At 41.8% G+C, this 72089-nt stretch overlaps 2 non-coding genes across 2 annotated transcripts; one reads left to right on the top strand and one right to left on the bottom strand.

Annotated features, from left to right (window-relative positions):
- Positions 1–6472: 6472 nt before the first annotated feature.
- Positions 6473–6610, top strand: LOC119925977. Its single transcript, XR_005449897.1, has one exon. It is a non-coding gene; the product is annotated as a small nucleolar RNA SNORA7 (small nucleolar RNA).
- Positions 6611–47077: 40467 nt separating this feature from the next.
- Positions 47078–47215, bottom strand: LOC119925980. Its single transcript, XR_005449900.1, has one exon. It is a non-coding gene; the product is annotated as a small nucleolar RNA SNORA7 (small nucleolar RNA).
- Positions 47216–72089: the final 24874 nt, after the last annotated feature.

Genomic DNA, 72089 nt, shown 5'->3' with positions numbered 1-72089 from the left:
TTACCTGTTCCCTCACTCCATAAAGGTTTAGGCCAGCAGGGTAAGGGTGAATGGAGTTTCCTCTTTCCTCTCAGATCTGTGCTTACAGTGGTGGTGATTCTGAGGATTCTGTCCACAAACTCCTGGAGTTCTTACCTAGCAAGATCCTCAATGGGGAGAATGTAGCCCTTTGGGTGGACATCTGGCACTCACTGTTTGAGGAATATGCTGGGAACATGAGTATGTTCTCAGTCCCAAGAGGGGATAAATATGGATTTCTAGGGAGGCTGGAGAGAAGGAGGGTTCTTTTGCCATGCAGGACCACTCTATAGGGTGTGGGGTAGTTAGATAAAAGTGATGGGATGGCCAAGTGCATTGTGGTTTAGAGGAAAGAGCATGGGGCTGGGTTGTAGTCCCATTTCTGCCATTGGCTTTCTGTACTTCCATGGGTAAGTCATTTAATTTATTTTTGCTTTATATTGGCTATATAATTGGAATAATAATATCTACTTCTCTGTACCTTGTAGGGATGTTGTGAGGTTAGAATGGGATAATTATTGTGAAAGTACTTTGGAAAAAAAGAGTGCCATACAAATGCAAAATACTAGAGAAGCAGCGTCACTCAGTGGAAAGAGCATGGGATTGGGAGTCAGAGGTCATGGGTTCTAATCCCGGCTCCACCACATGTCTGCTGTGTGACTTTAGAACAGTGCTTTGCACATAGTAAGCGCTTAACAAATGCCATCATTATTACTAATCAAGGAAATAACATTCATTAATATGCTTTGTTTTTTTCTCTGTCTCCCCCTTCTAGACTGTGAGCCCACTGTTGGGTAGGGACTGTCTCTATATGTTGCCAAATTGTACTTCCCAAGTGCTTAGAACAGTGCTCTGCACACAGTAAGTGCTCAATAAATACGATTGAATGAATGAATGAATTAAGCTCTTACATTGTGCAATGCCCTGTATTAAGTACTGAGGACAGTCTGTGGATATTAATTCAGACACCATTCTTGTCCCACAGGGGTCAGAGAGTTTGAAGGTGGAGGACAGGCTCAGGTTGATAAAATAGCTGTGCACTCCAGACGTTGGTACTGATGCTAAAACTTTCACTTTTTCTTCCTTCTAGCAATATAAGCCAATCAATCAATTCATGGTATTTACTGAGTGCTTGCAGCATGCAGACTCCTCACCACTGACTTTAAAGCACTTAATCACCTTGCCCACTCCTACCTTATCTCACTACTCCCCTACTACAATCCAGCCAACACACTTCACTCCTTTAATGCTAGCTTTCTCAGAGTACCTATATTTCATCTATCTCATGACAGACTTCTCATCCACATCATGCCTATGACCTGGAATGCCCTCTGTCCTCATCTGTGACAAACAATTATTCTCTCCCTTTTCAAAGCCTTACTGAAGGCACACCTCCTTTAAGAGGCCTTCACTCCCTTAGCCCTCTATTTCTCTTCTCCCACTCATTTCTGCATTTCCCTTTATTAATCTTCCCTCCCATCCCCACAGCACTTATGTACATATCTGTAATTTATCCATTTATATTAATGTCTTTCCCCCCCTCTAAATGGTAAGCTCGTGGGCAGGGAATGTGTCTGCTCATTTTTGTATTCATCTATGATTCCCATGGAAGAGATATTCATCTTCATAGCACATGATTTACTATTATCTATTGGTGGCACCCCCAAGGAATCATCCATTCAATCGTATTTATTGAGCACTTACTGTGTGCAGGACACTACACCAAGCATTTGAATGCTGTTCTAGTCTTTTCAAGGGTATCTGGCGGTTCTCATGACTAGGATGTGTGATGCTTAGTACAGTGCTCTGCACATAGTAAGTGCTCAATAAATACAATTGAATGAAATATTGCCTTCTTGGTTTGTGATTAGGCTGCTATTTTTCTAGCTCAGCTGTGATAATTTAATTCTAAAACATTTCTTGGGAGATTCCCTTTAGTTTCCTTTCCATACAAGATTTTTGGTCAAGATTTGTGATGGAAATTCCCCTTGAATGTAACTTGGCATATCTTGATTGCTATCTGGGCAATTAGCTGCCATTCCCACGGTGGCAAGCAGACTCTTGCAAAGTCTGCCAAGGAGCCAACCAGCAGTTTTAGGAAAACTAAAACAAAAACTTCACTTGTTTGAATGTTAGCAAGGTAATATGGGACTCAATTATGCAAACTTGGACTCCAGTCAGGGCAAAACACCTAGGTTTGAGAAAGCTCCATGTGAATTTACAAAGCTTGAAATGTAGCTCGCCAGCCTGTTTTCCAGCCTTTTCTCATTCCCATATCAGAGAGTACAAAATATCTAGAAAAACAAGATTGGTGCATTCACATTTATAGCTAATAGCAGACCAAATGAGAAATAGGCAGTGATACTCCATCCATTACAAATGTTCCCAGAGATTAGTGCCGGCAAATACAGACCATTTTTTTGTATGACAGTTCTTCAAGAGTCAAAGAAATCTCCTTATTTTTGGGTGCAATTTTCTGCTACTTATTCTACAGTTTATGAAGTGTTATTAAATGGCAAGTCAAGAGTCAGGGCTCAGATTATCCTGCCCTGTTATCATTAATTGGGAATTTAGAGTAGTCTGCATCTGTCCTTTGTGCCTGAGGATCTTTGCTGTAAAACTGTCACCTCTTTTCAAGGACAGTGACAATTACTTCTTTACTCAGGACAAAAATTGAGATGCACTTTGGGTCCATCAGCATCTTAGATCATCCTCCGTTGCTGGGCTTCATTTCTCCTGCCAGATATTGCTCTATTTCTGCCTCTGCGTGTGAGTCCCCCCAACACACACACACACAGGCACACACACCTGCATCTGGAGGTTCACTAGCAAACTATTACTTAGCTAGTTATATTACTGCTTCAAGTTTCATTAGCAGACAGGATGGAAGGAAGGCCCTAGTCCTTGCCAGAGGTTCCCGGGTTCAAATGCCAGTTGTTCCTTAGATGTACTAAATTAGCAAATCCATCCTCCTTCATTCTCAATGTACTCAGCAATCTGGACTCTCGGCAGATTTGGGATTGCCCCAGACACCATATAGACATTACTTGGGGTACTGTAAGGAATGAAGATGATAATAATAATAGTAATGGCATTTGTTAAGCACTTACTATGTGCCAAGCAATGTACTAAACAATTAATCAATAAATCAATGGTATTTACCGAGTGTTTACTATGTGCAGAGCACATTGTACTAAGTGCCTTGGAGAGTACAACAAAACAGAATTAGCACTCACTCCCTCAATCGTATTTATTGAGCACTTACTGTATGCAGAGCACTGTTCTAAGCACTTAGGAGAATACAATATAACAATAAACAGACACATTCTCTGCCCACCACAAGCTTACTGTCTAGAGAGGAAGACACAGTCTAGAGGGGGAGAAACAGTCACTGGGAAAGATACAAGATAATCAGGTCAGACACAGTCATTCATTCATTCAATTATATTTATTGAGCGCTTACTGTGTGCAGAACACTGTACTAAGCACTGGAAAAGTACAATACAACAATAAAGAGAGACAATCCCTTGTTCCACATGGGGCTCACAGTGTAAGTAGGAGGGAGAACGGATTTTTAATCCTCATTTGTCTGATGGAGAAACTGAGGCACAGAGAAGTTGACTAACTCACCCAAGGTCACATATCAGGTGAGTGGAGGAGTCAGGATTGGAATCCAGGTTCTCTGACTTCCAGGCCAAGGTCTTGCTGGATTTCTGGCTGCAATTTCTGCACTATGTCAGAGTGGGGACAGAAACTGAATCCTAGCCCCTAGCTAAGTAACACAGAACACGATCAATCCCCGGAAGCCACAACCCTGGCTGGCATTCTGGGAATTCAACTGGCCTAGGGGGTAGAAGGTAGAGTTAAAATAATAAATAGTCCATTTATCATTTAGTAGCGATGGCTAATCATTTAGATTACCTGCCACTACGGAGGGAATCCAACAGATGCATCTGTGATATATGTTGAAATGTTTGTTTGTTAATGTGTTTATGGATACGGCATGAACAGTTTAATCGTACTCAGTTTGGGATTAAAGAGTCCACAAAATCTGATTAGGAACAATTTTTTGAGATCACCTATACTAATGTATTATGGAATTATGTTTGTAATATATGTTTGTACATATTTATTACTCTATTTATTTATTTATTTTACTTGTACATATCTATTCTATTTATTTTATTTTGTTAGTATGTTTGGTTTTGTTCTCTGTCTCCCCCTTTTAGACTGTGAGCCCATTGTTGGGTAGTGACTGTATAGGTTGCCAACTTGTACTTCCCAAGCGCTTAGTACAGTGCTCTGCACACAATAAGTGCTCAATAAATATGATTGATTGATTGATTGATTGATTAATTAACCATTTACCATCTAAATTTGGTTTAAAACTTTGATGAAGTGCTTTATCCCAAATCAAGTTAGAATTGCTCAGGCCTAGTTGCTTTCTTAAATTTGCTCTAAGAAATCAATCAGTAGTATTTACTGAGTACCTACTGTGTGCCAAGTACTGTACTAAGCACTAGGCAGAGCATAATAGAGTTGGTAGACATGATCCCCACCCACAAGGATCCTTTAATCAAGCAGCCCTAATTAGTTGGCACTTAGAGGCTAGATCACTAGAGATTTTGGTCAATCAGTCAATCAATCAATTATATTTACTGAGCACTTACTATGTGCAGAGAACTGTACATATTTACTATTCTATTTATTTTGTTAATGATTTGCATATAGCCATAATTCTATTTGTTCTACGATTTTGACACCTGTCTACATGTTTTTTGTTGTTGTTGTCTGTCTCCCCCTTCTAGACTGTGAGCCCATTGTTGGGTAGGGACCGTCTCTAGATGTTGCCAACTTGTACTTCCCAAGCGCTTAGTACAGTGCTCTGCACACAGTAAGTGCTCAATAAATACGATTGAATGAATGAATGAATGAAGAGCTTGGGAGAGTACAGTGTAACAGAATTAGTAGACAGATTCCCTGCCCACACGAGCTTACAGTCTAGAGTGGGAGACAGACATTAATATGAATAAGTACTCAATTTATAATATATAATCTAAATATATATGCATAAGTGTTGTGGGATTGGGGGTGGGATGAATATCACATGTCTAGAGGTCACAGATGAAAGTGCATGGAAGATATAGAAAGTAGAGCAAGCCCCGGCAGAGATGGCTTGATTGGGGAAAGGCTCTTGTAGGAGATATGACCTTGATAATGCTTTGAAGGTGGAGAGAGTAGTCGTCTGGCATAAATGGAGGGGGAGGGAGATCCAGGCTAGGGGAAGACACGGAAAAGGGGCAGCAGCGAGACAGATGAGATAGAGGCATAATAAGTTAGAGCTAGCAGAGCAGATTTTGCTGGCTGGCCTGTAGTAAGAGATTAGTGAGGTGAGGTAAAATGGGGCAAGGTGATTGAGTCAATGAGAAATGCATTCATTCATTTATTCAATCATATCTATTGAGCGCTTACTATGTGCAGAGCCCTGAGTACTAAACAGTCAGGAGCATATAATACAACAATAAACAGACATATTCCTTTCCCACAACCAGCTTACAGTCTAGATGGGGGGAGACAGACATTAATATAATAAGTAAATTACAGGTGTGTACATAAGTGCGAATAGGGTTGGGAGGCGGAAAGAACAAATGGAGCAAATCAGGGATATAAAGAAGGCAGTGGGAGAAGAGGAAAGGAGGGCTTAGTCAGGGAAGGCATTTTGGAGGAGATGTGCTCTCAGTAAGGTTTTGAAGGCAGGGAGAGTAATTGTCTATCAGTTTTGAGGAGGAAAGTGTTCCAGACTAAAGGCAGGACGTGGGCGAGGGGTTGGCAGTGAGATAGATGAAATCGAGGCACAGTGAAAAGATTGGCATTAGAGAAGTGAAGTGTGTGGGCTGGGTTGTAGGAGAGTAGCGAGGTGAGGTAAGAGGGGGAAAGGTGGTGGAGTGCTTTAAGGCCAATGGTGAGGAGTTTTTGTTAGATGCGGAGGTGTATGGGGAACCACTGGAATTTTTTGAGGAGTGGGGTGACATGTCCTGAACGTTTTTGTAGAAAAATGATCCTGGAAGCAGAGTGAATTGTGGACTGGAGTGGGGAGAGACTGGAGGCTGGGAGGTCAGCAAGGAGGCTGATGCAGTAAACCAAGGGAGATAAAATGAGCAATTGCATTAATGCAGTAGCAAGTAGGGTGAAGAGGAAGGGGCAGATTTTAGCAATGTTGTTAAAGTGGGACTGACAGTATTTAGTGATGGACTGAATATGTAGGTTGAATGACAGAAAGGAGTTGAGGATACTGTCAAGGTTACAGGCTTGTAACTCCTTCCATAACTCTGTCCATAACCTGTTGATTTATTTATCTTAACACTGGTACTTTGGCTTGTTGGCTCTTTAACTCATTGTTCGTAATTCATTATAATCATTTTTATATTTGCCTATAGATTGCCTACAGATTGCACCCCTCTCAGGATCGCACCTGGAGAGTTTCCAATACTCTACCAGCCTCAACCTCAGGAGGGACAGTCAAGCAGAGGAATACCCATTCCATTCCTAGCTTGGGCAGTGGCTAGCAAGTGGAAGGCAATCTGCTACAAGTCAAAACTCACCTGTGCAGCAGCGGCAAGGGAAAGAGTCGAGGATGGAGACTCAAGTTTACTGTGCGGAAGAAGGTAATAGTAAACCACTTCGGTATTTTTACCAAGAAAACTCTGTAGATTCACTATCAGAACAATTGCATTCTGGAAGAGATGAGTTTGTGGAGTCGCTATGGTCTGAGATGACTCAACAGCACAAGACAAGATTAAGATTGCAGAGTTCATGGGGACAGAAACCATTTTTGACCTAATTATCCTATTTCTATCCCAGTGCTCAGGACATAGGAAGTTCTTAATACATGCAATGTATTGGATGGTCTCTCCATCACGCAGAGTCCTGATGTTCCAAGGAGTTGTTTTTTTCACTGTGTTTGATAGGTTAACATTAGCTTTTGTGCTTACATGACATGATTAATATGAAATTCAACTCAACTAAAACACAAATGTTTAATCTTTTAGAAGAGTATTCTTCACGTCTTAATTTCCTGAAATACCTTGCCACTCTGGAGGGCTATTCATTGTATTCTGGCCTTTAAATCTGTTGTGCTTTGGAATTAGCATATCACAAGCTGTGATTACCAGCTGATTCATTTTAAGAACTTCTGAAAGACTGAAAGACATTTAAAATTTTGCTCCATAGATTACCTTGGGGCAAAGGAGCTTCACATTCACAGATAACACTAAAGCAAGCTCCAGGCTTCTGGGCAATCCCTCTGTCCATCTCACTTCAGAAATAAGCAATTGGCATTCGATTCATCCCCTTAGCTCACATTTCCATTTCAACTCTATTTTAGAATCTAGATTTTAATGGTTTCTTCACAAATTTAGAAAATAGAGAGGAACTCTCTAATAGATTGTGTTTGAGGCAACCATCTTTTTGGAAGACTTCTCTCAGAAGAAATTGATTTCTTTACTGGCTGAAATCTGCGAAAGGCATATCTGAATTTAAGTGCTAATTTATTGTTAGACAGGAAAGCATCACTCCTGATCTTTTTTTTGCGGCTATGTCACTGATCTTGAGTCAGTCTGTTCCGGGGTGCTTGTTCGATTATAACATAGCCTTTTGGATGTTTCCAGCCATGAGCTTGGCCCTGTCCACTTTCATCCTTGCAGAGGGTCTCCAGCCTAGACTTGTAGATCATCCCGGAGATGGTTGAGGGGGAGCCTTCCAGAGCTGGGAAGCAGCAGTGACCACAAACAACCCACCCTCTCTGGAGACATGCACCAGGATATGATCTCATTGGCCCTAGCATCCTGTGCAATAATGATGATGATGATCCAAAAATCAATACACAATTCATTAGAATAGTGCATCAGAGAAGCAGCCTAGCTCAGTGGAAAGAGCCCGGGCTTTGGAGTCAGAGGTCATGGGTTCAAATCCCAGCTCCGCCAATTGTCAGCTGTGTGACTTTGGGCAAGTCACTTAACTTCTCTGTGCCGTAGTTACCTCATCTGTAAAATGGGGAGTAAGACTGCGAGCCCCCCATGGGAACAACCTGATCACCTTGTAACCTTCCCAGTGCTTAGAACAGTGCTTTACACATAGTAAGTGCTTACTCAATGCCGTCATCATTATTATTATTTGATTGTGAACTCTTTAAGGGCAGAGAGTGGGTTGACAAACTCTATTGGATTGTACTCTCCCAAGCTTAGTATGGTGCTCCACAGATAGTAAGAAATAAATACCATTGATGGATTGATTACTGAGTACTTACTATGGGCAGAAACCCTAAACTGTAAATTCATTATGGGAAGGGGACATGTCTAGTCAGTCAATCAGTCAATAGTATTGATTGTGCACTTACTGTCTGAAGAGCACTGTACTAAGCCCTTGGGAGAATACATTAAAACAATAAACTGACAAATTTCCTGCCCACAGAGAGCTTACAGTCTAGAGAAGGAGACAGATATTAATATGAATAAGTAAATTACAGATATGTAGATAAGTGCTGTGGGGCTGAGAGGGGAGATAAATAAAGGAAGCAAGTCAGGGCAACGCAGAAGGGAATGGGAGAAGAGGAAAGGAGGGCTTGTCAGGGAAGGCATCTTGGAGGAGATATGTCTTCAATAAGGCTTTAAATTGGGGGAGAGTAATTGTCATATAACCAACTCTGTTGTATTGTACTCTTCTAAGTGCTTAGTACAGTGCTCTGCGCATATTAAGCCCTCAATAAATATAATTGATTGATTGATTGCTTCATTGATTAAACATCACCCTACATGCTTGGGAGAGTACAATGGAGTTGGTAGGCACAATTCCTATCCCCAAGGGCCTTGCAGTCTATACTTATTAATAATTATGATAATAATAATTATGGTATTTGTTAAGCACTTACTCTGTGCCAAGCATTGTTCTAACCACTGGGGTAGATGTAAGGTAATCAGGTAGGACACAGTCTCTGTCCCACATGGGGCTCACAGTCTTAATTCCCATTTTACAGATGAGGGAACTGAAGTCATCCAGCAGGGAAGCAGCAGTACCCAGGTCTCCTGACTCCCAATTCAACCTTCTTTCCACTAGACTATATTGCCTTATTCTATAATAATAATAATAATAATAAAATAATGGTGTTTGTTAAGTACTTACTATGCAACAGGTACTGTACAAAGAGCGGGTGTAGATAATAATAATAATAGTAATTATATCATTTATTAAATGCTTACTATGTGCAAAGCACTGTTCTAAGCACTGGGGAGGTTACAAGGTGACCAGGGTATCCCACTGGGGGCTCCAGTCTTAATCCCCATTTTACAGATGAGGGAACTAAGGCACAGAGAAGTTAAGTGACTTGCCCAAAGTCACACAGCTGACAAATGGCAGGTAGATACAAGTTTATCAGGTTGGACACAGTCCCTGACCCACAAGGCGCTCAGTCTCAATCTCCATTTTGCAGATAGGTAATTGAGGCACAGAGAAGTGAAGTGACTTACTCAAGGTCACAAAGCAGACAAGTGGCAGAGCTGGGATTAGAACCCATGACCTTCTGAATCCCAGGCCACTTTGCCATGCTGCTTTTATCTTCAGTGCTTTTTCAACACTGGGATTGTGACCAAACACACTACCTCCAAATCCCCCTGAGCTAGCTTTCTAATACATCCCAACAAATTAGCACCACTATAACACATATGGATTTGAGGGCCTTTTGGGGCTCAGGGGTGTCAGCAAACTTTTGTGGCCTCAAGTTTCAATTATTCCTACAATGCACTTGAACCTATTTCAGCTTTTCATTGCTAATAAACCTCCCTAAATTTCAGGTAGCCTCTGCAATGACTCAGACACAGGGGAAAAGAAAGGCCAATAAATAAATATCCATTGAAAATGATGAGAAGAACAACTATGATGATAGTATTGAGCTCTTCATTCTGCTACTTCAGTGAAATACTTATTTTTGCTCTGTCAACATTAAAAAGTGGGAAGAAAAGAGATGAGTAGAATAAATATACAACGTTCCCCCCTGTGAGATATTTCCCTTCAGTTAGGACAGAAAGGAAAACATGTAATCTTCAATTCACTCTATCAGATAGTGCACACTATAAAAATGTAGAATGATTCCTTCATCTCCTTCAAGAGGTTTAACACCAATGATGTAATTTGTCCTGGTAGTTTCCATTTTATCACTGAGGAAATTGAAGAACAGAGAGGTTTGGGGGCTTACCTAAGATCACACAGCAGGTCAATCCCATAGAGAAGGCTGAGCACCAGAGCTCCTCCTAAGCCAATGTTCTTTCCCCTAGACCAAGCTGCCTCCCAGTGGAGATCTAATTATTATACAATTAATTTGGTCAATGTAGGAAACCTCAATTATTCATCTTCTTAAATGTCTAACCTTCCACCAGAGAGGGAATAAACTGTGTCTCCACAACACCAAAAAAAAATGTTTATTTCCTAGTGGGCTTGGGTGAGGATTCAGTTATTGATGTAGGAAATGGTTATTACCATCATCATCATCATTATTATTAGAAGTAGTATTATTAGAAGTAATAGTAGTAGTATTGTATAAGTGCTTACTATGTGTCAAACACTTTTTTAAAGACAGAGGTAGGTACAAGGCAATCAGGATATACACAGTTTGTACCCCACATGGGGCTTGCAACCTAAGTAGGAGGGTGAACAGGTATTGAATTCTGATTTTAAAGTTGAGGAAGCTGAAGTATAGATAAGTTAAATGATTACCCAAGGTCACACAATGATCAATTGGCAGAGCCATGATTAGACCCCTGGTCCTTTGAGTCCCAGGCCCTTGTTTTTTTCTGGAAGATTATGCTGTTTCTCCAGGCCATCCTGCTCTGGTCCTGCTTCTGTGCCTTGAAAGCTTTTCAGCAAAATGTTTATTCACCCAGGTGTGTACTGCTGTATTTTCCTGACAAATACATGTCATGCTTATATTGCTGCTTATATTGCCCTGCATGCTTATATTGCCCTGCACCTGATCCTGGGAGTGTTATATCTTCTACACTCTTAGCAGAAATCCAGGCCTGGGAAAAACACTCCCCTTGTTCCAAACTCACCTCAGACACAGTCAGAACCTCACGGTCAGTGTTTTCTCCATGTATAATAATAATAATGATAATAATGATGGCATTTATTAAGCACTTACTATGTGCAAAGCACTGTTCTAAGCGCTGGGGCGGTTACAAGGTGATCAGGTTGTCCCACGGGGGGCTCACAGTCTTAAGCCCCATTTTACAGATGAGGTAACTGAGGCACAGAAAAGTTAAGTGACTTGCCCAAAGGCACACAGCTGACAATTGGCAGAGCCGGGATTTGAACCTATGACCTCTGACTCCGAAGCCTGTGCTGTTTCCACTGAGCCACGCTGCTTCTCCTGAATGCCACCATGGTGTCCAGTCTGAAGATGAGAATGGATTTCGAAAAGAAGCGTTCATCAGGAGATACTGTATTGCATTCAGGCCAGGAAACCATAGACTTTGGAAAGATTTGAGGTCAGCATCTTTGTCAACAGTTGGCAATAAGAATAAAACTCAGAGATTTCACAAGATAGAGAGCTAAGACACCCCAGATTCATGGTTGAATGGAAGCCCTGATGGCCATCTAGTCCATGCCCCTACTTCTGGGGAATATTGAAAGCAGCATGGCATAGTGGATAAAGCACAGGACTGAGAGTCAGAAGGTCAGGGTTTCTAATCCTAGCTCTGCCCCTTGTCTGCTGTGTGGCCTTGGGAAAGTGACTTCACTTCTTTGTGCCTCAGTTACCTTATCTGTACAATGGGAATTAAGAATGTGAGCCCCACATGGGACATGGACTGTGTCCAACCCCATTTGCATGTATCTACCCCAGAGCTTAGTACAGTGCCTGATACATAGTAAGCGCTCAACAAATGCTACAATAATTATTATTCAACTGTCTAAACCATATTGTTTTTTATGCTATTCATAGAGATATTTAGGGAAGAACTTCTTCGAATAACCATTTTTGTGTCTACTCTCTCTCATAAGGGGAAATTTTATTTACACTGAATTTCTACTTCTGGATTTTTGTTTTTGTTTTCCTTGATTGTTTTCATGAATTCTGTCCAATATCCCCAAGATCAGGGTGTAATGATGTGCAGGATTCTAAGGCCTTCAAGGGCAGGGTTCATTTCTATTTACGTACTCTATGTACTCTGACAAGCACTTAGGATGGTGCTCTGTACACAGTAAGTGTTCAAGGAATATAATTGATGAATTAAAGGGCCTCCTCTTTTCGTGTGTGCTGCAGGGTCAGGAGAGAATTTCTACAGAAAATGTTGCCTTGGCAATCAAAATTAACCAGGACGAATGGAACACTATTAAACTGGGTAATAGGGAAGGCATAGAGGAAGATGAATTAGTGGATTTTTTGGAAACTGCTGAGTTTGAGGTATATTCAATTTTAAAATCAATCTTTGCACATCTATTTTTTTATGGTATTTGTTAAGCTCTTACTATGTAACAGGGACTGGGGTAGATTCAAGCAAATCAGTTTGAACACATTCAATGTCCCACTTGGGGCTCACAGCCCAAATCCCTATTTTATAGACAAGGGAGCTGAAGCCCAGAGAAGTTAAATGACTTACCTAAGGTCACACAACAGATGAGTTAAGTGCTTAGTACAGCGCTCTGCACATAGTAAATGCTTAATAAATGCGACCGAATCAAAGTGGCAGAGCCGGGATTAAAACTCAGTTCCTTCTGACTCACAGGTCCACGAGGACACTAGTATCTTGGAGTAATTAACGTGATTAACAAACCCTTGTGACCTGACATAATGATAATAACAATAATACTTCTAGTATTTGTTAAGCACTTACTATGTACCAGGTACTGTACTAAGCACTGGGGCGGATACAAGCAAATTGAGTTAGGCACAGTCCCTATCCCACGTGGGGCTTACAGTCTCAATCCCCATTTTACTGATGAGGTTACTGAGGCACGAAGAAGTTAAATGACTTGTCCAAGGTCACACAGCCGACAAGTGGTAGAGCGGGAACTAGAACCCGTGACCTGCTGACTTTCAGGCCCGTGCTGTATTCAGTACACCATACTGCTTGTAATTCCCTGGCAGCGTTGTTCACATCCTATTTTGTGGCCAGACCATGTATAAGAAGAAAATAATTATTCAAACGATCATTTTTTTGTTTAAAGAAAACATTTATTGAAGGAAGTTTGAAGCATTCCAAAAACTGAAAACTCAGGCACTGCCCTGTATGACTGTGAAAGTAAAAAAATAATCCAGATGAGCAAAGCACACTAATTAATAACAAATGTGTCTACATTTGCAGGTGACTACACCTAAAAGCCTTGAAGGACTTTCAAAAAGGAAAAATAAACACATAATTCATCACTAAATGTCAGCTTCCAAGCAGAAGGCAAAAGAAAGAAGAAAATAAACAAAATGTGATGTTCCCTCAAGGTCTCCTCCACTCCCCTGCTGCCCCCAACATACCACGAATAAGGAAGAATCTTTGCCCAGTGAATATTTGTAACTGCCCCTGTGTCAGTCTTGTAGTATCGAGATCACAGGTCATTTCACTTGAGGGAAATGCTATTTTGCAATGAGATAACTGAATTATCTTTTCTGTATGAAGATTTTCCATGTTACCATGGGCCTTCCTGAACTCTCCATTAATATGAACTTAAGATATTGACCCTGTTTGTTGACTTACTGAACCAGGGAAACCTGGCTGTGGTTCTTTTGAGTCTTAGAGTTCTGTCATCTAGCATAAAACTTTAGGTAGCTCTCAGTGAATCAATCAATCAATCAATCAACTGAAGCTATGGGATGTCCACTGTGTGCAGACCATTGTACAGAGCATTTGAGATACTCCGATAGAGATAGAAAACACAATCCCTACCCTCAAGCAGTTTACCATCTCTCCAGAATCTAATTAAAATTATAATATTTCCCTAAGGCATTCTGATACGTTTCCAACTTATTTCTGCTTTGATATGCGTGGTTTACAGCAATGTTTCATACTATTGAACTTGTGTGCAGTATTTTTCAGAGACTTAATGATAAACAAAAATAATGAGGAAGGGAAGGCTCTTCTTAGAATAATCACCCCATCCTATCAAAGCAATAGACACATTAGGAATCTTAATCATTCCCTTTCAAGAAGCCAGGATACTCCCAGATATCATGCTAAAGTCAACCCAAATTTCCTTATCACAACTCTCCTCCATGAATGTGTATTTGTAGATCTATATACATATATGGATATGCATGTATGTGAAACTGTTTATATAAAGAGAGAGCGAGATAAGTGCCTGTATATAATAATAATAATATCGATGGCATTTATTCATTCATTCATTCATTCAATCGTATTTATTGAGCGCTTACTGTGTGCAGAGCACTGTACTAAGCACTTGGGAAGTACAAGTTGGCAACTATAGAGATCGTCCCTACCCAACAGTGGGCTCACAGTCTAGAAGGGGGAGACAGAGAACAAAGCAAAGCATATTAACAAAATAAAATAAATAGAATAAATATGTACAAATAAAATAAATAAATAGAGTAATAACTACATACAAACATATGTACATATATACAGGTGCTGTGGGGAGGGGAAGGAGGCAAGGCAGGGGGGATGGAGAGAGGGAGGAGGGGGAGAGGAAGGAGGGGGCTCAGTCTGGGAAGGCCTCCTGGAGGAGGTGAGCTCTCAATCAATCAATCAATCGTATTTATTGAGCACTTACTGTGTGCAGAGCACTGTACTAAGCGCTTGGGAAGTACAAGTTGGCAACATACAAGGCTCTCAGTAGGGCCTTGAAGGAAGGAAGAGAGCTAGCTTGGCGGATGTGCAGAGGGAGCACTTATTAAGCACTTACTATGTGCAAAGCACTGTTCTAAGTGCTGAGGAGGCTACAAGATTATTAGGTTGTCCCCCGGGGGCTCATAGTCTTAAACCCCATTTTACAGATGAGGTAACTGAGGCACAGAGAAGTTCAGCGACTTGCCCAAAGTCACACAGCTGACAATTGGCAGAGCTGGGATTTGAACTCATGACCTCTGATTCTTCAGCCTGTGCTCTTTCATCTGTACACACACACTCACACACACACAAATAAGGACACATATGCATCCGTAGATAACTGTAAATTTTGGAACTGTTACAGACTGTGAGATCCTATTTTCTAATTCCTATTTTCCGTGACTGCATTCGTTAAGCACTTACTATGTACCAAGCACTATTGTAAGCATGGGAGTAGATACAGTATGGCCATATTGAATGCAGTCCCTTTCCCACATGTGTCTTACAGTCTAAGGCAGAGTGGGGCTGAGAAGGCTAATCATGATCACTACTCTGTTCTGTATAATTTGAAGGTAACAGATCATCCCTTGATGTTCAAATGAGTCTGCATCATAAAGGACTGCTCTTTCTTTCCAAATCTGTTTCTTGGTGTCCTTATCTACACACATTTCCACTTCAGAAGATCAACCCTGTCTTAATTGCTACTCTCCTGCTGATCCAGTTACAGTGGTGGCTTTGAACAGAATACCACTGTATTCATTCATTCAATCATATTTATTGAGCGCTTACTGTGTGCAGAGCACTGTACTAACCTCTTGGGAAGTGCAAGTTGGCAACATATAGAGACGGTCTCTACCCAACAGCAGGCTTACAGTCTAGAAGGGGGAGACAGACAACAGAACAAAACATATTAACAAAACAAAATAAATAGAATAGTAAATATGTACAAGTAAAATAAATAGAGTAATAAGTCTGTACAAACACATGTACAGGTGCTGGGGGGAGGAGAAGGAGATATAACTTTATCACATGTTTGAATCAATAAATGAATCAAAGGTACTTATTGAATGCTTACTGTATGCATGGCACTGCACTAAGTACTTGGGAGAGTACAGTATTAACGAGTTGGCAGACATATTGCCTGCCCATACTGAGCTTACTGTCTAGAGAGGGAGATAGGCATTAATATAAATAAATGAATTACGGATAAGTAAATAAGTGCTGTGGAGCTGAGGGAAGGATGAATAAAGGATGCAAATCCAAGTGTAAGGGTCATGCAGAAGGGAGTGGGAGAAAAGGAAATAAGAGCTTAGTCAAGGAAGGCCTTCTGGAGATGTGCTTTTAGTACAGTTTTTAAGGTGGGGAGAGTTGTCCTCTGTCGGTTATGAAAAAGGAGGGCATTCCAGCCCAGAGGCAAGTCATGGTCGAGAGATTGACGACAAGATAGATTAGATAGAGTAGGCTGAGTAGGTTGACATTAGAGGAGTGAAATGTGAGGGCTAGATTGTGGTAGGAAAGCAGTAAGGTAAGGTGGGAGGGGCCGAAGTGATTGAGTGTTTTAAAGTGAGTGCTTTGAAATTCTGCTTCCCTTTCTTTTTAAAGCATTTGGCTGTCCTTGTTCATGAGGGCCTTCTTCCAGTTTCCTCAGAGCAGCTTCTTGAAAAGCCTGCTTCTTGAATATCCTTCTGTTTTCCATTCTCTTCACAAATTGCAACTACTAGCATCCCTTTTGCTGCAGGACCACTTTGTTGCTAATCTTGTCTTCCATCTGATAATAATATCATGGCTTTATATAGTGCTTTCATTTTTTCCAAACACTTTCAAATGACATCATTTGGTCCCCAAAACATCCCTGTGAGGTATGGAGAGGCAGACATTTTTATCTCATTTTTTCAGATGAAAATAATGAAACACAATGAGATTAAGTAAGTTGCCTGAAGTCACATAGCAGGTCAGTGTCAGGGGAGATGTCCAACTCTGCACCTGTGTTACCCAGTCCTGTGCTCTTCAGTGACCACATTGTATTCATTCAACTGTATTTATTGAGCGCTTACTGTGTGCAGAGCACTGTACGAAGCACTTGGGAGAGTATAATACCACAGTAAACAAGACACACTCCCGGCCCACAGTAAGCTTACAGTATAAAGGACAAGCTTATAGTCTAGAGAGATGAGCTTCCAGACTAGAGGATATGGTTGGTGGATGATGCTGGCCAAATGGCTCAAGAACATGATGTCTTGTCCATAGTAAGGGCAGGTCTCATTACCATAGAGAAAATTGGATGGTGTTGTAGGTGTCTATACTTCTAACTTGGAATGGGCCTGGATACCTCCAACTTAGTGGAAAGAGCTCAGACTTGGGAGTCAGAAGAAGATGGTTCTAATCCCATCTCTGCCACCTGTCTGTAGTGTGACCTTGGGCAAGCCACTTAACTTCTCTGAGCTTCAGTTGCTTCCTCTGTAAAATGGGGATTTAGACTGTGAGCCCCACCTGGGACAACTGGATTACCTTGTATCTAACCCAGTGCTTAGAACAGTGCCTGGCACATAGTAAGCACTTTAACAAAAACCATAATACTAATATTCTCCCAAAAGGCAGATCAGGCTTGTTCATTCTGTTGTCTCCTTCTTTGGGTCTACCCACTGAACACTGGGCAAAATACTGTCTTGGAAGCAAAATCCTAAGGAGGCCAGAGAGTGGCTGATAAACCAGGTAGAGAAGCACATAGAGCCTTTGGAAAGTCATTACTTTGGAAAATTCTTGGCAAGGAGAAATGCATATTGATTGTTTTCTATGCTTGCAAATGAATATTTGGGTTTCCATTGAATCTGGTGGAGCAATTCTATATTCCACTGAAGTTTTAGAGGTGTTTGGGTTATTGATAGAGGTTATTGAGCAATGAGGAACTACACTTAATCAAACTCGTTGACTGTCTACCAGAACAAAATCTATAGTAGCATATCATTGTAAGAATTTTAACACTAAATTTTAGCAAGCCACAGGGAAGACTGTTAGCTTGAAGTTAAAGACAGTGGAAAGGTTCCTTGAGAAATTCTACAGGAACCCCGGAGACCTTTCAATTGGATTGTGTCAATGCTGCTGTTAGCCTGATCATCAGCCTTAAGGGAAAGACTAACCTGGTACTCTCTTCCCTGCCCTCCCCACTGCACTTATGTACAGATCTTTAAACTCAGCTCTTGCTTCCCCATATCTGGAATTTATTTTCGCATCTGACTCCCTCACTAGATTGTATGCTCCTTGAGCGAAGGGACTGTGTCTTCTAACTATATTATACTCACCAGAGCACTTAGTACAGTGTTCTGCCCAGAGTAAATGCTCAGTGAATACTCCTGATTCATGGTTTATTGCTTTTTCTACAGATGTTCCCCAAGATGACCCCAGAGTACCCACCATCTCAAGGTCGAATGCTACTGAGCCAGCAAGATGGAGCTTGGAAGTGTGGTTGGGATACAGCCACCACAACCCAAACTGCTAGATTGTCAGCCTAATATCTCTCTTGCTGTGCCAATTCCTAAATGAACCCATCCCCGGGTGACAGGTGACAAACTGTCCTTTGGATTTGAAGGTGATCTTACTGATGATGTGATTTTCATCAATGGGTACAGTTGTGGCTGATGAGACCAACATTTCACTTGAAATTTCTTCCACACCATGTGCAGGTAAAGACTGTCTCTTGCAGAACTGTTGCATGTGTTACCACAAAGCCCGATCCACTTTTGTTCTCCCTTGGTGTTGCAATCTTTCCAAAGACACTTTCCTGAGAAAGGTAGCCCATTTCTGATTTCCGCACACCTCATAGCAACCTGCTGGCTGGGTTGTTCCAGCATCCCTCTGTAATGTTACAATGACTGGTTTTATCTATAAAATGTTTTTTCTGTCCAACTCATTTCTCATAGCAAACTGTTTGCTGGGTTGTTCCAGCTTCCTTCTGCAATGTTACAATGTCTATGGCTTTATCTATAAAATGTTACTCCTGTCCAAATCATTTGTCCATTGTAGCTCCTCCAGAGCAAAACTGTTTGGGTGCCCTGCAGGCATCTATCTGTTATGTCCGTTGATTAACCTTGGGCAAGTCACTTCACTTCTCTGTGCCTCAATTATCTCATCTGTAAAATGGGGATTAAGATTGTGAGCCCCATCTGAAACTGGGATTGTGTCCAACCTGAGTAACTTTTATCTACCCTAGTGCTTAGAACAGTGCTTGACCTGTATGAAGTGCTTAATAAAAACTATCATCATCATCGTCACCATCATTATCCATCTTCCTCAGATTGAAGGTATGATATACCAAGCAGGCTTTAGTGCTTCAATGGTGATGGTGACCTGATTTTGTTCTAGACCTCATCGTATATAATTCATCAATGGATTTCATTCATTCAGTCATATTTATTGAGCACTTACTGTGTGCAGAGCACTGTTCTAAGCACTTGGAAAGTACAAGTCTGCAACATATAGAGACGGTCCCTACCCAACAACAGGCTCACTGCCTAGAAGAGGGAGACACACAACACAACAAAACAAGTAGACAGGCATCAATAGCATCAATATAAATAAATAAATTATAGATATATACCCATTATTGATAAAATAAGTAGAATAATAAATATGTACATATGTACATAAGTTCTATGGGGCAGGGAAAGGGGTAGAGCAGACTGCAAGATAAGAGTGTGGTGTCTAACTTCCTATAGTGTTGAGGGAACCTAGATCTGCTACAGAAGGTACAGCCAGCCTTGGGAATAGTTTCTTAAGCTAACCTGGGAACCAGACTCAACAGCAAATGGAAGGACAAGATTTCCAGTGAGGCGCTGAAACAGTCAGCAACTTTGCAATGAAACAGTGATCACAGCAACACAGGTTATTGTACAGGGGAGGAGGATGGATGACAGCAGTCTACCCAAGAAACTGCTGAGGGACAAATGGAAAGGGAATACTGGCAAACTGATTAGGGAGAATAAACAACTTAATGACATGTTGAAGCTCTAGTCTTGAACAATGCAACAAAGCAGGGGACTGTCTGAAGACCACTGAAGTAGGAAATCCTTGGGAGGTGGGTGGAAATCTGGAGGTGGAGTTGTTCTCTTTAAGCAAAGTATTAAAGATGATCAGGATTATGATTATGAATAAGGATTATGGAATTGGTTAAGTGCTTACTCTGTGTTAAGCACTGTTCTAAGCACTGGGGTTGATACAAGGTAATCAGGTCCGTACACTGTCCCACATGGGGCACACAATTTAAGTAGGAGGGAAAACAGGTATTGAATCCCCATTTTGCAGTTGAGGAAATTATGGCACAGAGAAGTTAAATGACTTCTCCTAGATCACATAGTAGGCAAGGGACAGAGGTGGGATTAGAATCCAGGTCATACAAATCCCAAGCCTGTACTCTTTCCACTAGGCCATGCTGCTTCTCAACCAAGAGACAGGCTCAAAACAGAGGTAGGTCCTTTATGGGACAAACTTATCATTGCGGCATGTATATGTCCTTAAGTGCCAACAATGCAAGAGGAAATGATGGTCACACATCATTCCTTTCAGCTTCATTTGCTCACATAAAGAGGCTCTTAGTATTAATAGTGACATCTTATAGCTCCGCTGCCATAAAGAAGGTTGGACACTTCAGTTGTCCTGTATGCCTTCAGTTAGATCTGAATCTTGGTGTCATGTAGATATCATAAAAATGTCTTTGACATTCCCACAGGACACACTAGACATTTAGATTCAGTTTTCCACATATTTTCCTACTGAACACTGTGCCAATGAGGTAGCCAAATTCAGTGCCAGGAATCAGCTCTGCGCCGCAGGCATCTGTTTTACTTTTAATGATAAAACGTTTTTAACCAAAAGCATAATCTCAACTACAAAACCAGGTTTCTGCTCCCCTCGGGGATGGGGGAGTAAGGGGAGACAGAGAGAAGGGGGTGGGGTTGGGGGTGGCTGAAGAATGTCATCTGTAGAGGTTGAGTCTAGAATCAGTCCAGCTTTGATTTCTGGGGAGATTTGGACTGGGTATTCTGGAGAAGTGGAATCTGCCTTTTCAGATTTTCCAAGGCAGGCAACTCCAGTGTCATGCAATAAATCAAAGTAGCAAATGAAGTTATAAGCATTAACTGCATAACTACTTTGTTGTCTATCCAAAGAAATTTCTGCTAAAACACCAGACTTGATTTGAGAATGCCTATGCTTTGTCATGTTGCAGGAAAGAAACAGGAAGGCACTGATAATCTTAAACAATCCCATAAACTTTTGGTTGAAAATATGCCATATTTTCTTAAGGGGACAATGACAGACCTCTTCTGTAGTCTACTTTGACCTTTCAATCAGTCAGCCAATCCATCAGTAGCATTTATTGAGCCCTTTTTGTGTGCATAGCACTGTTCTAATGCTTGGGAGAGTGCAGTACAATAAAGTTGGTAGACATAATCCCAGCCCTTAAATACCTTACTATCTAGTGGGCCAGGCAAACATTAAAAGAAATTAGACAGAGAGGTGGCAGAATATAAGGATATGTAGGTCTGAAGGTGGAGTTAATATAAACAATCAATAAATATCATTGATTGATTAAGTACTTAAGGGGTACAGAATCAAGGGCATAAACAACATAGATGGGAAAAACGGGTGGGGAAATAAGAGGATTAGGAGGGAAAGCTCCTTGGAGAAGATGAGATTTTAGTAGGGCTTTTAAGAAGGGGAGAGTGGTAGTCTGTATGATTGCAAGGGGAAAGCAGTTCCAGACCAGGAGGACGTGAGTCAGGGGTTGACCATAAGAGAGATGAAATCAAGGTAAAGTAAATTGGCATTAAAGGAGTGAAGAGTTGGGGTTGGATTGTAGTGAGAGGTGAATGAAGTTAGGTGGGGGGAAGAGCTGATGGAGTGCATTGAAAGCAATGGTAAGTATATTTTCTATGATGCAGAGATGGATGGGCAATCACTGGAGGTTCTTGAGAAGTAGGGAGATGTGAGGAATGCTTTCTTAGAAAAATGATCTGGACAGCAGAATGAAGTATGGACTGGAAGAGGGAGAGGCTGGAGGCAGGGAGATCAGAGAGCAGGCTGATGCAGAATTTGAAGTGGGGCATGATAAGCAGCATGGCTCAGCGGAAAGAGCATGGGCTTTGGAGTCAGAGGTCATGGGCTTAAATCCCGGCTCCACCAATTTTCAACTATGTGACTTTGGGCAAGTCACTTAACTTCTCTGTGCCTCAATTACCTCATCTATAAAATGGGGATTAAAACTGTGAGCCCCCTGTGGGGCAATGTGATCACCTTGTAACCTCCCCAGAGTTTACAACAGTGCTTTGCACAGAGTAAGTGCTTAATAAATGCCATTATTATTATTATTATAAGTGCTTGTACCAGCATGGTTAGAGGTTTGAATGGAGAGGAGAGGGAAGATTCTAGAGATGTGAAGGTAGAACTGATAGTATTTATGGCAGACTGATTAAGTGGGTTGAATGAGAAAGATGAGTCAAGGATATTGTCCAGATTAAGGGTTTGTGAGACAGAGAGAACGGTGACATTGTCTACTGAGTTGCTTTTTTTCCATAGAAATGCAAAGATTTGAATGTTTAGTGTGCTAGTGAAAAGAAAACATCTTGAGTGGCATAGATGATGGAGAAAACATGTCATTCCTGGTAAAAGGAGGAATTTGTTGTTGTTGAAAACAGTACTGCTTCCCTGAGGCACTCAGGATCATAGAACTATTATGATTTTGATCACACCACAATATTAATGATAATAATAATAATGGTATTTGTTAAGCACTTACTATGTGTCAAGCACTGTTCAAAGCACTGGGATACATACAAGGTAATCAGGTTGTCCCAATTGGGGTTTACAATCATAATCCCCATTTTACAGATGCGGTAACTGAAATACAGAGAAGTGAAGTGACTTGCCCAAAGTTACACAACTGATAAATGTCGGAGCTGGAATTAGAACCCATGACCTCTGACTCCCAAGCCCATGCTCTTTCCACTAACCCAGGCTGCTTCTCCAGGCTGCGCTATTGCCAGCACATGCCCATTTTTCTGCTCCACCTACCCCTGTAGTTGTCAAACTCATTGTTAAAGGGAAGAAATCAATTTTCTTTTCTATTCACCAGTCTTCCTATTGTTATTCACCATAGGCAAGTAGGCAAGTGGTAGCATACATATTTCAAGTCCTTTTGCACCTGAAGAGCCTTTGATAATTGGGTAGGATGGAAAAACGAATGTGTGCCTTGAATATTTTGGTGGCATTAAAAAAGAATAAGCCTGTGGTCCCAGGGACCTTGGGGGAACAGAAATGATTTTCACCAACAGGAAATTCATCATTTAAGCCTTGATTAGTGCAGAAACATGCTCTTGGAGATTCCAACTCTTGGAGAAGAGGAAAAATGTGGATTGAACTATCTACAATGACTGAGGATCCCTTATAGAGACTGTTTCTTGCTTTCATTGTCCATCAACAAGTATTGATTGAGTTTTCACTGAGACCTTTGCAGGCTCTTTAAAACAGGGTCTGTACCTATTTTGCTATATGATTCACAAGGACTATGTTATTATTCCCTCTGTGTACTAAAATGTTGACTGTTGTACCTTACTACAAATGCCTGTGTTAATAGAATAGATTAGTTCTGATCCGTATCCAATTCAATACAGAAATTCACCCTGATGGTCTTGGGTGACTTTTCTGTTTATTTTACAGAACTACAGAATCCTTATTTCATCATCAAAGGTCAAGCACATGGCAGGAACCAAACTCCACCCTGTGCAGGAGCTGAAGGATAATGGAAGGAGGGAACAAGGCGTGACAGTCATCCTAGGAAACCTGACACCTGGAGCAGGGGAAAAAAACGTTCCTGAGAAAGAGAATCCATTTTTTAGGGTAGAATAAGTTTGCTGGGCCCTATAGCTTATATAATTGAGGCAGAAGCCAATCCATTTACTGGGGTGTCTAGCTAAGGCTAACCCTAGAAACATTCGATAGACCCAGGAAGATATCTGTCTTCTGGGCTTCTTCCAGGAAAATCTCATTAGCAGAGGAAACCACTCATTCCTTACTGCCCCTCTCAGCAGGAGAAATTAATCAATTCAAAGCACCAAACAACCTGTTGCCCACTCCTGAATAATCAGGGAAAAAGCCAATCAGAAGGTGATTCAGGAAAGAGGAATGAATGAGCTAATAAGAAGCAGAGGGCTAGTTCTACTGTAAAGCATCAGACATTTGGGACTTGGACTAGATAGGAATCTTACAGTAGGGTATTTAAAGTCTAACAGGGTAGAGGTCTCTGTGGAAGTTGTGTGTTGTAGAGGAAAGCTGACTTAGCCCAAGGTCTACAGGGGAGTTAAGTGGAAGTACTAGGTCTCAGAGGGAGAGGAAAGGAAGGGGAGGAATTAGCTTGTTGGTAGTCATATAAGCTTAAATGAAAGGTCATTTGAAATCTGGCTTTGTTACCCAATCAAAAGCATGTATTTTTTGAGACATCTGTCAAGACCTCTTATTATGACCAATTCTAGTTTCTGGAGGTAAATTGTGCCTCATACTAGGTTGATGGGGAGAAGTACTAGTGGGGAAGGAAGACTGAGAAACCTCTCTGAGGAAGTAAACAGCTACCCTTCCAGGAGATGGGGTTGGTTATCTGGGTTCTAAGTGAGTCCCTTACTGTTTGGGGGTTCTTATCTGAAGAGTTGAGGGATGGTGACATATAATTGAGGTTGGGGAGATGTCTAAGTATTTAGGGACCCCTTTGGAGGCTTATACAAGACATTTCTTCCAAGAAAAGATAATTCCCAGGGTTTCAGTACATGGGGATACCAACAGGCACTTGAAACCTTTATTTTACAGTGAGTTCATGGGCATTTTGACAAGAAGTGAACTCCACCCAGCCTCCTTCTCCACAAGAGCTAAGACTGCCTTCTCAACTTCCTGAATATTAGAATGATTGTCAGTTTGACATCAAAGGACTGGAATAAGGTAAAATGGTCATCCTTTCTTTCCCTGCCACATGCATGCTACTTTTAGGGGTGGATGAACTTTTTGTGCAGAACTGCTATTCATATAATTTTAGACACATTTATATGGCCCACCTCCTGGTGAGCCTGGGAGTCAGAAGGTCACGGGTTCTAATCCCAGCTCCACCACTTGTCTGCTGTGTGACCTTGAGCAAGTCACTTCACTTCTCTCTGCCTCAGTTACCTCATTTTAAAATGATGGATTGAGACTTTTGAGCCCTACAGGGGACAGGGACTGTGTCCAAACTGATTTTGGACATGGAGAAGCAGCGTGGCTCGGTGGAAAGAGCATGGGCTTTGGAGTTAGAGGTCATGGGTTCAAATCCCAGCTCTGCCAACTGTCAGCTGTGTGACTTTGGGCAAGTCACTTAACTTCTCTGGGCCTCAGTTACCTCATCTGTAAAATGGGGATTAAAACTGTTAGCCCCCCCCGGGACAACCTGATAACCTTGTAATCTCCCCAGCGCTTAGAACAGTGCTTTGCACATAGTAAGTGCTTAACAAATGCCATTATTATTGTTATTATTATTATTATCATTTGCTTGTATCTACCCTAGTGCTTAATACAGTGTCTGGACTATAGTAAGTACTTAACAAATACCATTATTATTATTATTATTGTTATCATTATTAAATGTCTCATTTTCTCCTGCCCTCCTCTTCCCATATGAGAACTGCTCTAAGGTCCAAGAAGAGTCAGATAGGACTCCTGAGCCATAAATTGTATACTTCTGCCTTGGCAAACATTGGCATTGGATATTTATCAGATCTAAATTTGTCTTTATTGTGCCTATATTTTATTCTTTATTGTGTATCTGTCCTCCATGTCTGGGGCAGTAATCTCGTTGGGGAATTAGAACTTGATCTTTACTGACATGTGCAAAATGCCACAGAAGAATGACAATGCCACCACCAAGGATAGATAAGCATGTGAGGCCTGGTGGGTGGGTTGGTCCTGTTAGGGTGGGGAATGGTGGTGCCTTCTTGGACCTGGCTGACTGGGGTGGGCAGTAGTTTTCCCTGCTGGGGCAAGTGACCCCATTCTGCTGTCTTCACTAACTATAAGCAAGCTGGGAAATACTCTTTTCCTGGCTTGAACTCCCTCATCTCCATATCAGGAAAAAAAAAAATCTCCTATTTCAAAGCCTCCTTAAAATATCACCTCCTCCATTGAGAGTTCTTGGACTCATTCATTGGGTTGTATTTATTGAGTGCTTACTGTGTACCGAGCACTGTTCTAAGCATTTGGGAGAGACCACTAAAATATTGAACAGACACATTCCCTGCCCACAACAAGCCTAAAGTCTAGTTTACAATTCCCAGCACTCTAAATCCTATAAATCAAATAACCACCTCTTCCATTTATAAGCTTATTTAGACTTATCCTGGACACTTTTGCATATATGTTCATATGAGCATTCAATTTTATATTTTGCCTCCCTATCTGTACACAGTTCTATATTAGTCCTCCCCCTTTCAGAGTATAAAATCCTTGTGGGAAAGGAAGGAACAATTTCATTGTCTTGTACTTCCCAAAGTCTTAGTTATCAGTCAGTCATACGGAGTGCTTATTGAGGACTTGAAAGAGTAAAATATAACAGAGTTGATAGATCCATTCCCTACCCATGGTGAGCTTACAGTCTATAAGGCAGTAGAATTTATTCCCTCAAGTGGATGTACTCAGTGGTATTTATTGAGTGCTTACTGTTAGCAGTGCATTGTTCTAAGTTCTGTGCAGGGTACAATTCAGAGATGGTATACATGTTCACCACACCAAAGGAGTTTACAGTCTGAATTGAGAGAAAGACATTAAAATCAATTGTGGCTGAATTGAGAGAAAGACATTAAAATCAATTGTGGCTATGAACGTTCATGCTGTGGGACTGAGGATGGGGTTAATATTAATAATTACTATTTACAACTAAAAACTAAAGATGCATTCCTTATCCCTGGGTAGTTTATAATCAATCAATGCCTTTTGAGTTCTTACTCTATGCAAAGTATTGTACTAGGTACTTGTGTTTGCACAATAGAATTAGACACATTCCCCTGCCTGCAATGGGTGTTATAGTCTCAAAGGAAGGGCTAGGTGGACTTGGCTCAGTGTTTGATCTGGAATTCAATGCCTTCACACATCCTTATGTTGAGCCACATTCTGCCTCCATTTTCTGCCCAAATAGACCAGTGATGAATAAGCACTTCTGAAATGTTTCTGATTTAATACCTTCATTCTCAAGAGCTGTAATTCACTGATTCATTAGAATGCAGACATTCTAAAATGAGATATACTTTTCCATGAGCCCTAAGAATTCATTTGTAGTATTTAATAATGATAATAATAATATGATAATGATGGTATCTAAGTGCTTATGATGTGCCAGGCGCCATTCTAAGTGCTGGGTTAGATACAAGGTAATCAGGTTGTCCCATATGGGGCTCACAGTCTTAATCCCCATTTTACAGATGAGGTAACTGAGGCACAGAAAAATTAAGTGACTTGCCCAAAGTCACATAGCTGATAAGTGGCAGAGCTGGGATTCAAACTCATGACCTCTGAATCCAAAGCCTGTGCTCTTTCCACTAAGCAATGCTGCTTCGATCATCTAATAGAGAAGTGGTGAGCTGGGATTAGAAGTCAGGTCCTCTGACTCCCAGGCATGCATTCTTACCCCTAAGGGCACATACAAAAAATAAAAACAAAACTCAGTTCTGTGCTGGGGTTAGAGGAGTAAGATTTCAGGCTCCTCATAACTGAGTCCAGGACACAACCACAAAAATGGCTACAAAAGCTGCCAGCCTTCCCGAGGCTTTCTGGGGACTTCATGTTTTGGCTGCTTTTCATTTTATGCCAGAGGGGTGAAGGCCAGGCAAGAGGGAGTCTCTTTAAGGCTGTGAACTAGACTCCTAGAGAAGGAGCATGTATGTCTAGGGTCTGGGTAAAAGTGAGGAGATGGAGGCCGCGGACGCTCTCCGGAGGTGCACATTCCAATGCTTCCCTAGAGTTCTACCCAGTAGTCAGTTGGACAGAGGCTATGGGACATACTGCTACAACTTACAGTTTATTAAGAGTAACGATTCACCCGGCAAACCTTTATTTTAAAATCCTGTGTGTACATAAATATTGACAGAAAATATTTTATATTTAGATGTCTTCTAGACAACCGAGTCTGTAGAGTTTGAAAATAGCCTCTTTCTTTTTATAGGTTTATTCAGTTATAGCACCTTGTGGGCAGGAAATATCACTATGTTATTCTGTATTTCCCAAGCCCCTACTACAGGTCATTTGATAAGTATCATTGCTATGATAAGCTACACTATTTAAATCTTCAAAGAGCAGTTGTTTCAAAGATTTGTGATGTGCTTTTTGCCTGTTGGAAAGTGTTTTCCAGTGGCTCTTCCTGGCTTGTTTTTCATCCCTAAAAAGGCCTTTTAGACTTTGGGAGAATATTGACCGATGCACTTAGTCCTTGTGTGTGTCAACAAGATGCTAGTCAAGACTTTCAGAAATAGAAATATTGTCCGAGGTAATAAAATGGGGGGACTACTACAAACTGTTGATAGTGTATGCAGAGAATGGCATTTCATTTGCATTCAATAAATGCTCTTGAGAGAACTAGTCTCATTTTTCAATGATAATTACCATGACATGCTGCAGTGAGGAGTGAATGTGGTGGAGGGGGTAAAGACAGGCTCAACTCGCCACTTGACTAATTCCACTGATACAAAAGAGATGGTCATCTGGGATGCAACTGGAAGCAAGCAAATCCCCCATTTCTGATTGACCACATTCCAGGGCCTCCAGAGAATATGGCCAAAACACAAACACAGAGATCCTCCAGCAGTAAATGCTTACTCAGGTGTGCCACAGTTTACAGCCACTCTGATACATTCAATTTGGGGGTATGGCTGAATTGTTTGAATCCTTATCCTGAGTTTTTTTCCCACCCTAGGGATTTAGGCAACATTAATGATGCCCTGTTTGACTGTAGTGACACTCTGGCTGAGCACTGGAGATAAATAACACTCTCTGACCCCAATGATCTTCTCCTACCTCCACTCTCCCTATGTGGGCTAAGAATCAGCAATCAAAAATGAAACACACTGAGAGGGCACTCCACCCACATAGTCCAATTTTCGAGGCATAGAGGTGACACCTGAGCAGAAACTCCAGAAATGACTGAACTAGAGAGGCAATTTAATTTAGAAATGGATGATGCAGATGGTGAGCATATTGCACTTCCCTCAGAGGAATCAGTGCCCAGTGGGAACTTTGAACAGCAGCATGGTGTAGTGAGTAGAGCACGGGCCTAGGAATCAGAAGGGTACTAATCCCAGCTCCTCTACTTGTTTGCTGTGTGACCTTGGACAAATCACTTCACTTCTCTTCTACCCACTTAATTCAATTGCAAAATGAGTATTAAAACTGTGAGCCTTTGCTTGTATCCACCCCAGTGCTTAGTACAGTGTCTGGCACATAGTAAGTGCTCACCAATTACTATAATTATTATTGTTGTTATTATTATTATTGTGACAATCCACTGAATCTTTACAAGATGCCATAAAAGTTTAAAGTCACAGTCTAACCAGTTAAGACTTTCATCATTAAGAAATCCTGTGTCCATTTGTAAGAAAAAGCATGTACTTATAAAAATTATTAAAGAAAGATTCTGGTGCTGAGAAGAGCTCAAAGGTGCCAGGTTTCACAGTCTTTTCTCTTATGAAGAACTGAAACTTATTGTTCATTCTTTTAGTCCAACTCCTCACTAAAGTTGGAAAAATTAGCATCAGAGTCAGTCAGTCAGAGGGAGAAGTTTCTACTTTTGCAGCCTCCTGCCAAGATTCATCATTTAACTAATGTTATATCAGTATGCTTTGATTAACTTTAATGCAGATCAACAATACTAGTTTAGTGATGTTTAACATTACAGGATGAAGCACATAAAAGGAATATGACATTATGTTTCCAGAAGTTCTGGAACTTAGTATATAATATGGAAATCAATGGGGGAAAACCAAACTACGCTGTACTGCGGGGTAGGTACTGGTCTGTGTGGGTGTGTGACAGCAGTGTCAAGAAACAGAAAATGTGAGGGAGATGCAAGAGGAATATAGGAGGAGAGATGGAGGATGTGAGAAATAGAGAAGGGAAATTATCCAGATCAATTAAGTCTCCAACCTTACTTTGCATGGCTATGCCAGGTGAGAAACTCTGTGGGGGGACAGAATTATCCTGCTGATTTCCTTGACCCTTGATTTTGCTTAACGTGAAAACCTCCCAAATCCTTCTAGTGGGTTCAATGTTTGGCAAGTTTCTTCCCATTAATGGTCTGGGCATTTCTGATTGCCAAGAGTACCACACGTTTGTGAGCATTTATTGTGATTCTCCTCAACGGATGGCCACATTGTTCATTAGCTTTGGCAGCTAGCGATAAGCCTAGTCATTTGAAATTAATTCAAAATGGGATCTAAAACCAGCCGGTGTTTGGCTGTCGCAAACAATGAAATCTGGTTATGCTGATTTAAGCGAACTTTGACTTCTCTACTGCAAAAGACCTTCTTTTGGTCCAAAGCTGATATACCCTAATTAACCATCAGTCCCTCTGTGTGTGAGTGTTTATGTTCTTTTTCACTAGTTAAAGATCTCCAATTCAGAGGTGCTACTTATGTGATAAAAAGGAAGATGATGAAGAATATTCCACAGGAATTCAATGGCATGGTTAATTGCACATAAAGGGACTATTTTGCCCTGATTTTTGAAAGTCAGGTGGCAGATTCTTTGCTGCTAACAAATACTGGTAGAAATTTAAGGCAATTTCAAAATTTATAAATGGTTTCTCTGAAGGAAACTTGAAATACAAATTCCTGGCTAATTTAGTTTAGGAGCCTGTGACATTGATTCATTGCAGTTTTGAATTCTGTGTTTGTCATGATGGATATTTATATTTGGCAGATATATAAACATAGGTGTTTGTAAGGGGGAGTAAATGGAATTCAATCTGCAAATTTCAGGAGGCAACATAGTGTAGGGTTTAAGTATTCTTATCACTACCTATTTACAATATTATATAGATATTATCATAATAAATGCTTACTATGTGATAAGTACAGGGATAGACTTAAGTAATCTGATCAGACACAATCACTACCCCATGTGAAGCTCTCAGTCTGAGGAAGGGACAGAGCACTGCATTATTCTCCACCTATACCCACTCCCTTGGAAAACTGATGTCTTGCACATGGAAGCAGCATAGCTCAGTGGAAAGAGCCCAGGCTTTGGAGTCAGAGGTCATGAGTTCAAATCCCAGCTCTGCCACTTGTCAGCTGTGTGACTTTGGTCAAGTCACTTCACTTCCCTGTGCCTCAGTTATCTCTGTAAAATAGGGATGAAGACTGTGAGCCCCCCGTGGGACAACCTGATCACCTTGTAACCTCCCCAGTGCTTAGAATGGTGCTTTGTACATAGTAAGCACTTAATAAATGCCATTATTATCTGCTGTCATATCTTAAACTATCATATCTATGAAGATGACTCTCAAATCTACCTAAGCTTTGACCTCTCTCGAATATGTGTTCTTGCATTTCCTCTTGCCTCAGGTCAAGATATCACACCAACAACTCAAACTTAACATATACAAAACAAAACTTCTCACCTTCCCTCTCAAACCCAGGTCTCCCCCTGACTCTCCTATCACTCTTCCCAGCACCCCACCCCCCCATCTCATAAATCCATAACCTTGGCATTATCTGAAACTCACCTCTTTCATCCAACCTGTATATTCTATGTCATGAAATCTCATGTTCTACTGTCAAAGCATCTCTAGAATCTGGCCTATCTTCTCCAACCAGACTGCTACCACACTGATCCAAACACCCATCCTTTCCTGCCTAGACTATTGCATCAGCTTCTTCACTGACCTTCTTGCACCCTGTATCCCCCTTCTGCAGTCCATACTTCACTCTGTTACCCATATATTTAAAAAAAACCCAAAAGCAGTTCTTCTCACTCCTCAAAAACCTCCAATGGTCATCCATCCACCTCTGAGTTAAATAGAAGCTTTTGGCCTTCGGCTTTCAGGCACTGTCAGTTCTCGCTTCACTAATCTCCAACTACAGCCCAATCTACACGACTTCTCTAATGCCAACTGTAGCCCGATTTCGCCTATCTCGTTACCTACCCCTCACCCATGTCCTGCCTCTGACCTGGTACTTCCTCTCTTCATGTTCATATCACCATTGTCCCCACCTTCAAAGCCTTCTAAAAGCCATACCTTCTCCAAGAAGCCTTCCCCAACTAAGTCCTCATTTTCTTTAATTCTCTTCCTTCTGCATCACCTGTACATTTGGATCTGCACCCTTTAAAGTATTTGATATTTTCCCCATAGCATGTATGTATGTATCCCTAATTTGTTTTAGGGTTTGACTCCTGTTCTAGACTCAAAGTTCCTTGTGGGCAGGGAACTTGTCTACCAATGTTATTATATCAAACTCTCCAATCAGGTTTCCATCCTATTCACTCTACAGAAACCACCCTTGCAAAGGTCACAAATAATTTCCTTCTTGCCAAATTCAATGGCCTCTACTCCACCCTAATCCTCCTCGACCTCTCAGCTGCCTTTGACACTGTTGACCAGCCCCTTCTCCTTGAAACATGATCCAACATCAGCTTCGAAGACACCATCATTTCCTAGTTCTCTCCCTTTCTCTCTGGTCACTCTGTCCCCCTTATGAGTTCCTCTTCTGCCTCCCACCCCCTAAATTTAGGATTCCCTCAAGGTTCAGTTCTGGGACCCCTATATTCTCCATCTAAACCCACATCTACATCCCCAGTCTTGATCTCTCTCTCTCTCTCTCTCTCTCTCTCTCTCTCTCTCTCTCTCTGTTTGTGTGTGTGTGTGTGTGTGTGTGTGTGTGTGTGTGCATGCACAGCATGCATGCTGGCTTGAGATTAGAGCCATCTCTCTTCTCCTCCACTGTTTCAGCTGGTTCTGCCTCACCTTTGCTTCAGTCTCTTTCCAGCTCTTCCTAGGTCTCTTCGCCTCCTGAGTATGACTTCAAACCATTAGGCTTTCTTCCTGGCCTCTGATTCTTCTGCTTCCTGCACGTCTCCTCTCTACTTATCACTGGAATTCATAAGCAGTAGATGATGGATTCTTCCAACTATTATTATGTATTTAATCATTGAAAAAGTGAATTTGGCCCATCCGTCATATGACAGGCAACAGACATGTTGATAATAAATCTGTCTCAATAAGAGATTAATGACACCTTCTGAAACCCCATTTAAAAAATAAATGTGGCCTTTCCTTAATTGAGGAAGCATTTTCTCCAGAATTATATGAGTTTAAGAACCTACTAGCTTAGGGTAAGGAGATCATTCCCTTTGTTCCATTTGAGAAACTAACAGGTCCTGTAGGGAGCAGTTAGAAATCTGACCTAATTTTTCAGTTTCTCTCTGTGTTTGGATGGCAGTGTGGACCATAGCGGGTATCACAGCAGGAGGGTAGCTCTGGGGATGGAGGAGAAAAGGAGGATAGAGAGGTAGGACCAGTGAAACTCAGCCATGAGGACCCTGACTTTTCTTACTGTCTACCCAGCCCTACTGCTGTTCCTTCAAGAGAGTACCTATTCACTGTAACTCGATCCTGTTTATCTTACGATCAACCCCTTGACTATGTTCTCCCTCTGGCCTAAAACTCCCTTTCCCTTCATACACGACAAACCAACACTCTCCCCACCTTCACCTACTAAGCCTTCATTTCCCCAGCTCTCGAATCTGTGTTTATTCACTCATTCCTTCAATCATATTTATTGAGAGTTCACTGTGTGCTGAACACTGTACTAAGCACTTGGGAGAGTGCAATATAACAGTAAGCAGACATATTCCCTGCCCACAATAAGCTTACAGTATAGAACGGGAGATGGACATTGATATAAATTAATAGATTACAAATATGTACATAAGTGCCGTGGGCCTGGGATGGGGGATTAATAAAGGGAGCAAGTCAGGGTGATGCAGATCTGTGCATTAAGCATCTGATATTCATTCCACTCTCAGCCCCAAAGCAATTATATACAGAGCCATAATTTTTTTAGTGTCTGTCTCCCCATGAGGCTTGTAAGCTCTTTGTGGACAGGAAAATATCTGCCAACTCTATTATTGTACTGTACCTTCCCAAATGCTTAGTGCACAGCTCTGCATACAGTAAACACTCAAACACCATTGATTAGCAGAAACCCTGGACATAAGTTTAGGGAAACCAACCATGGGGAAGCAACCAGCCTAGAGGATAAAGCATGGGCCTAGAAGCCAGAAAATGTGGGTTCTAATAGCAGCTCTACCACTTGCCTGCTGTGTTACCTTGGGCAAGTCACTTAGCTTTTCTGTGTCTCAGTTTCCTTAACTGCATAATGGGGATTCAATACCTATTTTCCCTCCTACTTAGATTCTGAGCCCTCTGTGGGACAGTGAATGTGCCCAGCCCAATTTATTTGTATCTGCTCTAGACTGTAAGTTCTTGGGCAGGGAATGTGTCTGTTATTATTGTACTCACCCAGGTGCTTAGCATAGTGCTCTGAAAACAGTAGGCTCTCAATAAATACGATTGACTGACTACCCCAGTGCTTAGAGCAGTGCTTGATGCATGGCAAAGATTTGATAAATACCATTTTAAAAAAAACCCTTGCTGCATTAATCTTGTGGATTGTCAAATATGTATTGTTGGTTATTGTGACTATAGATTTCTTTGTCATTAAATGAGAATAACACTGTTAAATATTACTCACTTGAATCAACAATTGGTGCTTGATAAACTGACCAAATAGATAACTTATTTAACAGTGCCATCTGTGGTGGGTATAAAGAGTCAGATTCAAAATGAGGCAGATGTTGATTTCAGGTTAACTGCTGATAGCTGTTTTTCATTTTCTTTTTAAAGAAAGGCACACATACTGGTGGTGATGTACTTTCTTAAGTATACTGTTTGGTTACCTTAACTTCAAAATGTGTATATTACAAAAATAGCTACTGGGTATGTGTACCAAATTGTACTAAAACTGAAAATATGACTTCATAAGCAGCAGTTGGACAGACCCTAATGCATTCCCTGAAGCTCCTAACCATACCCTATCATCATTTACTGACATACTGAGCTTTCCTTTTCACCTGATGATGGCACTACCGAAAGCGGTTTCCTATCCCAGGATGGGAGCGTAGCCGAAAGGGTTGTTCAGGGGTTGATACAACCTTCCATGTTTCTTGTTTCACTAGTTGGCCTAACTCATGTAGGGATCTGACCTTGTTTCTCAGCCTGCTTATTTGGAATCCCATTGTTGGTGAAAGGTTTTCTCAGAGAGCAATCCCTCTTCCAAATGCCACCTGCCAGGTTGATCTGGACATTGCAACCATCTCCCCACTCCCCTCTGCTCTTTCACAATGATTTATTGCTAAGCGGAAGAGGGGACTGAATTATAGTCAGCCAGGGTGAATTTGAAATGGCAGTAATCAGGTTCAATGTTGGAGATGGACAGGAAGAAGGATGATAACTTGTGCATTTTCAGGTGCTGCTAACATTTTGTAGAAGCAAAAACCATTAGCGAGGCCAGGTCTGGGTTAGGACCAGTGGTTCCTCTAGTCTCATATCCAGGCACCTGGATTTGGTGCATGGAGGAATGCACCAAAGCATGGAGGAATTGTGAAATGATTGCCCTCCTGATCGAAAAATGGGACTTGTGGTTAGGGATGAGTTTTTGAACATCCTCTTTCTCTCCATCCTCACCTTCCTTCGAAAAATCCATCATTCACTGCTCATCCACAAATTATCCAAATCTCTCTTGAGCCTGATGATCGTTTCAAGTTTCATAGTGCCCTGAGGCTCAAAACAAGCACTTGGTACAATGCTCTGCAGTAAGCACTCCAGAAATAGATTGTGATTTACCGAAGCCACTTCAGTGAGTAAATGACGCTGATGTGACTAGGGTACTGGGTTGGAAATCAGGCGCTGTGGGTTCCACAACTGCTTTCCAGTATGACCATGGCAGGTTCTTCTCCCTCCCTTGGTTTTGAAGGAAACCGACTGGTATGTCAGGCAGGGACAAGTGATCCTTAGAAGCTCAAGATGCTAAATAGAAATCATTTTTTCTACCCCAGTGGGTTGTGAAATTTCATGGTCACCTTCAGTTCTGTGTTGGTGGTGAAAGTGCTGATGCTCATGAAGGTATAGAATTTTGGTGAGAGTAATCTTGTTTGGGGACTTGAGATGAAGCAGGCTGCAGTTTAATCAAAATGTCATAATCGAGGGTCTGCTCATTACAGCATTAGCTAATGGAAAATTACCTGTAAACACACCATTGCTTTACAAAATGGACCAAAAAGATTAGGAAAATATCTAATGTGTTGACTTACTTCAGTAGGCCTTTAACTGTTAAAGTTCTTTGCATGCTTGCATTGTCTACCAGCTATGGATCTGTAGGTGCAAGGTGATCTTTGCGCTTTCAAAAAGGTAGAACCATCTTCTGAAACAGAGAATCTTCCTCTGGGCTCTATTTGCTCTTCTCTAGACCAAAGCCTTGTAGAACTGCTGGTTTTAATCCACCACCCTACTCTACTTCCCAAAACAGGTCTGCCCTATAGAATACCAAGCCGGTTGGGAATTCCTGAATCTAACAATTAACATTATTTTTTTAAGCAGAAACTGTTCCATCTTTTTTTTTTTTTATGGTGCATGTTAAGACCTTACTAAGCACCAAGCACTGTACTTAGCACTGGGGTGGATCCAAGACAATCAGACATCAAAAGTAGTGAGGCAGCATCCCGAAGAGTAAACGCACATGTGTGTGCCCCCCACACCCAACATACACATGCTCACCCACAAGTCACCTCTGCTTGGGGCCTTGGATCCTTCATTTTGTGTCCAGGGTTGGGGATCTGAGTTGAGGAGGGGCTTGGATAAATGATACATGTCCAGTCTTTGCAGCTGGGCCAGGCAGTTTACTGTCTTGGGAGAGGGAGGAGAGGCACCCTTGGCAGGAGGAGGAGGCAAGACTATCCTCTCTGTTACCAAATAGCATTTCCTGACACACTCTTCTCCCCCATCCATGGCTCAGTGGAAAGAGCCCAGGCTTTGGAGTCAAAGGTCATGGGTTCAAACCCCAGCTCTGCCAATTGTCAGCTGTGTGACTTTGGGCAAGTCACTTCACTTCTCTGTGCCTCAGTTACCTCATCTGTAAAATGGGGATGAAGACTATGAGCCCCCTATGAGACAACCTGATCACCTTGTAACCTCCCCAGTGCTTAGAACAGTGCTTTGCACGTAGTAAGCACTAAATAAATGCCATCATTATTATTATTATTATTATTATTATTATTATTATTAACTCTTCACCCCATAGCTTGCTTTCCCCAAAGTAATGGCGACTGCAGGGTGGGGGAGTGGGGAAAGGGGAAGGGCAGTGGAGAAGATCCCCCTCAATCTTACATCCTTCCCACCAAATTGTGGTGACACCCCGTTACACAGTCAGAAGTGAAGAGCTAGGAGGTGCATAGACTGGAATCTATTTGGGTTAATTACTGGAGGCAGCAGGATTTTAAAGCAATAACCCACAACCCCAGACCTTCCTGGGGAGAACGCTGGGCCATACAGGCTCCTTTTTCTGGGCTGCCCATACCTTGCACTTCAAATAACATAAAGAAGGTATTCTTTTTTTTGTTTCTCTTCAGGAGCTCTTCTATTCTCAGGACATCAGCTGTCACCTTCATGAAGGTATCTCTGTAGTTTGAATTCTTACTGGCTCCCCCATCTCTAGGACATTTCTAAATGCATGTCCTGTCAGCACGTCACACTCAATCTCAGTCCATGTCCCATGTTGGGCTCACAGTCTTAATCCCCATTTTACAAAATAATGTAACTAAAGCACAGAGGAATTAAGTGGTTTACCCAAGGTCACACAGCAGACAAGTGGCAGAACTGGGATTAGAACTCAGATTCTTCTGACTTCCAGGCCTGTGGTCTAACCACATTTGCAGATGTGCAGGCACTGGTAGCCTTGTAGTGGCCATTTTACAAGTCTAGATAAGTCTCCATCTTTGGAAGCAGTGGCATATTGGTAATGTCAGGAAGAGGTATAGTTTTGTTGGGAGGGACAGATGTCCTTCTAAGACTAAAGCCTCTGGGCTTCAGTCTTAATAACTCCTTTGTTAAAAATACAGCCTGGCCTTAACCTTTCCCTTTATAATTAGGCAAATTCAATTGTGACCTTTCTCCTGCCTTTTATTTCCCAAGACAATCCATTCAGTACAACCTATAGAGAGGGAGTTCCATCCTGTTTGCTTATCTCTGCATATCCTCCAGATGTCTTCTCTCCTCCCTAACGTGTAGCAGACCAGAACTGCATGGTATTTTAGGTGCAGGACTGTCATGTGTGTATATAATGTGAACAGGACTCCTGGGTTCTAGTCCTGCTCGACGAACAGTGGGAAAGGGTTCTTATCTGAAAAACCATTCCAGACATGGGCAGATGAACCATGAGTCCTCAAATAGGTGGTTAACATAGGCGTTGAAGACAACAGTGGATGCCAAGACTATCACTGGGCAGGCCATGGCACCAATAATAATAATGATAATGATGGCATCTGTTAAGCGCTTACTATGTGACTACTCCCAGACTGAGCCCCCTCCTTCCTTTCCCCCTCCTCCCCATCCCCCCACGTTACCTCCTTCCCCTCTCCAAGCACCTGTATATATGTATATATGTTTGTATGTATTTATTACTCTATTTTATTTGTACATATTTATTCTATTTATTTTATTTTGTCAATATGTTTTGTTTTGTTGTCTGTCTCCCCCTTCTAGACTGTGAGCCCTCTGTTGTGTAGGGACCGTCTCTATATGTTTCCAACTTGTACTTCCCAAGTGCTTAGTACAGTGCTCTGCACACAGTAAATGCTCAATAAATATGATTGAATGAATGAATGAATGTGTTAATGAATGTGGTCTAAGCACTAGAGTCGATGCAAGCTAATCAGGTTGGACACAGTCCCTGTCCCACAGTCTTACTTCCCATTTTACAGATGACGGAATTGAGACACAGAGAAGTGAAGTGACTTGACATCGGGACTCTGCTGGAATGGTTTTGCCCATAAATGAGTCTTGTGTGAAACAAGGCTGCATGCATACTTCACAATGTGCTGCTGTCCTGCCAACCTACTCTCCGGCTGCCGTCTGTACTCCAGTGAGACCATGACAGGCAGGGAGGAGAGAGTGTGAATGGTATTATGGTGGTATTATGCAAAACATTCTCATTCTAAGCAGTTCCTCTGAGCAAGTTGTAGATCCCCGAGTCTTAAGACTGAGGCTCATCTTTTGGTCCTAAAGGGAAACATCATCCAAACTAAAGTGTTCACTCTATTGATAAACTAAAGCCGACCTAAAGCTGACCTATTACTGAGACCCCCTAGAGAGCTAGCATTACAAAGTCCAATATTCACTGGTCTTATCCCAAGTAGTCAGGAGCCATTTCATATGGCTTTGCTAGATAGCTTATATCCAAACTTGGGCAGTTTCTTCCTCTGATCTCAAGGTATCTGTTATCAGCATCACTAATGATCTGCTATAGAGAGCTTGTTAATTAGCTTTCTAGATTTGTGGATGTCTTGAGAGAGGGTCACTAAGCAGAATTCAATTTGCATTCTGTTTGTGTAATTAGACAATGAAGAAGAAAAAGTGCTGTAAGCAAATAGAAAAGCTGAAACTGAAACTAATCCTTTTGGAAAAGTACTCTGTCCCTTGACTTTTCCTAGCATGTTTTTGAGCAAGAAGGGGGGAAAAAAAACCTCTCCTTTCCCTCCCCAGTACATACTACCTCCAAGAATCCAAGGCTTCTAAAGACTCACAGCACAGAACCTTTGGACCATTCCCAAAACAGTCAAGTAGTGTGGCCTGGCCAAAAGCACAGATATAGGCATCACAGTAGCTAAGTACTAATCCTGGCTCTGCTATCTGACAGCTCTGTTACTCTGGGAAAGTCCCTTCCCTTCTCTGTGCCTCTTTCTCTTCAATCAATCCTATGTATTGAGCACTTAGTGTGTGCAGAGCTCTGATCTATGCACTTGGGAAAATACAATGCAATAGAGTTGGTTGGCACAATTCCTGCCTTCAAAGAGTTTACTGTAAAATGAGGATTAAAACCTTTTTCCCTTTTTATTGAGACTGAGGCCTATGTGGGACAAGGTCTGTGTCTGACCTAATTATCATATATTTACTCCAGTATTTTCATTGTGCACAGGGAATGTGTCTGTTTATTGTTGTATTGTACTCTTCCAAGTGCTTAGTACAGTGCTCTGCACATAGTAAGTGCTCAATAAATACGATTGAATTAATGAATGAATACTGAGTACAGTGCCTGTCATGGTTTCACCGAGGCATAGAAGGCAATCAGGTAGCATGTTGGTAGAGGGGCAACACATTGGGAAGCACACCTGCAAGCTTAGCACAGTGCTTAGTACAAATATTACTACTACAATTATTATTGTCATTATCATTAATAATAATAATAATAATAATAATAATGGTATTAAGCGGTTATTACGTGCCAAGCATGGTTCTAAATGCTGGGGTATACACAAGGTATTCAGTTGTCCCACATGGGGCTCACTGTCTTAATCCCCATTTTACAGATGAGGTAACTGAGGCACACAGAAGTTAAGTGATTTGCCCGAAGTCACACATCTGACAAATAGTGGAAGCAGGATTAGAGCCCATGACCTCTGACTCCCAAGCTCGGGCTTTTTCCACTGAGCCAAGCTGGGGCAGCGAGGGGGTTGTCTCCTTGCTGCGATAGAATGGGATGGACAATGACTTAGCTAGCTGCCAGAAGCCTTTGAAGTGGCTTTCTACAGCTCCCAGATATGGTGCCTGAAGGGAGCCCCCATCCCATTTATAATAACAATTATGGTATTTGGGAAGCGCTTCCAACATGCCAAACACTGTATAAAGTGCTGGTGTAGATCCAAGGTAATAGGTCTCACAAGGGACTCGCAATCTTTGTAGGAGGGAGACCAGGTATTTAATCCCCATTTTGCAGATAAGGGAATTGAAAGACAGAGAAGTTAAGTGTTTTGCCCAAAGTCAGACAACAGATAGGTGATGGATTTGGGATTAGAATCCATGTCGTTTGCCTCCCGGCCCTGTGCTCTTTTCACTAGACCACACCATTTCCGACTTGCCAGTTGCCCCTACATGGCCTAAGACCTTTGGCAAAGGGCCCAATGTGCTCACTGCAGCAGATCTTCTCACTCACAACAGCTAGGCCAGATCCTTCTGATGAAGTGACAGGAAGAAAAGAATAAGAGAGAGGTAGATTTTACACTAAATATGAAAATCTTGGGTGCAATCCTCCCCTCTGTGGCTCACGGGCTTTGACAATTGGCTCCACCAATTGCCAGTTGTGTGACTTTGGGCAAGTCACTTAACTTCTCTGTGCCTCAGTTCTCTCATCTGTAAAATGGAGATTAAGACTGTGAGCCCCTGGTAGGACAATCCGATCTCCTAGTAACCTGTCCAGTGCTTAGAACAGTGCTTTGCACATAGTAAGCACTTAATAAATGCCATCATTATTATTATTAAAATTAATCTTGTAGTAATAGTAAGTATTAAGCACCTCCTGTAAACAGAGCATTGTACTAAGGGCTGGGAGAAAATACTCAGGCACAAATTATGATGTGCAATTTATATCTTTATTTGAAATGTCAACAAGTGGCCCAAGCTGGCTTTAGATCTTGCTATTTTAAAACTTCAAAAACAAAACCGAATCTATCAAGTGGAAACTTAAACACTGACTAGTATAATTAAAAACATAACTGTGGATGCTTTGAGCTCACATTAACAGGGAAAAGAGGCCTGTTTCCCTCCGTGGTTTGATTCTAAATAAATTATGGTTACACAACTTCACAAAGATTTTAACGTGGAGTCTTGTCTTGTCTTATGTCATCAAGTCATCTCCAACCCATAGTTATGCCATGGACATATCTCTCCCAAGATGCCCCACCTCCATCTGCAATTGTTCTGGTAGTGTACCATAGAATTTTCTTTGTAAAAATATGGAATTGGTTTACCATTGCCTCCTTCTGCACAGTAAACATGAGTCCCTACCCTCGACTCTCTCCCATGTCACTTCTGACCGACAAAGGTGAATTTTGACTTGTAACAGATTGCCTTCCGCACGCTAACCACTCCCAAAGCTAGGAATGGAATGGACATTCCTCTTTTTAACTCTCCCTCCTGTAGTCAAGACTGGTAAAATACTGGAAACTCTTCAGTTGCAACCCTGAGAGGGGACCATGGAGTCTGACTATTCATAATTGTCAATTTTTATTATGGGTTAAAATATTGTTCTATATCTGCAAAGACTGAAATCTCAAGGAAAATTTGAAAGGTGGTTTTATCTAAAGAATACAAGGCATTGTGTTTTATAAACCTAGCCTCTTTTATTAAAATTGGATGGTATTATACTTTTTAACTTACTGCTGCTGGGAGAGACACATCCTTTCTTCCCTACCCTTTTCACTTGTGTAATGGTGGTTGTTGTTGGATAACATTTATGGACCTCCCCACCATAAACATTCACCAAATGTCCTAGGGAATGATAGAACATGCTTGAAGGTGAACCTTGCCCTTACGGAGCATGTGTTACTTAGAATGAGCCACACCTGTAACGTAATGTGGTATTACCCACAACCCATTGTAAAGACTCAGGTTGCACACATAAAGTATTCTATAGGGCATGCCATACATAAAACACAAGCTAAAATAGTATTCCATGCACAATGAATTTTCAAGTGGTCCATCAAAGCCTTTAGCACACCCAGCCAGAGTTTGGGGAGTTGGTATTGATGATGATGATGGTATTTGTTAAGTGCTTACTATGTGCCAAACACTGTTCTAAGCACTAGGGTGCACTAGGGTAGACACAAGGTATTCAGGTTGTCCCACGTGGGGCTCACAATCTTAATCCCTATTTTCCAGATGAGGTAACTGAGGCACAGAGAAGTTGTGACTTGCCCAAAGTCACACAGCTAATAAGTAGCGGAGCCGGGATTAGAACCCACAACCTCTCTCTCTCAAGCCCGGGCTCTTTCCACTAAGCCAAGCTGCTTCTGCTATCTGCAATCAATCAATCAATCAATTGTATTTATTGAGCGCTTACTATGTGCAGAGCACTGTACTAAGCACTTGGGAAGTACAAATTGGCATCACATAGAGACAGTCCCTACCCAACAGTGGGCTCACAGTCTAAAAGGGGGAGACAGAGAACAGAACCAAACATACCAACAAAATAAAATAAGTAGGATAGAAATGTACAAGTAAAATAAATAAATAAATAAATAGAGTAATAAATATGTACAACCATATATACATATATACAGGTGCTGTGGGGAAGGGAAGGAGGTAAGACGGGGATGGAGAGGGGGACGAGGGGGAGAGGAAAGAAGGGGCTCAGTCTGGGAAGGCCTCCTGGAGGAGGTGAGCTCTCAGCAGGGCCTTGAAGGGAGGAAGAGAGCTAGCTTGGCGGATGGGCAGAGGGAGGGCATTCCAGGCCCGGGGGATGACGTGGGCCGGGGGTCGATGGCGGGACAGGCGAGAGCGAGGTACGGTGAGGAGATCAGCGGTGGAGGAGCGGAGGGTGCCGGCTGGGCAGTAGAAGGAGAGAAGGGAGGTGAGGTAGGAGGGGGCGAGGTGATGGAGAGCCTTGAAGCCCAGGGTGAGGAGTTTCTGCCTGATGCGCAGATTGATCGGTAGCCATTGGAGGTTTTTGAGGAGGGGAGTAATATGTCCAGAGCGTTTCTGGACAAAGATAATCCGGGCAGCAGCATGAAGTATGGATTGAAGTGGAGAGAGACACGAGGATGGGAGATCAGAGAGAAGGCTAGTGCAGTAGTCCAGACGGGATAGGATGAGAGCTTGAATTAGTAGGGTAGCGGTTTGGATGGAGAGGAAAGGGCGGATCTTGGCAATGTAGGGCGGATCTTGGCAATCTGCAGAAGCTCCATTGCTATCTGCAGTACTTTGCATGCCGTCAGGACTCAATAAATACTACTGATTAATTGATTGCAGGCTGAGGGACTAGGTGGGATGTACGCTTCAGGTGTCCAGGGCCCGGCCAGAGTGCTTTTTCCCCTTAAACCATGTTGATGAATACGGCACACAGCCAAAGGCTAATTTCCTTATTTCAGATGTGTTGACAGAACTGATAGCATGAATATGGAAGGGAAGCACAACATTTTTTTTTTAAATGGTATTTGGTAAGTGCTTACAATGTTCCAGGCACTTTACTAAACTCTAGGGTAGTATAAGATAATCAGGTTGGGCACAGTCCCTGTCTCACATAAGGCTCAGAATTTTAACCCCCACTTTATAGATGAGATAACTGAGACACAAAGTGATAACTGAGACACAAAGTGACTTGCCAAAGGTCACACGGCAAACAAATGGGAGAGTCAGGTTTGGAACCCAGAAACTCTGATTCCCAGGCCCATGCTAAGCAACACTGATTCTGCTGCAGCTTTTGTTCAACACTCAGCCCCTTTCATGGCTACTCTGATCAGTACCTTTTCAAGTCTCCCTGATGGGTGATTATAAAATCCATGCAATGCTATTACTTGTCTTGCTGTAAATTGTTCTTTGATCTCAGAGTTATTTTCAATTTACAGTTCTCGGGGATTTTTTTTTTGGTAGTGCTCAAAGCATTAAAGGCTGGCAGACTGAAAGCATGCCATGGACATTACCAATCATAATCCTATTGGGAGAAACAATGGGGTTTCATTTTCTAATAAAAGTTTCTTTTGAAAGTTCCTTGAGTGCTTTTTTTCATTCTCTAGGATTTTGACTTTCAGTTGTGTTCATGGTTCAGATTCTACTTTTCCACAGATAATAACAATGAAAATGATAATGGTAATAATACTAATGATTTTAAGTGCTTACTCTATACCTAGCGCTGGGGTAGATACAGGATAATCAATTTAGACAAAGTCCTTGTCACACGTGGGATTTAGTGTCTGAAGGAGAAAAAACAGTTGTTTAATCCCCAATTTACAGATGAGGAAACTGAGGGAAAGCAAAGGTAAGTGACTTGCCCAAGGTCTTGCAGCTAGCAAGTGTCACAGCCAGATTTAGACCCCAGGTCTTCTGAGTCCCAGGCCTGTACTCTTCCCATTAGGTCTCACTGCTTTCTACTAGTCCATTTATACCTTGGCTCTATGTAATGAATGAATGAATGAGTGGCTCAGTGGAAAAAGCACGGGCTTGGGAGTCGGAGGTCATGGGTTCTAATCCCGACTCCGCCGCTTATCGGAGACTTTGGGCAAGTCACTTAACTTCTCTGTGCCTCGGTTACTTCATCTGTAAAATGGGGATTAAGGTTGTGAGGCCCACATGGGACAACCTGATCATCCTGTATCCAGTGCTTAGAACAGTGCTTTGCACATAGTTAAGCACTTAATACCATTATTATATGTATATATGTTTGTACATATTTATTACTCTATTTTATTTGTACATATCTATTCTATTTATTTTATTTTGTTAGTATGTTTGGTTTTGTTCTCTGTCTCCCCCTTTTAGACTGTGAGCCCACTGTTGGGTAGGGACTGTCTCTATATGTTGCCAATTTGTACTTCCCAAGCGCTTAGTACAGTGCTCTGCACATAGTAAGCGCTCAATAAATATGATTGATGATGATGATGATGATGTAAGAGAAAATTTTGTATTTATTAGACAACGTGATGTCAGAACAGCCCTTAACACCATTCAGAGGGAGCTTTCAAGATGGCTTTTTCTCATTTCCGTTTCCTAACATTTTCAATCTCACTTCTTTAGGAACGTGCTATAGAAATTATCCCTGAAAGTATAGTTTCAGAGGGTGAAAGTGTCAGTGATGAAGACGAACTGAAAGTTGACACATTCGCTGACCATGCAGTCCAATTACTTCTTTCCAGGTCTCGGTACCACTGCCAATCCATACATTGAAATTTCCCACAATGATCAGCTCTGCAGAACTTTTGGGCCAATCTTAGAACCCAAAAGGACATGGGTGCTAATCCCGGCTATGCCAACTTGTCTGCTGTGTGGCCTCGGACATGTAGCTTCACTTCTTTGTGCCTCAGTTGCCTCGTCTGCAAAATGGGGATTAAGACCGTGAGCCTCATGTAGGACATGGACTGTGTCCAACCTGACTACCTGGGATCTACCTCAGCGCTTAGAATAGAGCCTAGCATATAGAAAGTTCTTAACAAATACCATTAAAAAAGATGATTTCCCATTGTTAGAGCACATATTCTTATGTTGATAGCAAAGCACTTTTGCATTAGAGGCAGAGAGAGATGCCAGTAATCCACTAAACCATACGTACAATGTGGGAAGGGAATGTGTTTGCTAACTCTGTTGTATTGTACGCTCCCATTCATTCACTGTCATGTTTATTGAGCTCTTACTGTGTGCACAGCACTGTACTAAGCGCTTACAGAAGCAGCGTGGTTCAGTGGAAAGAGCACAGGCTTTGGAGTTAGAGGTCATGGGTTCGAATTCCGACTCCGCCACATGTCTGCTGTGTGACCTTGGGCAAGTCACTTAACTTCTCTAAGCCTCAGTTACCTCATCTGTAAAATGGGGATTAAGACTGTGAACCCCACGTGGGACAACTTGATCACCCTGTACCCCCCCCAGTGCTTAGAACAGTGCTTTGCACATAGTAAGTGCTTAACAAATGCCATTATTATTATTATTAAGAACAAGACTCAAGAACTTTGTAGTCTGTATGTAGTAAGAGCTCAATAAATACCATAGGTTGATCATAGAAGTGGAATAGCCTAGTGGAAAGAACACAGACCTGGGAGTCGGAGGATCTGGATTCTAATCCTATCTCTGCCGCTTCCCTGCTGTGTGACCCTGGACCAGTCACTTAAGTTCTCTGTGCTGCAATTTCCTTATCTGTTTCCTGTATTGTCTTGTTCTATGCCATCGACTTGTTTCTGACCCATAGCGACACCACGGACACATCTCTTCCAGAATATCCCGCTGTCTATCTGCAATCGTTCTGGTAGTGTATCCATAGAGTTTTCTTGGTCAAAATACTGAAGTGGTTTACCATTGCTTCCTTCCACGCAGTAACCTCGAGTCTCCGCCCTTGACTCTCTCCCGTGCTGCTGCTGTCCATCACAGGTGAGTTTTGACTTGTAGCAGATTGCCTTCCACTCGTTAGCCACTGGACAAGCTAGGAATGGAATGGATATGCTTCTGCTTGACTCTCCCTCTCATAGCTGAGACTGGTAGAGTACTGGAAACTCTCCAGGTGCGACCCTAAGAGGGGCCTCATCTGTTTAATGGGGATAAAATAGCTGTTCTCCCTCCTTCTTTGATTGTGAGCTCCAAATGAAACAGGGACTGTGTCTGACCTGCTTGTCTTACCTTTACTGCAGTACTTAGTACAGTTCTTGACACCCAATAATTGCCTAATAAATATCATCATTATTATTAGTGATATTATTAATTAGGGGAGGGATGTAGGGGGCTAGGAGGAGGGTTTTTCAGAGGAGAAACTAACAAGTAGCGTTCTCAATGAGGTCTTCTTTATCAGGTAAACCTGGCTTTATTCATTACTGCTGCTAAAACTGTCTGCAGTGCTGTAAACAGAAAAATCATTTCTTCTGCTGCTAAGAGAAGCAGCGTGGCTCAGTGGAAAGAGCCTGGGCTTTGGAGTCAGAGGTCATGGGTTCAAATCCCGGCTCCACCACTCGTCAGCTGTGTGACTTTGGGCAAGTCACTTCACTTCTCTGGGCCTCAGTTACCCCATCTGTATAATGGGAATGAAGACTGTGAGCCCCCTGTGGGACAACCTGATCACCTTGTAACCTCCCCAGTGCTTAGAACAGTGCTTTGCACATAGTAAGTGCTTAATAAATGTCATTATTATTATTATTATTATTATTATTATTATTATTATTCTATGAACTCTCTCATGGTTTCAACTAGCCTGGACCATTAGAAAGACAAAAGATACCTTACCATTCCTCAGCCCTCAGTAAACTCACCTATAAGCCACCTCCAACTAATAGAAAAACTCAAGTAACAATAAATAGTTGTACTGTGCTCAAATTCTGTAGAAATGATCTCCTTGAAATGTCTGTAATTGCATAACAGAAATCACTGTAGTAATATAATTTATTAAGACCTTACTGTGTGCAAATCACTGTATTCTGAGCTGAAAAAAAAAAGACAGAGGTGAGAGAGTTACACATGGTCCCTGGCCCACCAGGCACTCAGAATATAAAAATAAGTTGGGGAAGGATTTGTAAAAAACACAATGTTTGGGAATTTGCAGTGGACCTTTGAAAAGAGCACAGGCCTGGGAGCCAGACGACTTGAGTTCTAATCCAGATTCTTCAACTTGTCTTCTGTGTGACCTTGCACAAGTCACTTAACTACTCTGTGCCACAGTTTCTTCATCTGAAAAATGGGGATTAAGACCAGGAGCCCTATGTTGGACATGGACTATGTCCAACCTGATTAGCTTGTATCTAACCCAGTACTTAGTGCAGTCCCCGGCACACAGTCAGTGCTTAACAAATACCCTAAAAAAAACCATAATAGAAAAGATGAAATGATTTAAATAGAAAAATAATGTGAGACAAAGATCACAGTTTGATAAATCTGGTGTTAATGGCCTTAGGGTGCTTCTGCCCGGAATCCTTTTAGTATCCAAGCTTTCTAAATTTCTAAATGTTCAAGGGGTCATACTCTGGTGCAGTTTAAATCCCCCTTAGCCCCTCAATTACACGGCACAACAGGAGCAGGGGCCCAGTGGGTCTCAGTACCTGACAAACTTTATCACATAAAAATATGGAGAGATGACCATGTTTTCCAAGGCTTTACACAATTTCACTGAAAAGGCTTTTCAGTAAGCTCGACTGGAAAAAGGGAATGCCAGGGATTTTAAGCATATGACATACCCTCTCTTTCCACAGCCATTATGGTATATCTGAAAGCAATGCTGAAAAAATGAAATGCAATAATTAGGAAGGAAAATGTGTGATTGCATGAAGTTGGGCTGGGAATTAATTTCTCAGTGATGCAATAAAGGCCCAAGAGACACTGCCCAAAAGGATGTATTTATGTAGATAGTGGAAAAAATTGAAGCAGTGAAAATTTACAGCCCCAGGAATAAGAACAATACAGTGAGCAACCAATGGTGAATGCAACCAGTTGAGAAAAGGTGCAAGGAACAAAATGTCTCCTTTAGGTGATCAACTGCCCATAAAGATGGAAGCACAACTCTTTGACCCCATTTCCCTATCAATTCCCTATTAACAAAATTTTGGTCATCAACATGCAAACAAAACAATTGCTGTTGAAGTGAAGAGGGTCTTGAAGAGAAATCCTCACTTTAAAACCATATCCAAATGGAGAAATTTCTTTAAATGGCATTTGGTAAGCACTCACAATGCACGAGGCACTGTACTAAGCTCTGGGGTAGAACAATAAGTGGTATTTATTGAGCATTTATTGTGTGCAGAGCACTGTCCTATGTTCTTGGAAGAATACAACAGAATTGTCACATACTTTCTCTGCCTTCAACAAACGTACAGTCTAGAGGGATACAAATTTATTGGATAAGACACAGTCCATGTCCCACAAGGGGCTCACCCATTTTAGAGATGAGGTAACAGAGACACAGAGAAGTTAAGTGACTTGCCCAATGTCTGTCATGCAGTAAACATGTGGTGGAAGCATCAGTGGGTGGAAAGAGCAAGGGCTTGGGAGTCAAAAGTCATGGGTTCTAATCCTGGCTCCACTACTTGTCAGTTGTGTGACTTTGGGCAAGTCACTTTACTTCTCTGTGCCTCAGTTACCTCATCTGTAAAATGTGAATTGAGACTATGAGCCCCACCTGGGACAACCTGAAAAACCTTGTATCTTCTCCAGCTCTTAGAAAAGTGCTTGGCACATAGTAAACACTTAATAAATACCATAATTATTATTATTATCAGAAACCAGGCCCTTTGATTCCCAGGCCTGTGTTATTTCTATTGGGCCATCCTGCATCTCAATTTGGGAGCATATTGACATCAAAGGAGGGGTACAAACTCTACACCAGGAAAATAAGGCTAATAGAGTGTTAGAGTGACTAAACTAGGACTGACCCTTGAGGAACCCCTACAGTAAGGGGATGGGAGAGGGAGGAGGAGCCCACAAAGGAGAATGAGAATGAACGGTGGAGAGATAAGAGGAGAACCAGGAGAGGACAGAGTCTGTGAAGCCAAAGTTGGATAGTGTGTTGAGGAGAAGGGGGTGGTTTACAGTGTCGAAGACAGCTGAGAGGTCGAGGAGGATTAAGATAGAGTAGGAGCCATTGGATTTGGCAAGAAGGAGGTCATTGGTGACCTTTGAGTGGGCAGTTTTGGTGGAGTGTGGGCATGTTACTCTCTTCCTCAAAAATCTCCAGTGGTTGCCTGTCAACCTATGAATCAAGCAAAAACTCCTTACTCAGCTTCAAGGCTCGCCATCACCTTGCCCCCTCCTACCTCACCTCTCTTCTCTCCTTCTCTATCCCAGCCCACACCTTCCACTCCTCTCCCGCCACTAACCTCCTCACTGTGCCTCATTCTCTCCTGTCCCGCTGTCGACCCCGGCCCACGTCCTTCCCCTGTCCTGGAATGCCCTCCCTCCACACATCCTTCAAGCTAGCTCTCTTCCTCCCTTCAAAGCCCTACTGAGAGTTCACCTCTTCCAGGAGGCCTTCCCAGACTGAGCCCCCTTTTTCCTCTCCTCCTCCTCATCCACCCTGCCCTACCTCCTTCCCCTCCCCACAGCACTTGTATATATTTTTATAGATTTATTGCTCTATTTATTTTACTTGTACATATTTACTATTCTATTTATTTTGTTAATGATGTGCATATAGCTATAATTCTATTTGTTCTGATGATTTTGACACCTTTCTACATGTTTTGTTTTGTTGTCTGTCTCCCCCTTCTAGACTGTGAGCCCTTTGTTGGGTAGGGGCCGTCTCTATATGTTGCTGACTTGTACTTCCCAAGTGTTTAGTATATTGCTCTGCACACAGTAAGCACTCAATAAATATGATTGAATGAATGAATGAAGAATGACAACAGAGGTGCTAGATATTACAATGGCCATTGTAAGGAAAGCAACCAAAAACCTAACAAGTTATTGGAAGTGAGGAAGCACACACACTGCTTAAATGTTTCAGCAAAGGAAGATTTACATCTCAGGCCACACCAGTGCATTCATTCATTCAATTGCATTAATTGAGCTCTCACTGGGGGCAGAGCACTCTACTAAGCACTTGGAAGCATACAATAGAACAATAAACAGACTAATTATAGCCCACAATGAGCTTACAGTTAGAGAAGCATCCTGACACTCTCATCTTGCACTCTGGATGGGTTGCCATGTCATCCAGCACAGGTCTTCTAAAAGACCTGCCTACCAAACCATGTTGCAATGTGGCTATTGTCTGTGATTCTTCTCGTTCTTCTCTAGTCTAGGGCCATTGCTCATATTGTAACACAGATGTGCTCTGGAACATTTTAGGAACTTCCCTGCTATGGAATTGCTCAGATTTGTGCCTCATTAGTTTCTTCCCAACAAGTTAGATGACCATTCTCCTATCAAACAGCTCTGATTGCAGGGAACAGAAAATATTTGCAGAAGATCTTGAAAACTGTGGATAGATCCAGTGACAAAATGCTTAGGTTAGAGAATGGAAGGAATTGTCATTAGCTTAGGTGAAATGGACAAGGATAAACTAAGAGAAAAGGAAAAATTAGCATGTAAACTGGACAAACAATAAAATTGACTCTTTCTGGATTTAATATTCCAGGACCTCTGTCCCTGGTTAATATTCAGTTCAGGAGTTTGCAGAAATTGAGGATTTTTTTTCTTCTCTGGCCTACTGAGTGCTTTTTTAATGTTTCCAATATTTTGTGCTTATCTAGATAATTTTAAAATCCTGGCTCAGTAGACTGTTCCCTTCCTACATAGTTTGCATTACTTCAAGAATAATAATTTGTAGCATTCTGAATTTCTCCTTCATATCACACTAGAATAAGGCGGTAAATTTCAAATAAGCTCAATATCCTTTCATGGTATGCTGAAATCCTTGGGGCAATGTTTGCTTCTTATTTTTTCTGTCATTCTTTAATTCATGTAAACTCTTTGCTATGGTCCTCTTCTTCACCCTCCCAAATATAAGTTTGCTTCTACTTATTTTTACTTTTCTCCTGCTTCACTTAACATTTATCTTTTGTCTCGAATACGAAACCCATTTCAGGCCAAAAGGAAGCATAGAATCACAGTTTTCTGACCGTCCTTTATTCCTTCATTCTGTGGTTGTAGCTCAGTTTGAGCACAACAGAAAGTTTCAGCTACGGTTCTGGCTTCACCCGAGAGATCCAGCCTTCTGAAAACAGAAGTGTTTGTGGGTGCAGGCACGTACCAGTAAAGATTGTTCAGCAGGGCAGCAAGGCACAAAGCACATCATAGAGATTACAGACCTCCACCATGGACATGGTTGCTCTCCAAGTTAGTCTTACAGTGGCAGCAAAGCTATGGGACCACTGGAAAGGGTGAGGAATAGGGTAGTTTTCTCTCTCCTGGGTACTTATTCATATTGATGTCTCTGTCTTCTCTAAACTGTTAAATCATTATGCCAGGGAATGTGTCTGCTAATTCTCGTGTATTTTACTCTCCCAAGTGCTTAGTACGGTGCTCTGCACATTTTAAGTGCTCAATACATACCACTGATTTTTTGATTGGGTGAACCTGGAGAGAAAACTTGGCCATATTTATGTGACTCCCCAGTTAATCGATTATATTTATTGAGTGCTAACTGTGAACAAAACACTGTACTAAGTACTTGGGAGAGGACAGTATAACAAAGTTGGTAGATACATTCCTAGCCACAAAGAACCTACAGTCTAGAGGAGAGACAGACATTAATATACATAAATAAATCAAGGATATGTACATAAGTGTTGTTGGGTTGAGGGAGGGGTGAATAATGGGTACAAATCCAAGTGGAAGGACAACACAGAAGGGAGTCGGGGAAGATGGAATGAGGGCGTAGTCAGAGAAGGCCTCTTGGAGGAGATATGCCTTCAATAAGGTGTCTTTAGTAAGGTTTTGAAGATGGGGAAAGTGGTCTTCTGTCAGTTACAAAGAGGGATGGTATTCCAGGCCAGAGGCAGGCCGTGACTGAGGGGTTGGTAGTGAAATAGATGAGACTGAGATAGAATGAGTACATTGGCTTAAGTGGAGTGAAGTGCGCAGGCTGAGATGTAGTCAGAAATCAGGAAGGTGAGGTGCTTTAAAGTCTTTGATAGGGAGTTTCTGTTTGATGTGGAGGGGGGTGGGCAACCACTGGAGTTTGTTGAGGAGTGGGGAATCATGAACTGAATAGTTTTGTAGAAAATAATCCAGGCAGCAGAGTGGAGTATGGATTGGAGAGGGACAGGAGGCAGGGAGGTCAGCAAGGAGGCTGATGCAGTAATTAAGGCTTGGATTAATGTAGAAGCAGTTTGGATAGAGAGGAAAGGGCAGAGTTTAGCAGTGTTGTGAAGATGAAATGATAGGGTTTCGTGAAAGATTGAACATATCACTTGAATGAGGGAGATGAGTCAAGGATAATGCCAAGATTGAAGGTTTATGAGATAGGGAGGATGGTGGTGTCTATCGTGATGCAAAAACCATGGGGAGGATAGGATTTGGATGGAAGAAAAGGAGTTCTGTTTTGAACATATTAAGTTTCAGGTATTGGCAGGGTATTGAAGTGGAGATGTCCGGAAGGCAGGAAGAAATGAAAGACTGCAGAGAAGGAGAGACAACAGAGCTGGAGATGTAGACTTGGGTAATTGAAGCCATGGGAGCGAATGAGTTCTCCAAGAGAGTGGATATAGATGGAGAATAGAAGGGGACCCTACACTGAGCTTTGAGGGATTCCTACAGTCAGGGAGTGGGAGACAGAGAAGGAACCTGTGAAAGAGACTGGAAAATAGTGTCCAGAGAGAAAGCAGTAGAATTAGGAGAGGACAGTAATGGTGAAGCCAAAGTTGGATTAACATCTCCAACTGTCAAAGGCAGCTGAGATATCAGAATAATTAGGATGGAATAGAGGCCACTGAATTTGGGAAGAAGGAGATCACTGTTGACCTCCTCTGCAGGAAGATATAGGACCCAGTGGCTCAGGACAAATGATGAAAAAAATGTAAAATTCTTCCCTTTCTATGATGAAATTCACATGGGCTTAAAGATATTTTTGCTCCCTCCTTCCCACACTTCAGCACAAGACGCTCCCCCTGAATTATGTTAAATTAAATTGAATTTTCAGAATGATGGTACTTGGAGTGCAGAAACAAACAGCTCTGGCCTCAGGCAGGAATCATTACTCACAAGGTGTTTTAAAAGGATCATGAAAGGTAATCCTAAAATGGCTCTGGGATAGTCAGTCATCCCAGAATGACTGTATGATGAGGAATACACATAGACAAGAAGACACCTTTCAGAGTCAGTGTGGTATTATGGTCAAGCAATGAAAACTCAAAGAACTGAGGTTACATCCCAACCTGTGCCAAGGAAACTCCACACATCAAATAATTTCATCTGCAAAAAGAGAACTTAATGCTGCCTCCAAATTCTGCTATGTAGGCAGCATGCTGTCCAAAGCTGCATGGATAGAAAAAAAATTGAAAAGCAAATCAAGAAGGTGAGTTGGTGGAAATGGGGCATTTTAAAAACAAGCTATTCTACATCAAATGATCTAGAATAAATTGAGATTGGCTCAGAGTGCCCTGCAAAAATAATATTCCCACAGAAGTGAGATTGCTTATTAACAATTACCCAGAAGGTAAAGCCAGTTGCTTTACACAACTATATTGTTTATGATACTAAAGTGTTAGGGTTTTCTCTCCTGTTCCTAAAACCTCTTACATTGTGGTGATTAATAACTGTTTTTACACATCTTTGAACATGGTTCTTTTTTAAGCATCACCCAGTGAAATTCTTTTCAGACCAGCTCTTTAACAAGGCAGAGGATGTTGGCCTATCCTCTAAGCATACAAGTATTCTTTTCAGGCCAGCTCTTTAATAAGGCAGTGGATGTTGGCCTATCCTCTAAGCATACAAGTCTAAGTTGGGACTGCTTCCTGGAGGAGATGAGCTTTTGGGAGGACTTTGAAGATGACTATTCTTGCCAGTCCTTTCTAATTTTAATTAAAAATAATTGATCATCTGGATCAAAATATTCTGCTGCTGTTAGTCATTGTTCTTGATTAGCTGTTGCTGTGAGCCCCCCTCTAGACTGTAAACTCCTCATGGGCAGGGAATGGGTCTACCAACTCTGTTATATCGTTCTCTTTCAAACTCTTAGTACAGTACTCTGTAGGCAGTATGTGCTCAATAAATACCTCTGAATAATTGTTGGCCTTTTTAAGACACTGTAGGTCTTGTAGGTCTTTCAAGGATGCTTGCTTTGGTGCTGAGGTTGTCAGTGTTCTAGGTGCAGTGTCCTAAGGGCTGTCTGTCAGTGTCTCCCTGAGGCTGAATCAACAAAGTTAGTCTTGCTTGAGGGATTGTTCTTTCGGGAACACCTTTGACTTCCTTCATTTGCCAATCTTTTTTCTCCAGTACCCTCTAATTCTGTCCCTGGGGCCACAGAGGGAAGCCACAGATCCATGCCAAGCAGAGCTGGCCAGGAGATCTTCAATAGAGATTCATCACAGTGCTGACAAGATAAAGTGGAAGATTGCTGGTAAATGAATAGATATTAACTCAGTAGTTATCACAGCTGTCGGTACACAATCTTCATAAATTACTGCATCTGTCTAAAATTCACAACAAAGGAAAAAGATAAACCTTGTAAGCCACGGATGGATTATTACCAAATGCTTTTGAAGGGCCATGTTGGTATGGATTCTGAAATACGGAATTAAGGGAAAATGGTGTTCATCTGAAGAAACACAAAGGGTTATTAATGAAGGCCTAATGAATATGGGAAACAGCTGCTTTTGGAAAGGATCTGAAATTGCACTAAGATAATTTTATCTTCAACCTTAAACTCAAACCCTGTCAGAGTAAAATGCAGCAATTTTGCTATATTAAATGCTAATTTATATTTTTTCAAAAATATCAACCAAGAAGTGCTTGTTCTAAAAGAAAAGACATTTGAACAGTTCACATATTAATGTGGATTACCTGATGATTAGCCATTAAAACACATCACATTTCCACTTCCACAGTGATGCCATTCCTATATGCTCTTCAGTTTTCTCATCTTTAAAAATGGGGATGAAATTTTTGCTTTTCATTGCCTTTAGATTGTTAGAACATTGTGAAGCAGGGATTGTGTATTATCTGCTTTATTACGTTCACTGTAGGGCTTAGTACAGTATTTGGCACATAAAAAGTGCTTAGCAAACACCACAGTTATTATTGTAATGAAAGTTTTTCTCCCAATTAAGCATTAATCCAAATGGCCTCTGGGCTTGTTCAGATCTTCTCCATGTTCCCCACAGGTGGAGATTTCACCCACAGGGAAGGAATGACAACCAGTAGATCACACTGTGATCTTGTATCGGAAAAACAGTAACAGTTCATTAGCACTGCGCAGGGAACTAATTGTAAGGGTTTGACATTCACTTTTTACTGTAGTTTTAATGGAAACATTGACCATTAATTAGTTACACACGAGTTCCTTAAAAATTGTAAATGAGGGGTTAAGGGGCTTGTACTACCTAAACCCAAATGCAGATTGTTCAAATAAGTTTAAGGGTCTGAGGTCTGGTGGGTACTGCTAATAATCATGATAACTGTGATATTTGTTAAGCACTTACTATTTGCCAAGCACTGCACTAAGCCCTGTGGTATATATGAGATACCTTCTCCATGTACTGTTTCAATTCTTTTAACCATCTGCCCCAATCTTGTTATCAGTGCAATAGTGGTTGACACAATTGAATTATTGTTAATGTGAGGTGTTTTCAAGAGTACAACTATTAGAAAAGCCTTTTCTAACAGGAAAGCTCAAAAATAGAGACAAACTTTGAGTGGATCAATCTCACTAGAACAGTAAAGGTTTGTCTTTACCTCAGTTCCATCCTCATGCTTGGACAAGAACTGATCACTAGTGATGCCATCTTCAACCTCCCGGGAAGCATTACTGGGCTGAGGGCTCAATAAACTAAATGGAGCTCTTTCTGCTTCCTCAACCCGGTGAGAAGAAAAGGCTGCTATAGAACCCTCATCTATATATACTACCAATAATAATGATGTTGGCATTTGTTAAGCACTTACTATGTGCAAAGCACTGTTCTAAGCGCTGGGGAGGGGTATAAGGTGATCGGGTTGTCCCACATAGGGCTCACAGTCTTAATCCCCATTTTACAGATGAGGTAACTGAGGCTTCGAGAAGTTAAGTGACTTACTGAAGGTCACACAGCAGACATGTGGTGGAGCTTGGATTCAAACCCATGACCTCTGACTCCAAAGCCCATGCTCTTTCCACTGAGCCATGCTGCTTCTCATATCTATAGTATGGTATATGGTATATGTAGATATATAGTAGATCTAGTATACTGGATATACTAGGTATACTATATATACTAGAACTAATCTGTTTCATCTGAGCATCATCTTAAAGATCTGGGTGCATGGCTAGAGGCCGTCTCCATTTACTCCCCTGCTTCTAGATGGTAAAGGTATAAACCTATCAAGTAAGATAATGTCATTTTCTTTAAAAAAAAAAAAAGGCTGGGGTTGGCAACCCATAGCTCCAGCTCTATCTGGCTCTTCTTAATACCAAGTGTGGCTAGGAAAAGTAGGTCCCCAAGGATTTAGGCCTGGACGGGTGATGTCATTTGGCTTGCACACACAACTTTGTGTTCAGGCAGTAGCTGGCTTCTCCCTGCCCTGTCCCTTGGAGCCAGACAGTGTTTGAAGATGAGCTAAGGGGGTGGCCCCACCCCCTGCCCTATGCCCCATCCTGTCTGTGGAGCTCACATTGTCCTCACCATATAGCAGTCCAAACTGAGGCCTCTCTTTCTTCCCACCACAACCTAGTCAGAAGGACCTGGGTTCTTATACTAGCTCTTTCACTTGTCTGCTCTATGACCTTGGGCAAGTCACTTAATTTCTCTGAGCCTCAGTTACATCATCTGCAAACTGGAGATTAAGCCTGTGAGCCCCATGTGGGGCATGGACTGTGATCTGATTATCTTATATCTACCCCAGTATTTAGAACAATGCCTGGCACATAGTAAGTGCTTAACAAATACCATTAAAAAAAAGTAGTAGGGTACTAATGTGGGCCAGCCAAACCAAACAGGGAAGGGAACCACTAAACCTCCAGAGGCACCAGAGGCAAGATGTGTAGGTTGCAGGCTGGTTAGGGAAGAATCAGGGAGGTGGTGAGTTTGTCCCCTCTCCTCGGCACTTTACACACTGAAAAAGAGCAAGGTTTGCCCCCTAAACATGCCAGGCCTGGAATAGGACAGCAGTAGCGGTGGTGCAGTAGGAGGAGGAGAGGGTGAGATGGAGACTTCTGTAGTCAAGGGGCTTTGCCATTCAATTCTCTGCCCTCCCCCATTCTTCACAGCCCACTACCATATTAAAAGAATCAAAAATAGGTTACCTCATGTGTTCTCTCAGAGAATGCCAATGCAATCTCACCTCCACATTAGCCAATATCTCACATGACTTCTTCCCCAATTCCCCAACCAGGCAGTTTTCTGGTGGCAAATAAAACACTTTGTGGGAGTAAGGCTGAGTTTATTTGCAACAGACCCTTGTTCCCTGGAAGGGCCTTCTCTCTGCCAAAAGACACCAAAACCAAAAGAGACCCAGTAGCCCATCACCCAGAGCCCAGCTCACAGGTTATGGGGCAAAACCTAAGAGGGCCTGAGCATGACAGCCACAGGGTGCAGAAGAGGGGCCACAAGCGCATGAGCACCTATGGGCAAAAGAGCATCTGTCTCACTCTCATGCTCACCTTTTTATCTCTCGCTGTTTGTGTGAGCGCTGCCTAGAATGTGGCGTGAAGTTGGGCATTTCCTTTTCTAACCACATGCCCTAGTGTACAGAATTAGAGTGCCATAGCATGTTACGTACACTTGACATACCCATTTAAATCACTTTCTTGCTATGCAAAGAGCAGTTTCGTGCCACTGCACATGTCAGGTTGCTATGGCAAGGGGACAGGTCAGCTAATAATAATAATAATAATAATAATACTTGTGGTATTTGTTAAGTGCTTGCTATGTGCCACACACTGTGCTTAGCTGTGGGGTGGACACAAGATAATTAGGTTGTCCCACGTGGAGCTCACAGTCATAATCCCCATTTTTCAGATGAGGTAACTGAGGCACAGAGAAATTAAGTGACATGCCCAGGGTCACACAGCAGACAAGTGGCAGAGCCTGAATTAGAACCCATGCCCTCTAACTCTCCTGTGCTCATGCCATTAGGCCATGCTGCTTCCTCTTCCCTTATCTCAGCAGGACTTCTGGTTAATTTCCCACCAAGACTATCTCTCTCTGTTGCCTCTTAACATCCTATATCTTAACTCACAATCCTATTGAAATCTTGAAGAACAGGTTCACCTAGAAATAGTCCTCCTGGGAAGGAGTTTCTCATTCATTCATTCAATAGTATTTATTGATCGCTTACTGTGTGCAGAGTGCTGTACTAAGCACTTGGGAAGTACAAGTTGGCAACATCTACAGACAGTCCCTATCCAACAACGGGCTCACAGTCTAGATGGGGGAGACATACAACAAACCTTTTCTTTCTCCCACATGTCAAAATGAAGTAAACTGTTAATATGTGTTAATTGTATGATTGGCTCTTTGTGCAACTATTGATCAGAAGTTTCATTTTGTTTGGCTCTTCTGCATAAAATTGGCAACAACTTCTTTAAAATTTTCTCATAGCATCCTTCCTCAACTGGCTAGAGTTCTTCCTTATGTCTAGCCTAAGCCCTACTCCCACCATCTGCAGCATGTTGACAGTTGCATCTTGTTCATTTTATCATTCCATTCACTTGTATCTCAACAAGGATCAACCCAAATACCTAAATATTTGTTATTTATGTTCATTATGCATTATGTTCATGCAGCTTTTTTCAACATTTTGGGCCACCACTTTAATGTTCTATTCATTATGGGCCTCCCCTTTCCTTCTATTTTAACTAGTTCCTGATCTTTCCAACATTTTAAGGTGCAATTAGGAAGCAGCATGGCCTAGTGGAGGAAAAGGCAAAGACCTGGGAATCGGAGGACTACGGATTCTAATCCTGGCTCTGCTTATTGCTTGCTGTGACCTTGGTCAAGTCACTAAGCTTCTCTATGTCTTAGTCTCCTTAACTGTGAAAGTGGAGATTCTCTCTCCTACTTTGTGAGCCCCATGTGGGACAGGGACTGGCTTGACCTGATTCACTTGTATCTACCCCAGGGCTTAGAACAGTGCTTGACGTATACTAAGTACTTAATAAATACCATAAAAATAATCATTTTCTTCCCCTTTTCCCGTACTTGCAATATCCTCAAATACTTATTCTCATTGGCAAGTCTTTCAGACTATATAGCGAAAGCCAGGCCACCTTGATTTAGTTTGTTAAAAAAAAAAAAATGTAGCAGGGCACTGGTTTGGGCCAACCAGCCAGACCAGGAAAGGAAGGGAAAGGAGCGGTCCAGACCTGGACCTCCATGTGGGGCATCTCTGCTGGTCAAAAAATTCTGCTTTGGCAGAGTGTGATCAGGGATTCACAGAGGGAGCTTGATAATGTCGTTTCTTTCATCAGTCAGAATCAGTGATACGTTGGGGTGTTCCACCACATTTCCCTGCCTGGTGGTTTTCCTCCAGTGGAATGCAGCCTAGAGGTGCATGGTTTTATTGCTCCAGATATTGTATTATTGGAATTGATTCCCAGCTCTCCCTTGGCTTATTCACACATGTCACAATGGGCAATTTGGGAGAGCAAATGACACGTTTCCCCCCATATGTTTTTCAAAATACATATTATCCTCTTGGCATACAATTAGATAAGGTTTTCTTTTCCTCCTCAGGGAAATGGATACTCCGACAACTGATCAGCTTCATCTCCACTGAGTCAATGATTTTTTTTCTGAAATAGCTTAGGTAAGCAAATTCACACTTGTGGATCAATATAGTGAGTTACAGATTTGATTTGTATAGTGCCCTCTGTGCAAGTATCTCTGGCAGAAGCATAAAAGCAATCAAAGCATTCACAAGCAACTGAGTAGTACACTACCCAACAGTGTAACTTTACAAGACTTGTGTCATAACTCTCGTAGTGGAGACCAACAGTTCTTGGGGGAAACATCATGGGGAAGCAGCATAGCTTAGTGGATAGAGCACAGTTCTGGGAGTCAAGGAAGTAGCTTCATCTTGTCTTCAGGTGATGGGAAGATGTGTTGTGATGTGCTTGCCTTGAGTCATTCAAGTAATCAAGCACACCCAGAGGTGATCCCCCCTTCTAGACAGTGAACCCATTGTGGGCAGGGATGGTCTCTCTTTATTCCTGAATTATACTTTTTAAGTGTACTTTCTGAGTGCTTAGTGCAGTGCTCTGCACACAGTAAGTGCTCAATAAATAGGATTGAATGAATGAATGAATATATGGGCATATCTATATTATATTAATGATGCATATATGTCTATGATTCTGTTCATTTATATTAATGCTATTGATGCCTGTCTACTTGTCTTGATGTCTGTCTCCCCCCTTCTAGACTGTGAACCCCTTTGTGGGCAGGGATGGTCTCTCTTTATTACTGAATTGTACTTTCCAAGAGCTTATTTCAGTGCTCTGCACACAGTAAGTGCTCAATAAATATGACTGAATGAATGAATGAGGCCTAGAGCTGAAACCACTCACAGAGAAGGGAGGCATATGGAAGACCTTGACCACTGTACTGCCACATGGGACATGGACTACCCTGATTAGCTTATATCAACCCCATTGCTCAGTACAATGTCTGGCTCATAGTATGTGCTTAAAAAATACCCCCATCCCCCAAAAATATAAATAGGATTCCTAGTCAAAGAGGAAGGGAGAACAGAGAAAGAGAACAGGTATTTTATTCCCATTCTAAAGATAAGGAAACTGAGGTAGAGCAAAGTTAAATGACTTGCCCAAGGTCGCATAGCAGCCAAGTGGCAGAACTGGGACTAGAACCCAGGTTTCCTGAGTCCCAGTCCTGTTCTCTTTCCACTAGATTTCTCAACTATGACACAAAAAGACACAGTTGGTTTCTGCCTGTATCAAGAGGTCTACTAGCACATTCTCTGTTCCATTTCTCCTAGTGACTGTGATGTTGGTGGATAAGGAAAACAGAAAGAGAGGTATTTTACTAACCCAGAAAAAGACCTCTTACTAGGGAGCTTAATTTCCATAAGAGTCAGAAATATTATAAAATGTTCTCTCAAATGTCACTTTGTATTTGTAGAATGTATCCACATGCCAAATGACTTAAAATAATATTACCATATGATTTCACTTTCCACAGCTGTGTTTGTTAAATACGTTACACCACAAATGATTCCTAAAACGTTGGAGTAGTTGTAAATACTTTACCACTTTAAAAATAATTATTGCATTATTCTACATTTCCTTGGTTGTTTCCCTTGTCATCTATCTGAAAATGCTTTTAAGACTCTTCAGAAAAGTATCTGTTTCTGAACTGACTTGGACAAAAGTTCATCAGTGTGTTACACCTTGCAGAGCTTGTGCACTACTCTGCCTGTGCCTCATCTGACCATCTGTAGTCTGACCAGTGGTGCCTTACTGAGGTAGACCGGTGGATAAGGTTCGGCTTGTGTTCCTTTGGCTCTATTTTATTAGGCATCAATTATCAGGGCTCTATATTCATGATGGGTGACTGAGATGAGGCCTTTCTCCTTAATAAATAATCCTGAATCATTTGCTATCTCACTGTGAAGATGTGTGTGAAGGCATTCTTATGTCTCAGTTTAGAAGTGCTTTAATGACAGGTTGCTATAACAGCCCCTATTAAACGTTTTAAAAAAAGTTTATCCACGTCCCCTCAGCATGGATGCATGGAGTGGCAGATTGAACAGCTGGCTCTCACAGGTGTTTAATTTTGGACTTTTGAATAAGACAGAAATCTTCTGTTACACCAAAAGAAAGAGAAACTAATATGATGAGACTGAGACAATGTAAGCTCCTAAAGGGCAGGGACCATATCTACTAACTCTGTTCTACTATCCCAAGTGCTTGGTACAGTGCTCCACATGGAGTAAGCATTCAGTAAATGCTGGTGATTGGTTGTGACAGAAAAACAAAGGCACAGAAATGGAGACAAAAAAAAAAAAGGAACGGACCATGGCCTAGTAGAAAGGCACAGTTTTGGGAGTCAGAGGACCTGGATTTTAATCCCAGCTCACCACTTGTCTGCTGTGTGACCTTGAGCAAGTCACTTCACTATTCTATATTTCAGTTCCCTTATCTGTAAATTAGGGACTAAATCCTGTTCTCTCCTATTTAGGCTGTGAGTCTCCTGTTGGACTGGGACTGTGTCCAACCTGAGCATCTTGAATCTACTCCAGCATTTAGTATAGTGCTCATCGCATAGTAAGCACTTAACAAATACAACAAAAAGGAAGGGAGATTGAGTAGAGGAGAAAGAGAGAAACAGAAAGAGATGGAGTAGAGGAGAAAGAGAGAATCAGAAAGAGATAGAGTAGAAGAGAGTGAAGAACATTGTACTAAGTACTTGGGAGAGGCCAGCTGAAAAAGAGATAGAGCAGTGAAAAGGAGAGAGAGAAGGAGGAGGTGAGAGAGGGGCGGAGAAGGAGATGACTGGTCTGGACGCATAATATTCTCAAGAGAGGGGCTCTTAAAATGGATACTAATGTCACAATTCCAGGGAAATGCCCAGCATGGCTTTCTTCTCTAGTCTTCCACCCAACTCTCCCTGCCAGTGTCATTCAGTGGAATCTCCTATGGGGCCTTTCCCTACCTCAGAGAGGGCCTCCCAGGGTTAGGATTATACTTTCTCTCTCTCTAGACTGTAATCTCCACTCTACCCTTTAGGCTCCTTGTAGGCAGGGAAATTGTACACCAACTCTGTTGTATTGTACTCTCCCAAGTGCTTCCTAAGGGCTCTGTGCACAGTAAGTGCTCAAAAATACTGATTGAGTAATCCCTCCATCTGTAAATCATTGTCTGAATGTTTCTCCCAATAGCTTGTAATTCCTTGAGGTCACAAAAAGTGTATTTTCATTCATTCATTCAATTGAATTTATTGAGCGCTTACTGTGTGCAGAGCACTGTCTTAAGCGCTTGGGAAGTACAAGTTGGTTGCTTCTCTTGTACTCTGCCAGGTAACTGACACAATACTCTGCAGTTGGTAGGTACGAAATAAATACTATAGATTGATCGATTGCCAGAAAGAAGAGTTAATTCTACTTAAGCATTACATTTGGTGTTACCTTCTGATGTTTTTCATTCAGTGGAGTGGGTTATTTAGTAATAATAATAATAATAATGGCATTTATTAAGCGCTTACTATGTGCAAAGCACTGTTCTAAGCGCTGGGGAGGCTACAAGGTGATTAGGTTGTCCCACAGGGGCCTCACAGTCAATCCCTATTAAGTGGGTTACTTACTTCTGTGTCATGTATGCACTTGTATATGTGACCTCAGGACATTTGATATTCACCCCACCCCCAACCCCACAGCACTTTTATGCATATCTTTAAATTATACATTATACACAATTATAATTATACACGTTGAAGCAGTGTGGCTTAGTGGAAAGAGCGTGGGCTTGGGAGTCAGAGGTCATGGGTTCTAATCCCGGCTCTGCCACTTGTCAGCTGTGTGACCATGGTCAAGTCACCAACTTCTCTATGCCCCAGTTGCCTCATCTGTAAAATGGAGATGAAGACTGTGAGCCCCGCATGGGACAACTGATTACCTTGTCTCTGCCTCAGTGCATAGAATAGTGCATGGCACATAGTAAGTGCTTAACAAATACCAACATCATTATTGTTATTACATTGTAAATCATTTATTCATATCAATGTCAGTCTCCCCCTCTAGATGGTAAGTTCATTATGGGCAGAGAATGTGTCTGCTAATTCTACTGTATTGTCCACTTCCAAGTGCTTAGTACAGTTATCTGCACATAGTAAGCACTCTGTATATAACATTGAAGCAGGATATGTTTTATTTTATTACATGGATTAGGAAGTGTAGCAGCCACACGCTATGCCTGTTCTCTCAGTGTTTTCTGGCTAGCAAGGGCACTTTGTATTGGGATTCAGGAACTACATTCTTCCAAAAAAATCAAGACGCTTCCTAGCTACTAGTCGGTTGTCCTAACGACACCCTTTGAAGGTAAAGAGGGTCCACTCTGTTCATTCTCATCTTACAGATGGAAAAACTGAGGCATACAGGGATGATGTGTGGTAAGTGTGAGAGAAGATTGTGTGTGATAAGCCATGAAGCAGCGTGGCTTAGTGGAAAGAGCACGGGCTTGGGAGTCAGCGGTCGTAAGTTGTAATCCTGACTCCGTCACTTGTCAGCTGTGTGACTTTGGTCAAGTCACTTAACTTCTCTGGGTCTCAGTTACCTCATCTGTAAAATGGGGATTAAAGACTGTGAGCCCCACGTGGGTCAACCTGATTACCTTGTAACTACCTCAGTGCTCAGAACAGGGCTTGGCACATAGTAAGTGCTAAACAAATACCATCATCATCATCATCATCATCATCATGATGTCACTCACAGCAGGTCTGAGTAGAGGGAGGGAGGATGGTTGATGGAGACTACTCTCCCGAATGACCCCTTTGTGCAGAACTCAGTTGTGAGTGTGGAGCCTCATACTGAGCATTTCCTGTGCATAGAAGGTTATATTGAATGTCTCTTGTGTACAGTGCACTTTATTAAGTTGCTGCTAGCAGTCAGTTAGATTCAAAGACACATTTTATATCCTCATCACTAAGCAATAGTTTCCTATGCTCACTTTCCTGAGGCCAATTCAGCTCACAAGACTATTTCCCACAACCTGACCTGAGTTTTTAATTTTTTGTAGAATATTTTATCCACTTCACAATAAAGTTCTCTTGCCCTAAATATTAAATAACTTTGCAGGCTCTTACAATGTAATAATTATTTTAATGCTCTCACTTTTACTTTACCAATATTTAGTTATTAGAAGATCATATTTTTAATAGCTACAGCACCTACCAGTCTTTAATTTTAATTGGATTTCTTATTTAGTTCTCAATATGATTACTGGAACAAGGAGGAAATCAAATCAGTGCTTGAATTTCCTTATGAAACTTGCAACGCGGTTTTATCCTTTTATTGCGTGAACAAGCTGATTTGGTAGGATCATAAATTCCCGGCCTAAAGCTTTCCCGCTTATTGAGATATTTGAGTGTGGGCCAATTTTTGCCAGATTCCTCCCACCCCCACCTCCCTATGTGGAGGGGAAGAGTTGGTCACTGCGAGGCCCCCGTTGTTGACTTCACCAGGTTCTGATGGGGGTGGCGAACGAATGATTTCACCAGGTTCTGGCAATTGACAGAGCCGTGATGGATTATTGTGCCAGTTTATGGTGAAGGGAGGATGGGGGGGACGGGACTGGTGACTCCATCAGCTTCAGCTGTGGGGGGGATGCGGGTGATTCCATCAATTTCTTAGAGAGGCATAAGGGGAACTGGGAAAAGGCCATGACTCCTTGAACCTTTACACAGACATCAAGCAGTAACTGGGCCAGGACTTGCTTTGCCAACCACTGGGATTGGGGTCAGGGCACTTGGCACCGTGATCCTGGAGGCACAGTGGCACAGATGGATTGCCAAGTAGAGGGGAGTCGATGGGGGAGCTGGGAGGAGGGAGTCTTTCTTGGAAGCTTCTGCAGAAGCCAAATCATCGATATCCTGAAAGATTTGTGCCTGATGCATTTAAAATAATTATTGTAATTATAGTTATAGTGGTATTGGTTAAGCACTTATAATGTGTCAAGCAACATAATCCTGTCTGATACAGCCCTTGCCCATCATGGGGCTCATAATGTTAGGGGGAGGGAGAACAGTAGTTTAATTCTCATTATAACAACGACCAAACTGAGGCACAGAAAATTAGGTGACTTGCCCAAGGCCACACAGTAGACAAGTGACAGAATCAGGATAAAAACCCAAATCCTCTAACAATCATGCCTGTGCTCTTTCCATTAGGATACACTGCTTCTCAAGAGGCCTAGAGCCTCTTGCTTCACCCCACTGCTTCACCCCACATAACATTGAAGCCACTAGCAATTGCATCATCCCCATTTCATTAGCCCTCTGGTTTTAACTAAAGGTGGCTAATGAATGGGGAATATTCATCTATATTTCCTGGGTCTTCTCCTTTCACTGTAAGGCACAGTTCCTGATACGTCAATAGCAATGAATATTCAATAAACAGTATCTTCAACTGTCCTTCAGACTGAAGGCTTATGCTGGTCTTGGTGAGATCTGGTCCACACAATGGGTGAGCTGAAAAGTCAGGTTTGCGATGAGCTCTCCATTCTGCTTTTTGATTTTCTGATTTCCTCAGCATTTTGGCACAAGAAAGCCACTCTAACCCAGTCTGCTGCTTCTGCTGCTGTTGCCTCATGTCACTTTAATAATAATAATAATAATAATAATAATAATAATAATAATAATAATGGTATTTGTTAAGTGCTTACTATGTGCCAAGAACTGCTCTAAGCACTGGGGTAGGTACAAGGTAATCAGGTTGTCCCAAGTGGGGCTCACAGTCTTAACGCCCATTTTACAGATGATAGTGATAGTGAGTGTCATGATGATGATGATGATGAGAAGCAGCGTGGCTCAGTGGAAGGAGCCCAGGCTTTGGAGTCTGAGGTCATGGGTTCAAATCCCAACTCCACTACTTGTCAGCTGTGTGACTTTGGGCAAGTCACTTAAATTCTCTGGGCCTCAGTTACCTCATCTGTAAAATGGGGATTAAGATTGTGAGCCCCCCGTGGGACAACCTGATCACCTTGTAACCTCCCCAGCACTTAGAACAGTGCTTTGCATATAGTAAACACTTAATAAATGCCATTATTATTATTATTATTATTATTATGGTATTTGTTATGTGTTTACTATGGGCACTATACTAAGCTCTGGGGTGGATACGTGAGTTAGACGCAGCTCATGTCCCATATGGGGCTCACAATCTCAATCCCTGTTTTACAGCTGAGGTGAAATGATTTGCCCAGAGTCACACAGCAGACAAGTGGCGGAGCCAGGATTAAAACCCATGACCTTCTGATTTCTGAGCCAGTGCTCTATCCACTATGACATTCTGCGGCCTTCCATTCATGAATGAATGAATGAATATCGTGGAAAGTTGAGCGATGGTGCCGGTGAAACTGTTTAAGAAGCAGGATCAGTTAATCAATCAATTGTAGTTAATGGGAGCTTACTGTGTGCAGAGCACTGTGTACTAATCGTTTGGGAGAGTACAATATAACAGAGTTGGTACTCACATTCCCTGCCCATAATGAGCTTACAGTCTTGAGGAACGAGTATTTTCATAGCCTTAGAGAAGTCTGGGCACCTACATAGTCACATAGACCTACGCTTTGTATGAAACTTCACACTCTGTTACCACCACCTTCTGTAACAAACTCAATCGATAGGTTTTAATGAGGATTTCCTCTGTGCCGAGCTTTTTATTAACACCTGGGGGAGTACAGTATTGCTAGTAGACATGATCCCTACCCTCAAGGAGCTTAGGGTCTATATGGCAAAATAAATTACAGGTTGGGGGAAACAAAAGAGTTTAAAGATATCTCAGTGCTCCCCAGTCACTAGCCACCTTTAATTAAAACCACAGGTTAATGAAATGAGAATGATAGAATTGTTAGTGACTCTGATGTTATGTGGGGTTAAGAAGAACAGAGGGATCTGGGCCTCTTGAGAAGCCGTGGGGCCTAGTGGAAAGTACATAGGCCTGGAGGGGAAGGTGGAATTCCTGAATGTAAATTCCTAGTGTTCTTAATTTGATTTTCTAGTTTATCTGTTTACCATTGAATAGAGTATTATATTTGAAGACATTAAGTTCTGGTTGGCCAATTAAAGTGTATGACCAGTTGTAATGTAGTATTGAACTTGGATCTGTGACATTTGGGTATTTGGAATTAACCCCACCCACAGCCCCACAGCACTTATATACACATCTATAAATTATATATTGCACATTTATTTTATTAATGTCTGCCCCCGCCCCGATTGAAAGCTCACTGAATGCAGGAAACGTATCTACCAATTCTGTTGTATTGTACTTTCCCAAACAGTAGTGCTCTGCACACAGTAAGTGCTCAACAAATACCACTGATTGAAATAACATGACTAATTATTAAGCTAAAACAGTGTGTGCATTTAGAAATGTTGTCCATCTTGAAACATCTTAAATTGAAGCACAGAGCTGAACTCTCAGTATGTGTTTTACAGTCCTTCAATTTTCACTTTACAATGATAGTCTTTTTTTATGACACTAGTTCCAGGAGCACAGGAGGTTATGGGGACAACTTGAGATCCATGGGAGAAGAGGAAAACAATATTTAAAGTTGTAGTGTGATGCAAAAGAGGAGGAAGTTTAAAGGAGATGGGGGAAAAGGCAGAGTGGGAAAGGGAATTGTCCAATCACTGGATATTCATTTTACTTTTGAAAATACTTGGCAACACTCTCTCTCATGGAACCTCTCATACACAATATAAAGATGTGGATCAATGAGGAGAAGCAGTGTGGCTTGGTGGATGGAGCACGGACCTAGGAATCTGAAGGACCTGGGTTCTAATTCCAGCTCTACCACATGTCTGCTGTGTGACCTGGGGCAAGTCACTTAAATTACCTGGGACTCAGTTACTTCATCTGTAATAATAATAATAATAGTACTTCTAAGTGCCAAGCACTGTTCTATGCTCTGGGATAGATACAAGCTAATCAGGTTGGACCCAGTCCATGTGGGAATCACAGTTCTAATCCCCATTTTGCAGATGAGGTAACTGAGTCACAGAGAAGTGAAATGACTTGGCCAAGGCTGCTTGTTGAAGTCTTCATGATCTTATTCTCACAATTTGTCCTTCTTTACAATAGATTCCCAGGATTGGTCAAACCTGAGTAGATCCTAAGTTGGTTTTTGAACTTTTTAAGAGGGAATGAAACTGTAAAAAGAGATTGGTTTCCCTGTTCCCTGCATATTTTCTAACCCTATGGAACTATATGGTCCTATCAAATTTATTCCTAGGTGATGGAATACATGGAAATCTGCATCCTCTTCTTTCACACACAGCAGACAAGTGGGAGAGCCAAGATTAGAACCCAAGTTCTTCTGACTCTCAGGCCTGTGCTCTATCCACTAGACATGCTATTTCTCTGTAGAATTGAGATTAAGAGTGTGAGCCCCATGAGGGACAGGGACTGTGTCAATCTGATAACATTGCAGTGCTTATCACATAGGAAATGCTTAAAAAGTACCTTAATTATTATTAATAATCAATCAATGGTGTTAATGAAGCACTTGGGAGAGTACAACAGAGTTGGTAGACACAGTCCCTGCCTACAAGTTTCCAGTTTAGAAAGGGAGACATACGTTAATAGAACTAATTTAGAGCTATGTTCATAACTGCTGTGGAGTCCAGTGAAATTGAACTCCCTCTTCTAGATTATGAGCCCATTAATAATGACATTTATTAAGTGCTTACTTTGTGCAAAGCACTGTTCTAAGCACTGGATAAGGACCATCTCTATATGTTGCCAACTTGTACTTCCCAAGCGCTTAGTACAGTGCTGTGCACACAGTAAGCGCTCAGTAAATACAATTGAATGAATGAATGAATGAATACCAAATGTCCAAGTACTGCAGCAGACATTAGGGTAGATGCAAGATACTTTGTCAGATGCAGTTCCTGCCCCACAAAGGGCTCACACTCCAAGTACAAGAGAGAACAGGTATTGAATCCCATTCTTACCAAAGAGGAAACTGAGGCACAGAAATATTAAGTGATTTGCCCAAGGTCACCCAGCAGACAAGTAACAAGAGTCAGGTCCTCAGGTTCTCTGACTCGTAGGCCCATGCTCTTTCCACTAGGAACGGCTGCTTCCCTCTGTTACTTGTATTTATTACCTACATTTGTTTCCTGTACCTTTAATTTGCAGATGTCCATTGTTTCATTAGGTGTGGAAAATGGCCACTAACTTAAGATATGTTTTCAGTGGAGTGTTTAATTAAATAATCAGCTATGCAGGCACAAATCTATCGTTGGTTAATATGAAAATTTAGGGTCCCGTTGAAGTCTTCATGATCTTAATCTCACAATTTGTCCTTCTCTACAAGGGACTGCCAGAATTGGCCAAACTGGAGGAGATCCTGAGTTGGCTTTTGAACTTTGTAAGAGTAAATGAAACTGTAAACAGAAATCAACGGTGTAAAATGTAATGCAATTAATATTTTTCATCCAGCATTTGAATTACCTAGATAGATACAAAGATGTTGGTTTCCCTGTTCCCTGCATATTTTCTATCCCTATGGAAAATATGTTCCTATCAGATTTATTCCTGGAGATAGAATACATGGAAATCTGCACTCTTTTCTTTCACATACGGGACTATGAGAAATGCAATTGGACTTTAAAGGAGGTACCAAGCCCTATTATCAAGAGAAAAAGGGAAAGAGCTGACTGAGGCATATCACTGATGTTTTTTGCTGACAGGCTGCTCCCAGGCAAGTGACTGAAGAATGTTGTTAGTCATGCACTGCCTGAATCACCGCGTCGCTTCAGACCACAACCTAGCAAAGTTAACATGACCTTTACAGATGACAGATACAAGAGAAGTTTTGGGAGCATCATCAAGCTTTCTACATAGTATTCATTCACTTCACAAAAGCGCTTGGTGCCTGAAATAGACCTGGGTCCTAGCAACTTCTTAGTAAATTTGGGGGCTCATTCACCATACTGTGAGAGTCATCAAAAGCAAAGAAACTTTTGCAGGCTGGTGACTGTTCTCTAGAGGTACACATTCCCTTACCCTTCCATACACACACATGCATGTGTACACACACAAACATGCACACAGAGGCATCCTGTGTTCTAATCCAGGCTCCGACACTTGCCTTCAGTATG

Source organism: Tachyglossus aculeatus, chromosome 3 (assembly GCF_015852505.1).
Source record: "Tachyglossus aculeatus isolate mTacAcu1 chromosome 3, mTacAcu1.pri, whole genome shotgun sequence".
Classification (NCBI taxonomy): Eukaryota; Metazoa; Chordata; class Mammalia; order Monotremata; family Tachyglossidae; genus Tachyglossus; species Tachyglossus aculeatus.
Note: the sequence above shows the minus strand (reverse complement) of the source record. Positions and strands in the feature narration are given on the sequence as shown.